The following is a 65,916-nucleotide window of genomic DNA, read 5'->3' on the forward strand; positions in this document are numbered from 1 at the left end:
CTAGTATTTTTTTGTTTTTTACATTTTTTCTTTTTTCAGTTTTCTTTTTCTACTTTATTTTTCAGCTTCACAATGAAATACATATCGCCGAACCTTTGTTTTTTTAACTAAAATCTGGTAGGCATTGATGACCTTATCCAAGTCAAGATCCCAAACCCAATCATCATCGCTATCATTTTCAGTTTTGATATGTTTTGACTCTCACTGTCCAGGTGGATCTTCATCTAACTGCGCGGTTTTGCGTTCTTTAGCCTCAAGCCTGTTTCTTTGCTGTTCTTTTGATTCCTCGGCACGCTTTCTTTTCTGACTTTCTCTATCAGCAGCAAATTTTTTGACATAGACTCTTTGAGCATCTTCATCGGCTTTTGCCATTGTAAGTTCATCAGTCATTTTAAACTTAAACATTAATAGATTTCTACGTGAACATATATGTCTTAAATATCTTTAATGACGTCACCGTCATAGCAAAAATGACGACAACTAACTTCATGACGCCAGTCGACACAGAAACATGACGTCACCTGATCACAGACAGACAACTTATTTTTATATATATAGATAGATATAATTCTAAAATTGTCAGGTAATTTTCTATTTTGAAATAAAAACTAAAAATTATTGTTCAGACAACATAAATATTTTTGATATTTACATAATAGCTTTAGTGGTTCTGGACTGAAAACTAAATATGCTAATCAAATTGGGAATTGCAATCTTTTAGGTTGAAAAGGCAGATCCATTGGAATCATGAGAATGCGTGGAATAAGAAAAGTCTCACCCTCAAAAGGCCCTGTCAAGATTGTTGCCTCCATTACGTTATAACAGACATAACACGTCATTTGTGTCCCGGTGTCCCGGTCTGTAGTTTCGTTAGTCGACAAACATGACGTCAGACGACAAACAACTTCATGACGACATACAGCTCAATCCTTATAATGACGTCAGTCGACAAACATGACGTCAGTCGACACACAAACATGACGTCAGTCGACAGACAGACAAACAACTTATTTTTATATATATAGAAGATATATATATATATATATATATATATATATATATATATATATATATATATATATATATATATATATATATATATATATATATATATATATATATATATATATATATATATATATATATATATATATATATATATATATATCTGCAATTTCTTTAATAGTGATTTTTCAGTTAATTTCAATGTATAATACTACTGAAATGAAAACCTCAATGAGTGATTTCTTGGCCTTTGCTTAAAAGGGTCCTCACTGATATAGACAAAGAATTGTGACTGGTGACGCTATTTTAACATCTGAGTTTTCCCTTAAAATTTCCTTTAGTGCTACTACAATTTAGGAAAACCAGAGCTGAATAGCCCAAATATAATATTCCAAACAATATGGAAAGCTGATGCAAAACGTGCATTTTTATATAATTCGATATTTGAGATTAAATTTTATCCGTCAATCCAACTAAATTTGTTAAATTTGCTAGGGAATTTTTCTTTAGTGATTTTGTCTTTTTTGTTTTGAAAATGTTATAGAGAAAGATGAAATTTTTGTCACTTGGGTCGAAAGGACAAGACACCTGTGTCATTACCTTCCTGCTTCTAATGTCTGAAGCATACACAGGAAGAAAATATACAGGCTATCTTTGGTTGGATCGTTGTCAACTAGTAATGCTAGCTACTAGATTTAGCTACAGAAGTGTTATTATATTTAGTTTAGTGTTTTTTTGAACCATCAGTCTGGGAGAATCACCAGTAGGCATGGAAATTTCAGAAAAACATTTCCTTAAAACGGAGTTTCTGGGTCTCTTTAGTTATACTATTTTGTTTTAGTCTGTTTTGAGCTATCAGTCATTGAGAGCCTCCAGTAGGGAAAGAAATTCCAGGAAAAGATTTCAGTAAAATGGAGTTCTAGGTCTTTTTAGTTTTACAATTTAGTCTTAGTCTTTTCGAGCCATCAGTCTGTGAGAATCACCGGTAGGGGAGGAAATTCTAGAAAAAGATTTCCTTAAATGAATATCCGGGTCTTCTTAGTTATTCCCATTGTCCCAACCCGTCCCTCCACAAAGTTTCAACTCAATAAACCAAGCCATTTTCTAGATATTGAATATTAGGGACGTTCACATCAGGGGGGGGGGGGGCTCAAGTAAGTTATTCTCAGAAATCCTAAATTCTTATGTAATTTCTGGGCACATCTCACACAAATTTTTAAAGATGTTTTTTTATTTCTCTCTCTCTCTCAAACGAAAAATAGACACCTACTATTAGAATTACCCTCATTCCATGACTATCTAACTTAATTATGTCCTAGAATGGATGGATAGATGATAGACTATCATCAACAAATGAAACGACATCACTTTATACAATTCTGAAATAGGCTTATGCCAACGTTACCTCTCACTCAGACTGCCTTTCTTGACTTTTTCTCCAATTAGCCATGGCTCTTAACTTGAACATGGTCAGTTATAAATCTATGAAAACCTTGCATTTGGGATTTCCAATTGCCTTCTAATGGCTCATTGAAACTCGTAAACTAATTGAATTACCCTTATTCCATGACTAATCTACCTTAGTTCTGCCTTATGGTGGATCGAAGGATGATAGACTATCCATCAACAAATGAAAAGACATCATTTTAACCAAATTCTGAAAAAGGCTTGTGCCGGCGTTACCTCTCACTAAGACTATCCGTCTTGACGTTTTCTCCAATTAGCCATGGTTCATAACTTTTTAAAGTCCACCAATTTGATTTTAATTCAAGCCCAAGACCGAGTCCTTCGATTTTGAAGCTAGCTTACCTTATCCCCTACAATAATATCTATTTACTCACCACCAAATGTTGAGACGCCCCTGCTAACAGATAGCTCTTTTTTTGCAATTGGACATTACCTGCAATAGGCCCTCAATTATGTACTATTTTCTTTGTTTTACTGCGGCAATAAAGACCCATAGAACTTTACTTAAAGATATGCACAACAAAACCAAGGGACACTGACTCGATAGCAATAATCTCCTTATACCTTTTCAACGCTTCAGAAGGGATCTGACGGAGAAATTATGCCAGTATTCCAAAAGCATAAATTTTCAAATCCCTCCTTCCATTTGACTAGATTTCCAACAAGATCCGTGCCAAAATTGAGGTGACGAGAGTTTACTCAAATTAAAGTGGCTACCACTGATTACCTTTCCCATAAAGTTTATAGGCAGAATCATCTATCAGATAACTTCATCTGTTGCCATGTGGGGCAAGTTCCTGGGAGAAGTGATGCTCATAACACTATCTTTTAAACTCTTTCAAGGATTTAAGACACCGTATATGATGGTTTAAGTTTACTAAGGTAACTGCCAAGACTAGCTTCCTATCACTTCTCGCTGGCACTGTGAATCCTGCCATAATTGTTTTTTTGATTGGATTGAGAAAATATGTTTTGTCTAGGTTTTCTTTCAGAGAACAAGCAAAACGCAAGCTGTATTTAAAACTAGTTAGCAAGAGTTAGAACTACGTAGAGGAGTTTGCATGTTTCTTTTAAATTATCTTGAAGAATGGGACTTTGGGATTTTGCTAAAAGTTCTTACAACCTACTGAAATGTTAAAAATATCCGGCAATGTCTTCCAGCTAATTGAAGTTAAAAAGAATTCTTTTCCCTTGAACAATAAATCAAAGCTGGTTGACTAATCTCCTCTCTATGTTGGAGATATTCAATATCCCCTGCTAATCCAAAGAAAAAGTCATTCAATAAGAAATGATTTTTTTTTTTGTCTTTTGATCGAAATTTCGATCTTTAAAATTACTCTTCATAAATATGCTACTGGTTAAGGTTAGATGGTTCAAAATAAAGATAAATTTATTCTTTTTCTTTTCTTTCTTTATAATAAAATAGACTGACCACAAAGAAAACAATTTGAAGAATTTAATTTAAGTCTTAGGGGAAAAATTTCGGTACTTATCAGTTAGAGTAACAACACTCAAGAATCACGCAGTGTATAACTCGAGAACAAACCGGTTTCACCTGTCTGCATTAAGAAATAATTAGCTTGCGCTCAGTGGAAAACAAGTGCTGGGGGGACAGAATGCATTGGACTTATATAATTTGGGCTATATTTTTGCACAGTAGGGGGTGAGGGTAAAGTGTTTTGACAGACTGAAGTTAGAAAACAATTTTTACATCATAATCTGCAAAATACTTGTAGCTAACACATTTTGCATCAAAACGCGCTATAATTTACCCCCATCCCCTAATATGTAAATATAATATAGCTCGAATTTGTATCTAAAGCATTATATTTACATCATATTTTAGTATTTTTCATTACGATTAACCCAACTTTACTTCTTGAGTATTGTTGCTATAACAGATAAATACCATCATTTCCTATCCTTTTCTCACAAAATTGTTGTCACTATTATAATCCTTGTGGGCTTTAATGAATCCTCAATGAAAATAATTTGTCGGTAAAAATATATATTTTACTCAGTAAAAGAAGTTTACAATTTGTCCACCTTCAATCCCAGAAATTCGACTAAACAATGAGGCCAACTGCTCTACTTTTTAAAAGTAGGCCCCCGTTAGAGCTGTGCTATACGGTGCCTAAACGAAAAGAAGAACACAAACTAATACTATGTCACGCTAAAAAAATTTCTACAATTTCATCTTTGAAAAGTTTCCAATGATTTAGTGACAATTTAAGTGAATCAATGATATGATATGACCAGGGTACAAATATTCACTGGGGTGAAAAGTGCGGTTAAAATAGTCGAGTCAATGGTACTCCTATGTTCGAGACCCTACGACGTATTTCTGATGGCTGGAAAATATTTAAAAAAAGAATGGAAAAAAGTTTTTCTGCCACCAAAGCAAACTTGGAGTAGTTCGGATGGTTGCATCGCTATCATCATTATTCATTCTTATCTTATATATTCTGAAATGGAAACCCTCTTAGATTTTTATTATGATAAAGGATACTTCATTGGTGTGCCATTGTGTTACATCTCCTTTTTCATTATATTTTGGAGATCTTGTACCAACCTCCAGCATACAGTTGATACATATAAAGAAGTTAACTACAAGTCAGAAGTTTTTAAACGAAGCTTTATGCTTAAAGAGCTACTAATAAAAGATGGACTTGTAGCGCCATCTAAGATTTTATAAGAACCCAAACAATTTCGTGTCTTATCCTAAGTTCGTTGACATTAGAGTCAATACTTGGCATTGCTTTTGTACTTGGCAAACAGTCTTATAATGTTCCGATAGAATATTACCAAGAATTTATATGGGAGGAAGTGATCGAAAAAAGAAGAGCTGACAAAAGTAAGCGTTGGAATAAAACTTTTAAAGCATATTTCTTAAGCTTGCCAATTATTTTTTCACTCGTCACGGTATTCACTGGATGAAGTGCGCTGGTTCGCTGTCATGAAGGTTTGTTAAAAACTCCAAGAATTACCCATTAGTGTGGGTATACTGTCCAAGAGCATATCCAGGAGGGTTCCGGTTTTGAACCCTAAGCCCTGAAATTTCTGCCCGAAGCGTAAAACGTAAGAAAAATACATTAAAATAATTTTTCATGGGTTTTCCAAAGTTTTTTAGCCTCTCCTAACCCCGAACAAAAACCCTGGAAGCGCCATTGATACTAAAGCAAGCATAAACAAGCATTGGCGCAACTTAAACTTAATTTTGGCATAAAATATCGTCCATTGCAGACTTGTGCATAATAATAGGCACCTCTTTTGTATTTCAGTTTACGGTGGCTTTCAAAAGGAAATGTTCAAAAACGTTTGCTTGAGCTAAAAAGTTTAGAGCTCCTAATCCTGGTCTCCTATCCTCCTAATTTGAAGAAACTTTCCTTAACGACGAAGGAAAAAATAAGCTGAAAAGGAGAGTTTAAAAGCTTTCTTCGTTTTTTTTTTTTTTTCAGAATGATATTTCGACCTGTTGGTTAAGCTGACGTGTCACCGTTTGTTAAATTCAACAAATTGAATTTAAATTTACAAAGTTTTCGTTTAAATATTTTAGAAGTGTCGGAAATAGATGTGTCTGATAATAATAAAAAAAAAGGCAGAAAATACTGATTTTCAAGAGGAAACTTCAAGCCTTTTAAAAAATGAAATAATTCTACTAAAACCAATCATGCGGAAAAGTCACCCGACCATGATGCGGAAGGTTTACATCTAGAGACACCATTAGTGTTAATTGAAGAACATCTTTTTTGGGTAATAAATAGTTGTAAAGACTTCTTTCTTTATAATTCTTGAAAAAATTTTGAGATTAGAACTATTTTTTCGATAGATTTGCAAAGGGAGAAATACTAATCTTAGGTCACAATGTGTGGTTAATTTAATTGAAATTTCCTCTGATAATAATCTTTAAGAAGTATTTGAAACTGTGTCACTAATTAATTTTGTGTATCTACTAATTAAATGTTTGCATTAACTAAATTAATGCAGCATTTACTTATCCTAACCAAAAGTATTTACGAGTTCGATAAACATGTAACCAAATGCATTTTAAAACATTGGAACTGAAAAATGTATCATCTAAACCAACAATAAATCCATAAACTCTTCCATTATCAAGAAATTGTGAAAAACACTTGACATTCTACTCCAACCCTCCTTGTTCTAAAACAGTCGTTGTTAGAACGTTGGGGACAAAAAATCAAACTTTATCATAACAAGTAGAAAATTGACAAGGGGGCAGTTCCCCTCATTCACGGAATAATATCTGTTCGCTGCAATTTTTAATGTAGATCTTTAAATTTTATTTGAAAAAACTTGACTTTTATATATTTAATTTCTGTTTTCTCTTTAATAGATTTAATTTCTGTTTTCCATTTAATAGAAATGCTTGGATTGGAGGAACCTAATTTGTGCGTTTGCTTTACAAAATACAGCGTAATTGCCCAATATTAACTTTTGTCCTAGCAAGAGGACATTTTTCATAGGAAGTTTCAAAATAAGGGCCTAAAGCGCTTTCACGGTGCTTGGGAACCCCGTAACTGAATTAAAATGGAATTAAGAGTTGAATTAAAATGGAATAGTTGAGGGTATCAAGTCATGGCTACTTGTGGAAAAAGCCGAGACAGATAGTCCAATTGAGTGAGAGGCAATTCTGGCATTAATTCCCCCTCCACTATTAGGATAACTCCTCTCCATATAACAGAATTTATTAGCCAACACATTAAAATATTTAATTTTTTGGTAACGCCTCGCATAAATTCGTACAAAAAAAGCAGCAATAAGACAATAGGGGAAAAATTGTATTTACGAAATCGGAATACATATTAAAGCTTGTGCTATTAATACATTTATATCAATCTCTTTACACAAACAATAAGAACAAACAATCAAACTGAAATAACTAAGTAAAAATTACAGAGAAGAGGGAAAGGAATGTTTATACCACGGACTAAAAAGGTGTTAATACAGTGACAATTTTGCTTCAATCCCAAGATGCAAATGAATTTGCATTTTTTAAAGATAAGATGGTTGAAAAAGAAACAAAACAAAAACTGAGAACTTTCAAATAAAAAAAAAATAAATAAAAATAGTTTTAACAGAAACAGTTGCTTGGATCAATTCTAAAAAATTATTTTCTGGGGGACGAAGGGTGGAGGGGACTCGCTCCTGGTCTTTGGTTATTCTGATTTTTTTTTTTTTTTTTTTTTTGCCCATTTAAATGTTCCAGTTTCCCTAAGGATTAATTTCTGTAAACACCTGATATAAAAAAAAACCTTTATTATTATTATTATTACTGGTACACAAACAAAGAAAGAAAATGTTATTTGAAAAGTTTGTTTTTACTTTAACACATTCGTCTATTTAGTATAATAAAATTTGCTAAATTATCATTAACTCGTATAAACGCAAAAAAAAGTACTTGAAAAGTGTATTTACTTTTAATGAATTTTTTTATGTATTTTCTAATAGCTTAAGTATTTGAAAAGAAAAGCAGCTATGTTAGTCCATGGTATTTAAAGGGTACCATTAAGAAATACTACCATGCTAGGAAAGAGTGCCGTATAGGTAGAATTTTTTACTTAAATATCTTCTGCGATACATAACACAAGGAATAATTTGAAAATATCAGAATACCACATCTGTAGCCACAATTGGCCCACTCAAGATGATACTTGATAATCTGTATTTTCGTCTTAAATGAACAGTTTTTTATGAAAAAGGAATTTTCTACGCCTTAAAGATAAAAGAAAAAAAAAACTCGTGCTAAAAGAAAATTACACTTTAGACGTGGCAGCCAGGACAAAAGTTCATCAAAAATGGTCAAATGGAAAACATTGACATAAAATGAGAGAGACAACTGTTTTTTTTTTTTTTAAATTGAGTTAATAGGGCGTATAGAATAAGATAATACTATAGGTTTCTTTACTTTTCTCTAGACAGAAATAATCCTTTTTTGCTATTACTTTCCGCTAAAGGTATTTCTATATTGATTACTAATGACATAGAAACTTGGATTATTAAATAGATAGAGTTAAGAATATCGATATTTTAGAGGAGTTAGAACGAACTTCAGGGACAGAACTGGGAATAGCTAGGTTTTCCTTTATCTTTGCAATTTCATTTTCATTCATAGGTTATACAATCTGAATAATAAATACAAAATGAAATTGTTTTCCATTCTGTACATTAAGATTTATAGTCGCGACACCTTTCCTTTAAGCTAGTATTGGTAAAGAAAAATAGCTTAGTACTAAATTCCAAATGGCAAAGCACTTTAAGCATAAAAAAAGAAAAAAAAAGCAATAGAACAATTACACGGCAAAAACGAAAAACAATAATTTCCTTGTTAGTCAATGAAACCTGAATAATCTACACAAAACTTAGATTACAGAAACTCTAGAAAAAAGTTAGTTAAGCAAAAAAGCTATCTCGTGAAGACTTTCTCCTCAAAATCAAGCTCTGGTACTGATAAAAGCCATAAAATCAACAGAACTATGCTCGTACAAAACAATAACCAAAACTTATGCCTAAAATTAGGACTACATGGACTAAGAACATTGTCACGAACTCAAACGGCTTTATGTTAATAAAAAAGCTCATGCCATATAAAAAATAAAAGGGCGTCTGAAATACCTCCCTCTCGTAACATTTTGTTCTGTTTGTTGCCCACTGGATACTGGAGAGAGAACGTTGGATGCAAAATCTGAAGTATCTATTTTGCAGTTTTTAAAAAGATAGCTACAGTGTTTCAAAACTCCAGCGTCCGGAAAACAATACACGAACCAAAGAAGACTCAAACCGAACTACCAGGGAAAGCAAGTTAGGTGCACTGGGTACCCTTGATATTAGACGATACCTTCCCATAAATAGCCTCGAAGGTGCTCTACATTGTTAATGATCACTGGTTCTCGTGAGCCACAACACAGGAGAAGAATTCCTTGATTTTTGATTTTATAGAAACCGCAACTGCCACACTATAGTTATATTCATAAAATCTGTTGCATCAAAAATGTAAAGACACAAACTCGAAAGTTTTCTAACATTTTGGTTTCACGTTCTACATTCATCAGACCCAGGCAAAATTGTGTCGCTAAAAAAAATTATAGTTTGTATAGAAAAAAGTTGTTTTTATTTGTTATAGAAGAGTAGGCTCAACCAAAATAGTTACTAAACTACACAGTACTTATCAACCGTCCAAAACCAAAAGAGACTATGTGCATTTTGCTCGATGTCAAGTTAGACCATCCATACAGAGATTCCGCTGTAACGATTCGTGATATTTAAACAATCACTATGCGTTTCCAGTTGAGGTACTTCGCAATTTGAAGCAAAACATGCAAAGTTACAGCCAAATAGCTCTACAGAAATACAAACAGACCTGGACATAAATTGAAGGGAGGGGGGCTAGATTTTATTTCCCGATACTCCTAAATTTTGAAAATACCTTTTTTGGAATTTTAAGTGAACAATACATTTTCAATGAAAGACAAAAAAAGAAATGAATAAACTATTAAAATGGAGAAGCAGCTCTGCACACCTACATAAACTAGGGCAATGTCAGGTATCTAAGCTATCCGTTGATGACTTTAAACAATAATGAACGAAAGGATAATGGTAACGAACTATATGCGTTTTGGGCCCCTTGGAAGAGACAGGTGGTACGATCTACGTCATGAGAAATGTAACTTCTGTATTTATTTTTCAATTTTAGATGACCGACATTAGTTGCTAGTTTAGATATTTAAAACGGACAATACATATCTCTTTTTATTATCCTTCAACCAGTTATATTCTAGCTTTTCTCCCGATTTCTCATAGTATTTAGAACATGGATATTTAAAAATAAACTTGCATCTAAAATATGAGGAACAAACAAGAGATAAGTGAAAATTACCAATTATATAATCAAAATCCCATGTTAACGACAAACCAAAAAAAGATAACGTATCTTAACAAAATACCCTCGTGACAAACCCATTTTTAGACATAATTTCATTAGACCAGATTATCAAGCAGAAATTCTTATGTAATTTAACATTAAACTTAAAACTGAAAAGAAGAAATACTACCTCTTACTCAACTTATAAAATTTATATGAAATTTTCGAGAAACCGTAAAATAACTCATAATTGTGGAAGTTACGACATTTTGAAGCTTATGAAACAACTGTGGAATCATAATAACGAAAATATTCGTATGCCAAATTTTTTTTTGGCTGAACTATGAAACGAAATGGCATTTTTCAAGAAGAATTGAATTGGGTGAATTGATTCCTAACTTTTTGTTGAGTAGGATTACTTATTTCCTTTTCTGAACTTTATAGCGATCTTTGGACTTGGTAGATCCGTCCACAAAATTTGTTAAACGAAATACTCTATTTTTAGTTATATTTGCTTCTTGGAAAACTCTACTATGTCAGAAAAATAAATCTGACACTATTTCCTAGAATGGCATGAATTAATCAGTAATAACAATTTCCAAATTTAACATTGTTGAACTGTACACTTGTGTAATGTCGCGAAACTATTCTACTTAAATGAAAATGTGGCACTAGATGCCGGCTGGCACTGAGGTTGTATGAGTTGGGGCCTCTAGTTCTTCATGTTTCTTCATTCTTGCACCCTGAAAAAAAAGATGTATAGTTATAAATCAATCAATCAATTTGTTTATCACCTGTCAAAATAACGAGGGTTGAAAATCTACGACGCAGTATAAAAATAAATCATCGGGTGAACCCTATCCAGCTGGATCGTCATAGCGGAAAGAGAAGAATAAGCTTGATGGAGCTTTGTTCAATTAGAATAAAAAGAAATACTTGATTTTGTCAATATTATTTAATGTGAGCGTACAATGAGACACTATATAGTTATATATTCAAAATCATTTTTGTTTTCTATTATGCGTCCTTCCCTTGCTTCACAAGGGGAGCACGCTAACGCTGAAAAGCTCCAAGGAGAATAAAAGAAGTGTGAGGAGCAGATAAAAAAAAGAAACTCAAGCTTCCTTCCAAGGAAAAAACTACTGGCATCTTTTCGCGATACAAGTCATAACCATTAATGTACTTCCATAAGAGTACAAAAAATAATAGCTCTAAGCTGGTAAATGAGAAGAGAAACACAGTGAGGTCAGCCCTTGTATGTCGTCACGTGGCTGTAAACTTCACAGGAATAGACTCCCAAACAACATTAGAGGTTCTGGATCAGTTTCTTCATTAAATCGCAGGTCAAAAGGTTTCTTTTTTTACTTTTGCTTTTAACTTGACAAAAACTTTAAACTTTGCTTTAAACTCCACATTGGCCAAAGAGCACAATAGGCAAGTGTGTAACCACGTTTATAGAAATAGCCAGTTCACCAGGCTAACCTAGCCCTATCTATTTTGTAATCCAGCTAAATATTTGAGGCTTACAAATTTGCCTCCTCGCAAGGAATTTGAAGTGTGATCCAAAAAGACAGTTAATTTAAATCCAAATTAAAGTAATTTAAAATCAAATTCAACTTTAGCGGAATTCTGAATTCTATCAGTTCTGCTGGATAGCTTTACGCAACCAACGGCTAGTCGGGCACGTATCGTCAGCAGTAGCATCGAAGTTAGATGTGATGCAGATGACATTTGGGATATATAGCCTGGACTGGAAGAAATACGTGACAGGTTTTGGTCCCAATCTTCTCAACAATGGCTTCGATGTCCCAAGTTACACCTGAAGAGGTTGTCTTAGACTGTGCAGACAGACCTTGTGGTGCTCAGGAATACAGTGATAAATTAAGAATACCAGCAAATCGGTATCGTCACCGATAACTACAGTGTCCCAACTCTTCGAACACTCATCCCCTGTAAGCACAATAAGCAACTCAACATCAGCTTTAGCTTGGATGGTTTTCAGACCTTTGCCTCGTAAATGATCCGAAAGTTAATTAATGAAACGGGCTTGATTCTTTTTGCACGAAATAAATTCCTCTTTTTTGGTGGTCAGTCTCATTTCTGGCTTGACATTACTTCCCGTCCGGTGACATGGTTTCACTTAGCTTTTACTAGCTCTGGTAGCTTTTACTAGCTCTGGTTTATTTGGCTTTTGGAACGTGCCAGAATCATCAAAAAGCGTCACAAGATAGGAACAAATTTCATATTCAAATGAAGATTCTTCGTCCGTATTCTGTCTTTTAGATACAGTTAGAAGACGCTGGAACAGCAATACAGGGTCTAGACCGTAGATTTCTCCCTTTTTTGCTTTACCGTCGTGAGGACTGCCTGAACCTTCCGTTTGAACGAATGCTCCTTCAGAGATTTCCCTACCATTTCGTCAAGAATCTTCTTCCCGACTTCCACTGCTTGGTCGGTGTTCACGTTTCTTGCAGCAGTCATGGGAGTAGCAAGGCTTTGCGAATCACCCTTGAGAGGAGAAGACTGCTAGGCAAACCCACTGAAGTCTTTGTACTTCCGTCATTCCTATATCTCTGGTAAATCTATTTGCCGTTTTAAGACTTTTTATCAGTTATTGTTCTATGACTAACTCTGTAGATTACTGGCCCAAAATCTCTCCGATTTTCTCACGATGTGAAAGTCTTTTTCGAAAGACTGGAAAAGTGTTGTGCTTGTATGTTCAAGTCTGTTCTTCTGCTGTAGGTACCATATCCATGTACTGCATCCACAGTTTTCTTGTTCGAGTATCGTGATTCCACTCTTACTTTCGACAGGGAACCTTTGACTTTCATTTAGACTTGAAAACTGGGAGATACATTCAAGAGAAGCTCGTTCATCCATTACTTTCTCATATATATCTTAGATTTCACTAAGCTCAGCCGTATTCAATGCAAGTTCTGTATTTAATTCCAGTTCTGTATCTGAATCTTCGTCTACAAGTTCATTTATTAGAATTGAGTGAAGTGCTGCGCCTACAATGATATTGGTTCGCAGTGCTCGAGAAATAGCCTCACGACTTAGAAGATGAGGAACTGTATCGGAAATGTACATAGATTCAAAAATCTTTCAGTCCAGATCTATCTATCAAAGATCCAATAGCACCAATAAAACTCATAAGGCTGTAGAATCCTCCTAGTCTAACCACTACTTTCGTAACGCTGCTTTCCAGGTCCTTCCAATAACCCACAACACACGCTGATCAAAGCTTACGATAAAGGTCAAAGGTGCCAGAATAAAAATGACCTGCCTAAATTATTTTTTGCAGTTTAACCAGCAAACTACAGTTACTATCAGTTACTATCAGCAAATCTTAGGTTTAGATGAAAAGACAGTCGGTTTCCTGCAGCTTCTTATCTTACACATTCAAAAAAAGAAGAAGAATCCGTAGTGGGACAACAAAAATACCTCTATTCTAAAGGAGTCTAACAGCAATGACCTTTACATACCTGTTGCAACTTATAGTGATTAATAATATCTTGATCAGCTGGGCAGCTTTGCGTAAATGCATCAAGTTGATACATAGAAGCCATGTAACGCCAAAGGTTTTTCATGTCAGCTAGAATTTCAAAGTCCATAAAATATTTGCCTAAAAGAGAAACAACAAACATTATAAAGGAGGAGGTCAAAAACGGACCATTCAGGTTATAGTTTTCACATGCATATAAAATCACAATTTTTGGAATGTATGCTAATGGACAATCAAGTTTGTGCTAAAAAGCTAATTTCTGCCCCCCCCCCTCCCCCTAATAGTCATGCATTATTGTTTAATTAATTTTTACTTCCAATTCAGTCAAAAATAATTATATGTTATTAAATAGGTGAATCTAAACACGTTTTCAACAGTACTGTTGCCACATACTAGCTCCAAACTAGGCACAGAGTTTGGAAATGGTCAGAGGCAAAGAAAAAACCCTCAGAAAAAAAAATCAGTATCTGAAATTAATCCTTTTTATTCTTTAATTTTTAATTATTTTATCAGACTTTTCATATCAATTGTAAAACAAATTATCAGTGCACTTAGAAAAATTGCTGTGACTAGTGAAATATTTTATTTTATAGTACGTCAAAAATTTGAATTCCTCTAAACAAAGGCCCAATGCCGTCGATCCTGTCAAAACAAAAAGCATTTTACTCATAGGGTACGGCAGGATATTTCCCGATGTCCCTTTTTTAAATTCTGATTGAATTTCGATCCTCTTATATTTTTTCCGACAAAAATAAAAATAAAATAATTTTTTTAAAAGGTCAGTTATTACGAAAGGTAATATAAGCTAACATGAACAATTCATTTTCTAAATAGGATTATTTTGGTACTTTGTCTTCACATACTTTTTTGCTGTTATGAAGCGGAGGTAACTGTTTTGATTGTCAAATTTCTAACTCATTCTTTAGTTACTTTTTACAGTTTTTACTTTTTACAGATACTTTTTACTTTTAACTTCGCATACTTTTTTACTTTTATAAAGTGGAGGTTACTCTTTTGATTGTCAAATTTCTAACCCATTTTTTTAGTTACTTTTTACAGTTTTTACTTTTACAGTTACTTTTTACCTCACATACTTTTTTACTGTTATAAAGCGGAGGTTACTCATTTGATTGTCAAATTTCTAACTCATTCTTTAGTTACTTTTTACAGTTTTTACTTTTTACAGATACTTTTTACTTTTTACTTCGCATACTTTTTTACTTTTATAAAGTGGAGGTTACTCTTTTGATTGTCAAATTTCTAACCCATTTTTTTAGTTACTTTTTACAGTTTTTACTTTTACAGTTACTTTTTACCTCACATACTTTTTTACTGTTATAAAGCGGAGGTTACTCATTTGATTGTCAAATTTCTAACTCATTTTTTGAGTTACTTTTTACAGTTTTTACTTTTACAGTTAATTCCCACTTTTTAATTCACATACTTTTTTACTGTTATAAAGCGGAGGTTACTCTTCTGATTGTCAAATTTCTAACTCATTTTTTGAAGTTTTTTTTTCTATGGTTTTAGATATACTGCGTAGTTTATCAAACAATTATACAAATGTGTCATTCACATTTGTTTTCATCAAACAAAGAAAATATCACATATAAAAAAAGAAATGTCAAATACACTAGAAATGAGGGAAGCCAAGACCGAACTTTACAAACTAGATTCTCTTTCGAGGCAATTGTCCTTCGTTTTCAGGGGGCGAGCCCCTAACACTCCAAAATAAAGAGGCAGGAAATTTATAAAATCATTCAAATTTCCACAAAAAGAACTATTGTTATTGAGCAAAATTATAAGCTCAACCTAAAAACCTTAATAGAACTGCAAGTTATGTATCTCCCCTTGTTTATATCCTTGTATATTGGACTAAAAAGAGAAGACTGAATTTTGTCAAAACAACACAATAGATATATCTATGGGAAGTTTTCTTGAATTAAGCCAATGTTCAACAAACTAGCCTAATCCTAACTACTCGGTTTAAAACAGGCCAGCAGAAAATTTCAGGCTGGATTCAAAGAATCTCGAACTTTTTCTTAAAATAGAATTTTAATAAAATAGAATTTTCTAAAAATTCTGGCAATTAAAATAAAACTCAATGCCAGTTTTTCTTTGGCTCAAACTTACAGTGTCAGGTCAAGCGGGATTTCCCTTAGAGTTCTGATTTGAACCACAAAAAAGGAAGAAAAAAGAGCAGTTCTAAAACAAATATCTAATTTCAACCTCCTCTATTTAATAAGTTTCTACCAGAACCTCTCGAGGACCTACCGCACTCCCCCCCCCCCCCTTTCCCGCTCGACTACAGAAATTCAAAAGAAGTCATGTGACCTTTTTTTTAATACTTTTGGTTTATAGTCCACCTAAAGAAGTTAAAGAAAATGTATCCACTTGTTAAATACATTTTCCCTAACTTATTTAGTTAACCAATTACTTGTAACTTTCAATTTTTTTCTAAAATGTGCAGCCCTCTTTTCTTACTCAATGGAAATAGTGGGGAAATAGAGCTGTTGATACCAAATTATTTTTCCAGTACCTCAGATGCCTGTAAAAGCAATCCTTGTATAAATAGCCTGTCCCTAGTACCTCGAAAAACCCAAAACGAGTCGTTCAATTTTTCATAACAAACGAACCAAATGCTTACAACAAAACTATAGAATTACTGTAACCAAGCAATATGCCCATTTAAGATTCAACAAGAGCTAAGAGCTCATATCGCACTTGTGACGAGGCCGGAAGAGCCAAGAGCTCATATGGAATGAGCTCCAGCAAAATTCCAAAAATCAACAGATTGATTTAAAAGGAAAATCAGAGGCTTAATGCCGGTTGTGATTTAAAATAAGAGCTCTGAGTCACGAGGTCATCTAAATATCAAAATTCATTTAGATCCGATCACCCACTCGTAAATAAAATAACCTCATTTTTCTAATTTTTCCTCTCCCTTCCGCCCCCCAGATGGTCGAATCGGGGAAAAAGACTTTATCAAGTCAATTTATGCAGCTCCCTGACACGCCTACCAATTTTCATCGTCCTAGCACGTCCAGAAGCACCAAACTCGCCAAACCACTGAACCCCACTGCCTAACTCCTCCAAAGAGAGCAGACCCAGTACGGTTAAGTCAATCATGTATCTACGACATTTGCTTATTCTACCCACCAAGTTTCATCCCGGTTTCTCCACTCTAAGCGTTTTCCAAGATTTCTGGTTTCCCCTCCTCCTCCTCCCCCCTCCCCCCTATGTCAACAGAACAGGTCGGGATTTGAAATAAGAGCTCTGAGACATGTGTTCCTTCCAAGTATTAAATTTCATTAAGACCCGGTCACCCGTTCTTAAGTAAAAAATGCCTCAATTTTTCTAATTTTCCAAATTAACACCCCCTAGCTCCCCCAAAAAGAACAGATCCGTTCCAATTATGTCAATCACGTATCTATAACTTGTACTTATTCTTTCCATCAAGTTTCATCCCGATCTCTTCACTCTAAGCGTTTTCCAAGATTTCTGTTTCCTCCCTCCAACCCCCTATGTCCTGGATCCGAATTGAATTGAAAACGGAGCATCTGAGACACAAGATCCTTCTATATAGTTTCATTAAGATCCGATCACCCATTCATAAGATAAAGATACCTCAATTTCCACGTTTTCCAAGAACTCCGGTTTCCCCCTCCACCTCCCCCCAATGTCACCGGATCTGTTCGGGATTTAAAATGAGAGCTCTAAAGCACAAGATCCTTCTAGATATCAAATTTCATTAAAATCTGACCACTCATTCGTAAGTTACAAATACCTCATTGTTTCTAATTTTTCTGAATTACTACATCCCCCCCCCAACTCCACCAAAGAGAGCGGATCCGGTCTGGTTATGTCAATCACGTATCTTAGACTTGTGCTTATTCTTCCCACCTAGTTTCATCCTGATCTCTCCGCTTTAAGCGTTTTCCAAGATTTCCGGTTCCCCCGCCCCCAACGGCACTGGATCCGGTCGGGATTTAAAATAAGAGATCTGAGTTACGACGTCCTTCTAAATATGAAATTTCATTAGGATCCGATCTCTCCTTCGTAAGTTAAAAATACCTCTTTTTTTCAAATTTTTTTAATTAGCCCCCCCTCCAACTCTCCCAAAGAGAGCAGATCCATTCCGGTTATGTCAATCAAGTATCTAGGACTTGTGCTTATTTTTCCCACTAAGTTTCATCCCGATCCCTCCACTCTAAGCGTTTTCCAAGATTTTAGGTTTACCCCCCCCCCTCCCCCAACTTCCTCCAATATCACCAGATCTGGTCAGAATTTAAAATAGAGCTCTGAGACACGATATCCTTCCAAACATCAAATTTCATTAGGATCCGATCATCAGTTCGTAAGTTAAAAATACCTCATTTTTTCTAATTTTTCCAATTTAACCGTAGGCCTACAACCCTCCCCCCCCCCCAGATGGTCGAATCGGGGAAACGACAATTAATAATTTAATCTTGTCTGGTTTCTGATATACCTGCCAAATTTCATCGTCCTAGCTTACCTAGAAGTGCCTAAACTAGCAAAATCGGGACAGATAGACCGACAGACAAACAGACAGAACGACAGACAGAATTTGCGATCGCTATATGTCACTTGGTAGATGCCCAGTGCCGTAAAAAAAATAATAAAAATGAATACCAGCAACACGGATATGTTGAAGTTTTGGCATCAGCTCGCAATCAAAGCAGCAAAGAGTGTCACCGGTCAAAAATCTACTGGATTTCTTTCCGAGGTGTTCGTCTATTTTCCTTAAATTGTTGACCAGGGCAGTTTTGGATGCTTCGTCTTTCTTTAACAACATAATTTTGAATTTCTGAAAAAAAGATATATAGAAAAAATTTCCTTTGTTCAAGAAAACACATTTTTAACAAATACAAGTTAATTAATGAAGATGACATACTTCTGGATGTTTTTACACAATTTCTTAAAGGAACAATTAAACAATTAAACTCCAGCACATTTATAGAATACTGAATTAACTGATGACATGAAACAAACTTTTAATGCTTCAGTTTGTTTCGCAAAATGATTTTGAGTTTTTGAAAGAAAACATAGAATAAAATTCTTTGTCAGAATCAACAAATTTTAATATTTCCTATAATAAATTATAAAGTTATGAAACTGAGCGCACCAACACACAAAAAGAAGGGAAAGATTTTTTTCCTTTTTTAAATGAAAATACAAGAAAAGGGCCTTTTCAAATCTAGCGATTTATTTTATTTTTTTATGAAGATGCAATTTTTTTAACCTAGAAGGAGTACATTAAGGGTTATTTGATGTGAATTTATAAATATTTCGAATTACTGAAGAAAGTGAACAAACTTATTTATATGATTTAGTTTCGAAAAATGATTTTGAGTTGCTGAAAAATAAAACGTTATTAAGTGAATTAACATTTATATGAAATTATTTCAAGCACTTAAAAACAATAGACAAAATTAAAGTACAATGTGCACCTTAGACAGGATACTGGTAGCGACTTACTATAGCGAAAAGTTTTAATAAGCAAAAGTACTGTACCTAAAACTAACACCAGTTTAACATACACTAAAACCACTAAAAATAGTGGTTCTATTCTCTCTAAAAAGAGAGAATTTGGAACAAAATTACTAACAATTTTTTTTTGCTCTGGCCCAAGCAAAGGTGCGTCCTATAGACAATGCAAGATGTCATAGGTTTGAGTGTCAGCGACGGCAGTTTTACTTGTGTTAGGTTCCCATTACGTAGACACAATTTGGATTACAAATGGTTTTGATGACTCTACACTATAAAACTATTTCTGTTTACTTAACCAAACTTAAAAAATTCAGCTTCTAAATTTCACAAAAAAAATATATTAGTTGTAGCATGTAGTTTATTTTCGTACAGATATTTCTAAATAACGCAATATTTTGAATTCCTATAATGAAGTGTAATAATAAGCATCTAACCCAGTACCCATAAATTACATATAGATAAAAACATTCCTTTGAATTACAGCAAGTTACAAGCAAATACAGTTTACTAAACTTCAGAGAAATTCAAAATATTATGGATGTATTAAACGCAAAATAAAGAAGTATATCAAATGTATATAAAGAAGCTATATTAAATGACTAGGCTATATTGACCTCGTTTCAAAACTGGAGTTAGTAGTAATTTGTGTGACTTGTTTCGTCTGGACGAATCATTTATAATTTATTGTATCTGTTGTATATATGGATAAACGGCTTCATATTAAATTACATTCTATTCTAAAGCCCTGATCCATGGATCAGTTCTGAGTCATTTGCATTTCCAATGCTTAATCAAGTCCATTTGTTTACATTCCTTCAACTAAGTTAAAAATGGGTAGAACTTAACATTTCCCTCAATGATTGACTTGTAATACTCGAGTGGCATATAGTAAGCTATATATTCGATATTTTGCAACTATTCCAGTTTATCTGTTTAATTTAACCTAGAGGAAAAGTACTCGGAACTGTTCTTTGGCAAAATTTAGCTCTCAGCATGGATGGTGCGCATTGACAAGAAATTGACTAGCCTAAACTTCGAAAACCTAGGGCAAAGTTTCGACCAGGTAGCTCTTTAGAAATTGAGTCACAAATTTTGCAATTTACTCAACCAATGGCGCATGATGGTAGGTAGTATCTGCAGTGTTTTTCTTTTCTTAATAAATTTGGCAACACAGAGCTTACTTACACTGTAAACATTTTCAATTTTAGAAGCAACTTCTTTATCCTGAACAAACAAGTTATGGCCTCCGGGGACGTTCTTCATGATGTGTCTCTCAATTTTTTCATTTTCTAAAACCGCTAATCCATTGTCAATTAGAATGGGCGGATGAGTTGCTTCAAAATTAGTCCTGGAAAAGAAAATATTTAAAGCTGGTACCTCAGGAATAATGCTACGACCAATGAAAACTTGTGAAGGCATTAAACCCCTGATGCCAACAAACTGGAAAGCATGACTCCCTGTCTCATACCCTCCAAAACCGTGACTTTCTATGAAACCCGAAAATATTTTTGCTCGTCTTACCCTCTGGGGTATCCAGCTATTTTTTCAGCTTGCCGCCGAAACGGCCGAACTGGGAATTTCTTGAAATTGCTTTTGGGTGCGCCAGTCCTCCAAAATAGGTTCCAAAATTTTGGAACCTACTTTGTTCCAAAAAATTACAAATTTTCTCCAAAATTGTTCCAGTAATTTTAGCACAATCCGCGAAGTTTGCAACGTTTTACGAGTCTAGCTTATCTAGCCAACAACATTATATTTTTGGAAGCATCAGTAACTTCAGGAGTCTAAACAGGGGTAGATTCTTCAGAAATCTCAAAATTTAGTGCCTGTTGCTTCTCAACCATTTAAATCTATTGATATAAGTATTTAAAGCGGTAAATACGAAAATAGTTTTATCACTTCCATTATCGAAGTTAATCAATAATACAAGTGTTAACACGCCCTAATGCCCCTAGCTACGCACCTTACTTAATTTTCAATCTTTGCAGAGATTTTCTTTTTCTAATAATCCATACAATTTATTAATGAAAATACCCCACAATTGATTTCTTATCAAAGCCATATCTTATATAGCTTCAAAAGGAAAAAATCCAAGATTCCGTGACTTGTTTATTTTGTCATACGAATAAGTGAGTTATCTAAATGTAATAACCACGATTTTACTAGCACGGAAGATAAGATTGTTGGTGTAAATTCCCTGAAACTCGATCTAAATGGCAATTCACAAATAAGGCATGATAAAAATATATATTCTCCAACATTTCCTTTTTAATTATCAATTTATTTTTTGCGTAGAACCCGGAGAAATAATTTTAATGATCTGTAAGCATGGATATTCCACTATAGACAAAACAAAGACGAATAAATAAAGTGAATATATGATCTATGATTTCCAAAAGGGTTAAAACTTTGAGGAAACGGGACAAAATATCAGAGGCAACGCTTTAGAGATACCTGTAGTAAAGAGCCAGGTGCTGTCAATGGATTTTTTTTCCGGACACTTCGTATCGAAATGGTGTTTGCAGCTTGGAAGGGGGAATCGTTCGATTTGAAATTCAAAATTTTAGTGCCCTTTTAAAAGGCTGAAAGTAAATGGAGGGCAATTAGCCCCATCTCGAGCCAAATTTGCAATCCTGTCCCCCGTAGCCACCCCCCCCCCCATTAGTGTCGGACCAAAATTTTGAGGTAACCATTTTTGTTGCAAGTCATTGAAAGGTCCAACAAATATACCTCCAGTGATAATAAAACCCTGACAGCCCGTGGGACTAGGGTCATAAATTATGCAAATTGCGAATTATCTATAAACTGATTTAGTATCCTGAAAAATAAGGACTGAATTCATGGCCAAAAAACTTTTCTCCTGAACGGCTTGGCAGTCACAGCTTCCGTGCCAAGGGAAATCTAATATTAAACAAAAAAAAGAAAAAAGAAGATTCACCTGATTCACCTGGAAGTGAGCCTCGAAGAAGAGCCAAAACAGGTTTTTTTTTTGAACGGCTTAGAACTTCGGCTAGTTACGCCAAGAGGGACACAACATACACAAATATTTTTAGTTTGAAGATATGAGCCCCTTAAAAATAACGCCCAAAGAAGACAATAATCCCTTTTTTCTGATAGGCTTGAAACTTAAATCCTAAAATTTTTTGCGCTATGGGGACCCTAATGCAAAAGAAAAAAAAATCAAAACAAAACTTGGGACCTCTGAAAATTGTGCCTCAAATGACTGAAATACTAAAACTCAAATGATTTTATTGTCAAACGCCTTACACGATCATGCCGATCAGTGGCAGTTCTTGTCACAAAAAAAGACAGTGCACTAAACACATAAAAATAGCAGCCATAGCCATTGTCATTTATATGTTGACTCTAAATACCTTTTAGTAGGGACAGGGTACCTAAAATATGGGGCCCGAAAAAGGTCCAAAATTCTTTCTTCCTTATTAGCTTGAAACTTTCAAGGATCGTTGCTTAGGTTACAGAGACCAGAAGCTTTTGTATGAAGGGGGACAGGGTGCTCGGGCCAAAAGTTTTAATATCCCTGATTAATTTTAAAATTGCATTCATAAATCCCCAGGAGATAAAAAAATAATTTAGACCCCCCCCCAAAAAAAAAAGTGGTCAAAAAAGGGATTTAAACTTTCTTTTCTGCTCAACTTATATACAAAATACCTCGGGTCATTTGGATTCCAAAAAATATGATAGAAAAATGTTTACCCCCCTAAAAAGAGACCCATTTTCTTCCCCGAACGGATTGAAACTCGCACCCATAAATATCGTGGGCCAAGGGGAGCCCAACTCAAAAAAAGTTTGGGGGCACTGGCTTCCTATAAATCGAAGAAAAGATTTTTTTTTCAATAGACTTGAAATTTAGATTCGAAACATATTGGGCCAAAAGGACCATCTCGAACCCTTCCCCCCTTCTATACAAAGTGGCGAACGAAAATTGTTTGCCCGCTTTGATGGGACCCGCTTTCTGCATGGGGATCTCTTTAGCTCAAGAACTAAGATATAAGTTTCAAGATAATCGATAAAAACAAAGTTTTTTTTACCCTGTTTTTAGCCCAATACCCCAAAATAATTTTCTCGTGCGATTGATTCCTCTTGGTCAAAGGATTTTCATTTGTAAGTTTCAAGTTGATCAGGGACGAAGAGTTTTTTGGTTCGTTTTAGGGTCCTCTGGTCCCCTCTCTCATAGCAAAACATATGCTCATTTTGACCCAGAGAACGATCCTTGAGTATTTCGAGTCACTGGATACCCAAGATCCAATACATCCCCATTTTCCACTATAAAACTTATGTGTAAACAATTGGCAATATGCATCATATACGGCCCTTCCTCAGTGGCCTTGGGGGTCATGTCATCCCCAAAGGCATATTTATTAGACGTTTTGCCTGTACTGAGTAAAGTAGTTATCTTAAATTTCAATGTTATGTCTTAGCGGTTATGGAGGATCTGTAGACAAAAAGGAGACGAGAGGGGGGGAGGGCTTGCCCTCCAGTACCTTCCGACTCTCAAAAAGGGAATTGAAGCTTTTAATTTTTAATAAAATGATTAGAATTACTTCCCATTACTACAGGCACTCCTTCCGTACTAAGTGGCCGAAAAAAAAGGACAAATAAGTAATATACGAAAGACACCTGGCTCTTTATCTAGGCAGCACTAGAACAAAGCCTCTGATTTATCTACCAAAACAAACAGTCCATGATAAATTATACATATTTCATATGGCTATTTGGCTAAATCTGGTGCCTATTTACGTTAATACGGTCTGTAGGGAGGGAGGGAGGCTAACATTATTTAATGGGTGCCAATACCTTGAGGTCTTGGCACAGTTTAAAGTTGTGTCAGCTGGGGGTTGACAGAAATGGTAGATTATATACTAGAAACCCAAAAATGGTGCAAAAAAGTCAGGTTTATGATCTCTGTAAAAATGAGAACATTGGCCCTACCTCGTAGCAAGGAAGAAAACCAGCCAGTTTTCCCCTTGTTTTCAAGGGAACATCGAAAATAGCAGAAACAATTACTTTGCGCAATTTTTGGAAAAATCCAGAAAAAGATGAAAAAAAAAATATGGTAAAAGAAGCGTATGCCTTGAATAAGGTCATGTTCTCCCATGGATACTGACTAAAAGATCACAGAATAAGTGCGTTCGTTTGAATATCAGATTTATCGTCACCATACAAATCAGGCTCTTGATATGCCTGGCAGATTGAATAATGTGAAAAAGAAGTAACTAGAAATCGACAAGGAGAAATCCAACATACCTGAAATCTGGAGGAGGTTTCAGCATGTCCACTGTGGTGACTTTCAAGCTGATTGTTTTTAGCTCTGCAAGCAAGTACAAATCCATGAAGTATTCCTGGCAAAATAGGCACGCCCCTTTTCGTCTCCCATCGATTGTAGACGCCTGGAATTTCATAAATATTTACAATATAAGTACAGAATGTAGTTGGCAAAAATGAACAATGAGATAACAAGTTCGAATTCTTAATGAACAATTGGCTTTTTGATGATCTATAGGCTAAAAGTCTAAAGGAATATATCTGACTTTTGTCTCATTAAAAAAAAAAATAATAAAAAAAAAATAAAAAAAAAGATCATCGTTTTAAAGACTCAGTGCGTATCTCAGAATTCAATATTTCCTAAAATAAAAATTTTGAGACTAATCTTTCTGAAAGGATCCGACAGGAACATCACTATCCTACACCGTGCCTTCAGCGATTGGATGCAAAAATTTGTAATCAAATCTTGAACCCTCGAAATGTGTTTAATACCATTGTTGTCAAACACCAAATCTGAACATAAGCCGCGAGTTTGAACATGTTCAATTACAGCTTTTAACTCTACAATTTTTTAATTCCTGAGATAGTGATATATCTTTACCAAGCAACATTAGTAAATAGTGCTTTTGAGTGCTGATAAAGACCTTTGCAATCACAATGAGTAAAAATCACTTTTAGAGAAGCAATATCATTCTGCTTTCGGGTTACCCTCTATACACTCGGTTTTTTGCTAGGAAAAATCTAACGTTTTTGGGTTGGGGCATGAAAATGGGAAGACCATTTAGGGACTTGGCATCTTTCTACTGTTCAAGAATAATTGTAAGAACAATGTAACTGGATTTTAATAAAAGCTACAACAGCAATAATTAAAGGAAAAGTAAGAAACGAGATGGAGGTAATTTTAAAAGGATCTCTTGTTCCCTCCAAGCAAAATTAAGGATTATAAATCAGCTCAAAAAAAGAGAAAAAGCAACAACAAAAAAAAAACAAAAAAATAAAGTATTTATAGATATTTTTTAAAGGTTTGTACACTATTAGATTTTAAAGGTTGATACAAAATAACAGTAGTTGTTTTATCTCCAACCTGAGCTTGACTTCCTTCCTTTTACACTTCTCCCAGCTCTGATTATAGCTATTTGGATAGACTGAAAAGTTTGCTTTGTCATAACTAAAATGGTCTTTCTGTCAATGAACGTTTTGGGTAAGTTTACTATTCGCACTTTTAAAATAGCTGCGTTTTTGATCGCCGTTTTGCTTAAAATCGGTTTTTAATGGCCGGTAAATTCACCATTGTGCTTAGTTCCGTTTTTGCTCGAGTAAGACTATGAACGATGACTGGCGATCTCAAACGTCTACGGTGAAAAGTAATAGAACGTCAAATTTTGATTAGAAGGACGTTGGAAGTTCACCTTGTATAGAATTTAGACAATAAAATGGACAAGCATGAGCTAGAAGTCTCACACTATGAAATGGCTACTTTCAAGTAAAAGGTGAAGGTTTGAAGATACTTTTCAGCATGAAAAGTATTAGGTTCAAGACAAAAAATAAGATTGGCTCTTGACTTTTAGGGAGAGCTAAGGGCAACTTGTTGATTAGCCTATAGGCTAATTTTAAATTAGCCTATTGTGTAAAATAACTAAAGTTTTCTGCTCAAAAACGAAAATAGAAAATTGCATAATTAGCCAAATAAAAGATTCAGTATTCTAAGGTATTGAATTTGCAAACAATTAAATTTGTATGGACTAGTTTAAATTTGCCTTATTATAAATATCCCCATCAATTTTAGGGTTTTAGTATCTGAGCTAACATAGATTAAACTTGGTTTTATCACTTGTTGGAATATTATTCCTGGCCTTCAGCTGAATTATTAAGGTATTAATTTAGACTAGGCTGGTTTGAATGCTAGATGATGGCCTTTTTGATATCTTGGAAAGTAGCTGAGCTTACTGATTGAAATTTTAGATTTAAATCTAAAGTTCAACATTGGCATCAATTAAGGGGGCACACCTCCTCCTCCTCCTTGAACTTCGAAAAAAACCTTTTAGGGAATGTTTTTTATGAATAATACTTTTTTTGGTATTTCTCTTAAAAAAAAACAATTCTAGCCCCCCCCCCTGTTGACTGCAATTTAAAAAAGCCACGCTACTTTAGCTGTCCATGCTTAATTCCTGTTTTTATTGAAGAACTCCGAAGGGCCCCATAAACGTCCACCTTGCAGTAAAAACGAAAATTAAGCACTTGAACGTCCTACGTTGTCAGTTCAACTGCTTCACTGAACGGTGATCAAAAACACAGCTAATGTCTTTTCTTTTCGTACAATCTACGAAATACATTATTTCTAAATTTCAAGGACGAGAATACCAGTTTGTTTCTGTGAAATAACACCAGCAAGTAAACCATTTTTATCTCTTTTATGAACAGTAATAAAAATAAACTATTATCTATTTGTGGTTTAATCATTTACGGTTTCCCAAGTGGAACAGGTGGATTTTGTCATGTCAAGATAAGCGTTGTGACTTTGAGGCCGACCTGTATCTGCGTTAACTTATCATACATCTCGTCATGCCGAAAATACAAAGGCGTATTTCACACTGTTTCCTAAACTAATAAGAATAATTGAAACATCCATTAAGTTAAACTTCACAACTGGTTCCGTTTGCAAAAGTATATCAAAATCGTATAAAGCAGGGGAGATACGCCATGACTGGAACACAATTATTTTAGTCTTTGAAACTCAATGAGCCCCTCATGTAAGCGTATGAACAGCATATGGATAGAAAGATACGGACATTCAAAGACAAGTAGACGTATTATATGCACATAATCAGAGAATAAAATGGACTCGAAAATTCAAGCATAAAATCATTAAACAGCTCTTTTCTCTGATATAGGACTTAATTAAAATGAGAATTACTCATAAATAATTTTAACATACAATCATTACATGGCACTATTCCCCCGAGGCTCCTATATATATATATATATATATATATATATATATATATATATATATATATATATATATATATATACATATATATATATATATATATATATATATATATATATATATATATATATATATATATATATATATATATATGTATATATATATATATAATTCCCATTTTCCTTATATCCTTCTTTGTGACATCCTCCCACTCTAACCATGGATGACCTACTTTCCGTTTAGCCCTATACGGTTGGCCGAAAAGGATAATCTTTGGCAATATGTACAAGAATTATTTTACTGATATATCATATGAAAATAAGAGGAATTTAACGAAAGTGGAGAGAGCATTAAAATATGAATTAAGGAGGCGTGAAGTCGATGCCATGGATAAAATTGCCAAAGATCTGGAGGATGCAATCAGACGGCATTATCGTAAAATATTGTACTAACATGTTACTAAATTAAGAGGGAAGAGTCAGTCTGGATTTGTCCCAATTAAAGATAGGAACTAGGTCAAAATTGCTGATAAAGAAAGAGTCAAAGTGATGGGGAGGAACATTTCAAGAATGTGCTAAAACGTGGTAAAGTTACATGAAAAGATATAGAAAAGAATGAAAAAGTTAGCGACAGTTTGGATGTGAAGGAAGATTTATTTTGTGATGAACTTCCATGTGCTGACAGTATGTTAAATGATTTTTTTTTAATATGGTGGCTGTGAGGTTGCATTTTACCCTGATTTACATCGATCATTTTGATTGACTAAGTTTTAAGGAGCACAGCAAAGGTGATGGGAGAACACAGAATCAAATGGGGAAGCGAAACTCTCTTGGACTTTAATATTTAAGCATCCTAGATGAATATGTTAGCAAAATGAATGATTTTTTAAAGGTTTTGTGAGTTCAGATGCAAGAATAGGTTGGAAAATTAATGCTAAGAAGACTAAGTCGCTATGACTAATTGAAGTGAATGTGTGAAACGTGATGTTGGATAACGAGAAGATCGATCAAGTGGACAGCTTAATATACCTAGGTAATATTATTATTAAAGATGGTGGATGAAGTAAAGATGTTAAAAGGTCCAGGTTTTTTTTACAGCTTAAAAAAAAAGTTTGGATGAGTAAGAAGGTAAGTCTGCGAAACCAAATTAGAATAGTGAAAGCTACAGTGACGACAGTGGTCAAGTATGGCTCTGAAGCGTTGGGGCTCCGAAATCAGAGGAAGATTTGCTAAGATGTTTTCCAGAGAAATTGTCTATGGACTGTTTTGGGTACCCGATTGACCGACCGTATCTCAAATAGTAAGCTTCACAAAAAATGTGGTTTAATCCCGCTCTCTAGGGCTATAATGACAGGATGGCTACGGGACATCCTGCGGATTAAGGATCACAGATTGCCGAAGATTGTCCTCGTCGGCCAACCGTCTAGGGCCGAACGAAAAGCATGTCTTCCCCGAACGGGGCGGAGGATACCATAAGGAAAGATTTAAGGGAAATAGAAACTTCTTGGGAAGGGTAAAAAGGAAGTTTTTGAATAGACTGGGGTGGCAAAGGAGCGTGCATAGATGTGTTGGCCTCAAGCAGCTTGGTGCTGTAGTGAGTTGTAAGTAGTACTTTCACAGATGGTTCTACTCTTCATTCATATAGAATATCTTATCTAATAACACAATAACCGTAAGTAGCACATTTATAGCCTCCAAAAAAGTTCCTCTTAAAGACATCTATTTGGTCGTTTTGACATTCAGTAAAAATCGCAATTGATATTACAAGGAATCAACGGTTGGGAATCATTGGGGTATGGATTCACATTTGAAGTTGCCAAAATCGAAAATCGTACGGGAAACAAATACAAGCCAAACAAGTAGAATCAGTACCGAAATCAGAGAAAAATGTTAATGTCAGTACCAAACCCTCTCTAGTATGAGCTAGTTATATGAAAAAATGAACCAACATATAGTTGGTATTTACTACGCGCGGGTTGGTGCTATCGTCTGTATTAGAAATACTTAGAAAACATGTTTTTGGCCTGCTACTCACGGTGAAAGTTCGGTTTTATTAGCAAACACTTACTAAAATTTATAACCCATTATTCGCACCTCGTGTATTTTTTCCATCGTTCCATTTTTTCCGTGTGCATTTTTTTCGGTTTTGTAAAGATTTTTGGAACCCCCTTATGGTTCAGAAACAGGTACATGTATGATATACCCCTGACCACTCAAGTTGTCCATTCATTGACGCTTTGTAGAACCGATTTTTTTCGTTGGTATCTTTCAGCTTAGCGTGGGACAAGACAAAGAGAAGTGACAGAATAGATGGAAAATATATAATTTGATCTATATATTTGCACATTAGGGGGGTGAGGGTGACGGTAAAGATTGGGACAGCGGGGAGTTAGAAAACAATTCCTACTACATAATATGCAGAATAATTGTACCTAACCCATTAGGCATGCAAGCCCGCTATATTTTATCCTTGCCCCCATCCCCCTAATATGCAAATACATAGCCCAAATTTGATTCAGAAAACAATTCTTACTGCATAATATGCAGAATAATTGTGCCTAACACATTAGGCATGCAGACCCGCTATACTTTACCCTCGCCCCCCATCCCCCTAAAATGCAAATATATAGCCCAAATTTTCTTCTGAAGTATTATATTTGTATCATACTTGCGTATTTTTCATTAAAACTGAGCGTCAGAGAAACAGGTTCTACTTAGATGAAGAATATTAGGTCGGGGTATATCATACAAGTATCACGAAACAAATATATTTTCCGAAAAGATGAAACACTTGATATCACTATAAAAATGTATCAACAAAACGCTCAATTTCTTAGGCAATCTAGAGAAAACTGAATTGATTTTCCTCTTAACTGTTACGGTTGATGGATAAGTAGTTTCGTCACCACAGCCTTAATAAAACCAAGGTATTTATTGTGAATGTTTCTTTAGCTATATATTATCTGTTTGAGACCTATTATGAACATCATGAGCTATTTATTATCGTTCTGATTCTCAGAAGTGATATAGTGTAGTTGTCAGTCTTCTTTTCGTTTATCTCCTATATTCCTGTGTATATATTTCATATTCGTAAAAAGGACATTAATAAATTGTTATTATTATTATATACTGGTACACAGTGTGCTTTTCAAATATTTGTCCTTAATAAATCTTTTAACAAAGAATTGTTAACATAAACAGTGATAACCATTTGAACTTTGAGGTAAAGTTATGAAAACCTTATTATTGCTTATAGGTATGGAAAAAGTTCCAAAGCTGCCAGTAGCAGAATTTGACAGAATTCCAAAGCTGCTGACACTTAAGCAGCACAGCCTATGTTTTGAAATGTTTTCTTTGAGCAAAAAGTATTTTTATATGTAAAAATGATATTTTCAGAAAAATCCGCCAACAAAATTGAAAACTGCCAAGTAGCATTGCTACTTGGCTAACCCACTTTTGGCACGACGGATTGCTTATTGGTTTTAAGCATGGCGATATGTTTCGTACAGTTTAATAAAAAAAAACACGTATTTTTTTTATGAAACATCGGGCTAATTAACTGTAACTATTAAACTATTAAATAACCTGATTCTTCATAGCTCGACCAAACCAAGGAATTATGAAGAATTAAAAGCACACTAATTCAGCATAATTCCTTGGGTCACACCCAAGTTACACCTGCGTACAAAGAGCGGTAAGAAAATCACCCTGCCCATTGCCGCTTATGCCAATAGTCAAGAATGACGTTAATTTTGTGTTTATATAATGTAAAATGTTTTTCTCCATTAATCCTTTAAGAGTTCCAAAGCTTCTTTGTACTTTAGGTGTTGTCATCTGTATATTTACCTATTAGTCATGTCGGAGATTTGCAAAGAAACACAATAGCCACACCTTAGTCAAGCTATGACGATAGAGAAGTTGGCTTAAAATTTGCATTGTACTATGAAATACATTAATTCTGCTTTGAGAAAATTAGAGATTAAAAGAAAATAATGATAAAGTTTAACGGTTACAAGGCTCAGAAAACATTAACAGAGCAATGAGAAAATGCTTCAGGGATATACTGATCACATCCCACGAACAAGCCATAAATTGAAGTACACGCACATTTGAGGATCCTGTCAAAATTTGAAATATATAGCCTAATATGGCCACTTGGTTTTCAACCCTTCCCTCCCCCATCGAGGATTGAACCTACGTGCTACGTATCATTCATAGGGGTATAAGTCCCACTAGAACTGCCAGACGGAGACAGTATTGACTTAGATGAAATTTACATACAGTTACAGGAGCATCCCAGAATCCCAGGTAGAGTATTTTTACTGTATTTTTGTGTTTTTATGGGGGGACTTGATACCTTTATTGGTACAATTTGGCATACTTAGTATCCTAGCTTGGAGAACTTGGTACAGGGAATGAAAATAGCAACTTTAACCTAGTGAAAACCAACATGGTATTTGATAATAAAATTACCCATAAATTAATATAATATTCACAAGATGGCAAGATGGCCAATCATATTGATTTTGCTATTATAAATCAAAGACTGGCAGGATCAATATGACGCTAGGATATTCAGGAGTGTCATTATCGATGTTAAAGGTAAAGCTTAGCACCTAGTAGTGCCTAGAGTTAAGTTAATGAAGAACATTTAGGAGGGGTGACTATCTTCTGGAAAGTTGTGACATCGATAGACTCCAGGATGAGAATTGAGAGGAACTTTCTAAGAACAGTTGGGATACGAAACTGGAAAGTTCATAGAAGCGTGCGTAGCTAAGTTGGTCTCTAATACCTTGGTACGACAGCGAGTTGTTAGTAGTAGTAATAACATATTATTTCGTAAGGATCGAAGAAAAACTGTTTGATCCATTCCCAGCACACAATTCAAAGTCTCCTTCAGCCCCCCGCCCTGACACAAATGCAATAAGAGATTTCAAACCGATCTCCTGGTCATGAGCCAAACCGAGTAAACTTACAAGACCTATAATTTTGAAATATTCATTTACGAAGAGAAAATCCTCCCCTCCCTGTTCTTTTTATTAAATCCTTAATCTATCTACATGCGTCAAATTGTCTAATATAACCTTTTTTTCACAAATCCGACTTCTACTTTAATAGGAATGCGTTCTCAATATTTTTTCACCGAAAGAAAAATAGAATCCAACATCGTGATTGAACCCATCACCCTGATCTTGGGAACTCTGATGGTCCACCATTCGAGCTAGCCAGGCGTTTTGTTTAGTTTTACACCTTACATATAAACTGATTTCCTAGAAACTTCTTTTTTCTAGAGCTAAACACGCTCGCCTAGTATATACAGTAAGGCATCACATGGATTTTCTAATAGGGAGGATGGTCCTGTGCTTCAACAATCGTAACTTTTTACGCCTATTTTAGCATATTTCTTTTTCCAATGTGTGGATCTTCTAAATTTGCCACCTTTTACTTTTGAGTTTATATGCCCTTATAGTACAGTCATTCTAAATTAGTTTTAGAGTTTACCTCAAACTAATTCCGACAGTTTTGATTTTGGTATCATTCGAACCGAAAAAAAAATTTCTACAACATATAAGAAATCGGCCAAATTGATCAAGGTGATAATGATCAAGGAGAATCAACTTTTCTTCTAAGATAATGACTTTAACGTTGGATATTACACGAAGTCGGATCCACACAGAGAAAATTTACACTTCCTTTGGCGAAATTCCAGGAAAAAGTCGTTTCCTAGGATATGGCATATTTTGCCGCCCCCCCTACCCCCCACGCACACCAAATCAAATAAATGATTTTGTAAACATATCAAAGTTGTCCGGCATCTGTAATGTTCTTCAATGGTCTTGGTGAGAAATTATTCAATAGATGCGGTGATGCGAAAGAACAAGCTGACCCATTTTGGCAACATTTGAGTTTGAAAGAATGGGTAAGCAGTACGCTTGCTGATCAGTTTTGGCTTCTAGTTAACTTTTCAGTAAACATTGAAGATCCAAGGTAGGTTTTGCCAAGCTGAAATCGGAGGATAGCTAAATAATGAAAGGACGTCCTTTCTTCCTATCCTGCGTCGCTTCCTGATGATTCTGGCACGTTCCGAAAGCCAAATAAACCAGATCTAGCAAAAGCTATTAAGCAACTTTTAGAAATTGATACTATCGGGGAAAACTTAGTCTGACTTGCACCTACGTCTTAGACGGAACGCTTTGCTCCACAGGATTCCCTGAGTGAAAAAAGAAATACATTCGGAGATCATAGACTGACAATGGAACTGCGTTTAGGCCAAATATCCAGTCGCCATCATTTTCTTTGATGGCTACGACATCGCTGCTTCGACAAAAGATATTACTCATCTTAAGCGAAACCATGCCACTGGACGGTAAATACCGTTTAGTCCATATATGAGACTTACCACCAAAAAAAGAGGGACTTCTTTCGTGCAAAAAGAATAAAGCCCTTTCCGACAATGTACTCTCTGATGCTGACTTACTTATTTTGGTGACAGCAGTTGAGCGTTCAAAGACTTGGGACACTAGCTATCAGTGACGATACCGACTGGTTGGTGTTGTTACTTTACCACTGTATTTCTGGGCACCACATGGTCTACCTGCACAGTAAGCCTATGGCAACCACTTCAGGTGCAACTTGGGACATCAAAGCCATTTTTAAGAAGCTTGAGACTAAAAGCCGCAAACTGCTTCCGTTTTGCTCACGCACTTCATGGCTGCAAGACATCTTCTCGTCTACACGGACTTGGCAAAGGGATTGCGCTAAGACGGCTGAGAGACAACGAACAACTAAGGAGAAATGCTTCAACGTTGTCTCGAACTGATACTTCGAAAGAAGAGATTACCGACACCGAGTCTTTCAGGAGAAAGTAGCAACGTCAAAAATTGTCGTCTACCCCCAAGCCCTACCTCCTACTTCAGCAGTAGCAAAATTTTACTGTTTCTGAGCCTATCTTAATGTAAAGATTGGATTGGGCTTCAGGGCCCTGCCCTTGATTTGAGAATTGGATATGAAGACTCCAGAAGGGTAAGCTGTACCCTATCCTCGCAGATCTTCAAGCGGCACCATAGAAAACCATCACCGTCGTGCAGTGAGGTTGTAAGGGATCCTATGATAGTGACCGGTGCTGATGTCATCTAAATGGCATCGAATGCGACATTGCTTGCAAATCTTGCAAAGGAACTAGTTGCTCTAACGTTCAGGTCTAAATCGAAGATGAAGACATACGATTAATTAAATAAATGTGATGAGTCCCCAAGCCTTTTGCAACTTTAAATTATCAGTAATTTCTTGTTCAAATTAAAATCAATATTTAGCTAGTTGGTGAGAAGTTGTTTATTGGATTCGAAAAGTTTTGGGTGGTCACGTTTAGGATGGAGGGGGGTTGTAAATTGACAAGGACACGACTTCTTTTCTGCATTTCAGCAGTTTATTCTTTTTCGGTATGAATTTGACTTCGCGTAATGTTGTTCTCACACCTACATCAACGCTCGATTTATGGGCGGAAGGGGGGGGGGCTTAACGTGAGTGTTCAGAACAAAACCAAAGTGCATATTCGTGATCTATGTACCAGATTAACCTATTACCGACTTTCTATACGTGCAAATTAAGTTGTTTTTAAAAAGTCATCCTTTTAGAAGAAAAGATGAGAAATAATTAATTTCACCTCGTCCGATTTTAACCGATTTTTTATATGTTATAGACAATTTTTTCTGGTTCGAATGGTACCAAAATCAAAACCATTACAATCATTTTGAGATTGAGCCTTAGATTGACTGTACTATTAATTTAGCCGCTCATGATCCATTTTTTCACTTTGATTTAGCCTGAACAAGATCAATAAAGAAATGGGTAACTTTCGAGGAATTGGAACAATGCAATCCGGTAAATTTGAATTGGCTGCTGTATAAAGATAACACATAATTGCTTCAAACTAGAAGTTTTAAAACTTCCTGCCGTTCGTTAAACACCAGTTTCATTCGTGTCAGCATTTACTAAGTTCCCAAATCATGTATTTTCATAAAACATATCATTCCAAAGTGTCAATTGGCAACAATAAAGATACGTGCTTATGCATGAAGAGACTGAAATTACCAAACAATAGCAGGCATTGAATTAGGCTGATGATAACTCAGAAGAAAGTATACAATAACATAAGAAAATTGAAGAAAAGCATCTTATAAAGTATAGAACAAGGTTGTTAAAGTACCCGAAAAAAGTGGTTGTAATCCCCCCCCCCCAAATGGCATTGATTGGTCATCGGTGCTGGCGGCCTATATCCACCTTTGCCCGAAAAAAGGCTAGTGAATAAAACGGTGAAATAAAAGATTCGATGATCATTGTAGCCAAATTTCGTCAGACACAATTGTGTTGCAGGGCAACTTTCATGGTTTCTTATCGGTGATCAGCAGTTTCTCACTCGGTAACCAGAATTTTTTTCCGTATTGGGACCAGAAACAGAAAATAAAAGTTCTTCTGAAGTTTTTGAAATTTCAAGTAATTTCAAAAAAAAAAGAGATCATTTTTTAGTTTCAGAGAAGCACAGACAAGAAGAAAGAAGAAACTGCCCTAACTCCAAAACCTGATGTCAGATTCATGCAGCACTACAAAAATAATTTTTGTGACATGAGGTTGAAAATTGTGTTTTTCCTTCTAGGTACCTGGGAAATAATTCTGGAACGACAAATCCGGATATACCAAACCTCCTTTTAATTCTTTTTTTATCCAATTTTGGATTTTAATCGAATATCCTGAAATTTTGTATGTATGTAATTCTTGTGCTCAGAAACAGACTGAAACCAGTCAAGGAGTAATATAAGTCGCAGCTAAAGGAATGAGGGGGAGGGGTTTCAAAGTCTTGTCATACCAGAAGGGTTTATCATCTCTCAAATAAGCTTGATAGCAAGTAAAAGCGAGTTTTTGAATGAAAAGAGGTCCTTAAATTCTTATCATTGGGCATTAATAGAAAAGGTTGTCAGTCCTCAAGTAAACTTTATAAAAAGTAAAGAGCAAGTGTCCTTTTTACGCGTTAGATTATGTATAAATCTCTAGTAATATCTAGGTCAAATCCAGAAACAAGTCTGTATTTCCGGAAACTATCCAGCCTTTACTAGGAGGGAGTGGGTACTAAAACCATCTCACAAGGATATACACAAGAACAGAAGGTTAGATTTACACCAACGTTCATGTAAAGTAAGAGGTAATGTCCTAGTTATGCTTCTCAGGCATACACACGACCTTTATAAGGGAGAGATCTCTAATTCTTGTCATCCTGATATCTAAGTGAAGGAGTTTCGTATCTCTATAAAATTTGGTGGGGTTTAAGAGTAAGGGCCCAGACTTTGTTTTTGGCAGTATGCACCCTATCCAGCCTATGAATGATAGAGTATGTAAATTATTGTGATTAGAATATTTACCAGACATGATTGTCAGATCCTAAATAAACTTGGGACGGATCCCTAGTCCTTATCATCAGGACAGCTAGAAAAGGGGTTGTCGGATCCTAACAAGACTGTGTGAAAAGTATGATTAAGTGTTCCGGTTGTGTTTTTGGGGGGTCTGTACCCAATCCAACGTAAGTGGGGGGATCGTGTACGTGAATAAAGATATTTGCCAGAAGTGGTTGTCAGGTCTTAGCAAAGCTTGGTAGGACGTAAAAGTTTAAAAGGTGAGCTGATCTTCTAGGCTCTTGGGCATTGGATTCCAATATGATATTTGCAAGGAAGGGACCCCCAAATTCTCAATAAATCAGCGAAGCTTTGTTAAAACTTAGATTCAGTGTACTAGCTGTGATTGGGGGGGGGGCCTTTTCGATTTGACCTCTGGGGAAGGGGGTCTCTAAATCTTTGTCATCACAGCTTCTACCGAAACCGAATTCTCAATTTTAAACAAACTTAATGGGAAGGGAGACTAAGTGTCTTAGTTCCGTCTTTTGGGAATTCATGCCTGAACCAATCTACGTGGGGCAAAGGGTGTCTAAATATTTCTTGATTTAAGGATATTTACAAGAGCGGACACTCGGGTCTTAGCAAAAGATGGTGGGAGGTAAGAGCTAATGTCTTAATTATGTCTTTTGGATATGAGGACTCGATCCAGCTTTAATTATATTATCAAAATACGCTAGTATTCAAAGTCTTTGAGGGTGAGAAAGAGAGGGAAGGAATTGCTAAATACATTGCAACAGAAGACAAACAACCAGTCTCAGTCTCAGTAAAACTTTACCAGAAGTAATAGTTGATGGGCTACTCCTGTCTCTTTGAGGTCGTCAGATTCTAAAAAAGGATGTGGGGAGTAAGAGTCTCAGACTCTTGGATTAACCCAAATCCGATGGAGATAATTAAATTCTTGTCATAAGCATATTTATCAGAAGGTGAATTTAAGCCCCAGCTAAACCTGGCAGGAACTAAGAGCTAGGCACATAATTGTGTCTATTTATGGTATACGCATGATCTAGCCCCTATGAGAGGTTGCGCGGGGGTATCAAAATCTTGTTTTATTAGCATAATTACTAGATAGGCTGGCAAAAGTCATTAAAGACAAATGGTTAACAGCTGTGGTATCAGTAGTTCAAGCTCGATCATACCTCTGTGGGGGAAGGGCTACATTCTATTATCATCAACATCCATCAAAACGACTTTAAGGACTTTAAGCATATTTATCAGCGATAAACATTCAGGGATTCTGTTATGCCTTTACAAGATTCTCGAGTCTAATACAATCGATATTGCCACTTCTGTCACAGCTAAACAGCTGTGATCCATGGGTTTTAGTTGCTGCAATATGTCACAGGGTCTTGGCATCATAAGTCCACTTGTTTTTTTTTTTTTTTTTTTTTTTTTTTTTTTTTTTTTTTTTTTTTTTTTTTATTTCAGTGAGCTTCAAGACGGTAAATGTGACTGGAGCAGCTCCAATTCTATAACCAAGTACAGAAATATTAGAAAATGTAAACAAATGAGCTTCCACCCCAGTCTACTATATAGCTTTTGAAGTATGTCAGATAAATAGGCTTCATTTTTAATAAGTTGGCATTTCAATTAAAATAAAAAGTGACTGCTTTTACCCAGGAGTCTCTTTGGCCGAATCTTGGGGGAAGGGGCTGTGTCAAGATACACCCCAAACAATTTGGAGACAAAAAGAAAATCATTGGCAACTAAGATTGAAAGTTACTCTGGAATAAACCATTTGCGTTCCTTCTTTTGGTTAATTTAATATTTGCATTTTTAATTCGCCTTGTAAAATCCATTCTCTTTGTGCACGTAATTTACACAAGCTGACATTAAGCAATCGTGTTTAAACTTTGACTTTTTAGTTTTTTAAGTACAAATAAATACACAAATCAAGAATAAAACAAATCCAAATTAAAAAAAAAGACCTACTTTAATAATAAGTTCAATCTCACGAACATCTTCAGTTCCGTTTGCATTTTCTTCCGACATTCTTTATGCGTCTCTTGCGCTCGAAGGTCCTACGAGAAAAGTCAACTGATAAGCAACTATGTAACAAGAGGACAAATCTTATCTGCATAAACAATAACTTTTCGAAGTTTCTTATTCTACCCAAAATGCAGATTTTTGTAGATTTTTAATTAGACAAGAGGGCATTTTGATAAGCTCTGTAGAACAAAAGGCTCATGAATGCGGATTATGAAGAAAATATGACACAGTTTTAGAGTTGAATATACATTTATAAAATAAGTACACTTAAGAAGGCTGTACCTTACAGCTGTGCCAAGGAATAACAAACACAAATAGCATTGCTTGCTTTTTTCCTCATCTTGACCAAGTTCATAAAAAAAAAACAAGAATACAATTTGTTTGCTGGTTTTGATCTTAATGCATCAATTAGTCAGTGGAAAACTATTCTGTAATTTTTTTCTTTTTTTAGGGGGAGGGGTTGTATATACATGTTTTCCAGTACATTTTAGAATCGTCGAATTAGCCTCTAAAGAAATATTTCTAACATTTCTAAAATAAGAATACGATTTCTAAATTCTAAAATTACAATACTATAGAAGGTTCTACCTTGAAGCTCTCCGCAAAAAAAAAATAATAAATGCCCGTATCATTTCTTGCTCGTTTCCTGTTCAAAAATTAATTTTTGATAGTTGCTAGTTTTGATCTTAATTGATCAATCAACCACTGAAAACCTGCTCCATAATTCTCTTGATTTGTGTTTGGGATTGAGTTTGTATATGTTCTCAAGTGAATTTTAAAATGGTCAAACTAACTTCTAAAAGGAATATTTTAGACAGATGTAAAATAAGTTTTTGCCGTTTCTGAAACGAAATTTTCACTGCAAGGGAATTTTCTTGTGTCTGTAAAAAAAATAATTCAGAATCAATCATTTACTTTGACACTAAAACCTACAAAACATAAAAGTGGGCTTGCTTTAACTAGTATCAGTTAGACTTTAATACTAAAAATACCCAGCTGCATCGACTGATACAAGAGCAGTCTTTAAATTTATTTAGTTCAAAATGAAAGGAATATTTATTAAAAAGACAATTGCGCAACATTTTTCTTTATATACTTTCTATTTTAAATCAAAGCAAATCGAATTATAGCAAATTTGAATTATAATCAAGTAGTTGTGGGCATCAAGCCACGGCTAATTGTAGAAAAAGCCAAGACAGATAGTTCGAGTGAGTGAGAGGCAAATATGGCATAAGCCCTTCTTAGAATTGTATAAAAATGATATCAGTTCAATTGTTGATAGATAAGTCTATCTACCATCCGTCCATGCGTCATTCCTAGGGCAGAACTAAGGTAGTCATAGAACTAAGGGATCAAAGATTGGATTGATTTTACATTGAGTAATGGTTCCCTGTGAACTCCTGGATCTTTGAACTACACAATGTCTTAACATCATGTTCTGTTGCTTTGATTGATTTAAATCTTGCTCCTGTTAAAAGTTCCTCAGGTTAAGAAATAACCATCTCATAGTCCATAAGACCATAAGACTAGTAGGGTACAGTTGTTCCTGTGTCATTTAAGTGTTACACTTGTTCCTGGATTGAAAATTGTCTGATTTTTTTGTTTGCATATTTTCATACAAACCTGAGAGACGGGGAGAATCTACAACTCCCTAAAATGTTCTTTGAGCTTAATAATCAATAATATTATAGCCTATAAGGCTATAAGATTTATGGAGTAACAGTTTTTTCTTGTCATTTAAGTGTTAAATTTGCACCTGGAATCAAAAAATTCAGCACTTTTTACATATTTTCTTGTGTACCAGAGGGAGAGGGTCTAAAACTCCTTTCCATTGTGGGTGTCCTTGCAGACACGTAAAGAGAGTATCCTAATAAAAATCTAGAATATCATCCTTGTAGAAAACTTGAAACTTTGGAACTAAAAAAGACTTTTCAATTTCAATCCCCTTCCCAAAATAAAAAACAAACAATCCATAACTCCTCCATCCCCCCAAGATTTGCCTCTGTGCACCAATTTTTGGACAACAAGTGATGCTTTTTGGACAACGAATATTATTGCAATAGCTGTTTTCTATTACTCCCCAAATCAAAATATTGAGTCAAAACGTAATTTTATCCAGCAATTACAGGCAAGTGCTGATTTTGTTATTTCTAAGTACCCCAATGCTGGCCTTTTTTTAGTTGGCGATGCCAACGACCTTAAAATGGATTCTTTTCTACAAAACCTTGATGAGAAAACAGCCACATTTCATAAAAAGCTGATTGATACATATCAAATTTGTTTCCCAGAAAAAAGGTTTAAAAGGTGCTCAAGTGATAAACCCTTTATTAATCAAACAATAAAAACACTAGTTAGAACCAAATTGAAGCTGTTTAAAAATGGTAAACTCGATAAAGCCAATATACTAAGAAAATCAATCAAAAGAGAAATTCGTAAATTGGCACGATCCTACTACAAAATTAAGATCGAAGAAATGTTCACTAATAAGCCAAAAAACTGGTATTCCGAGGTTAAAAAGCTATGTGGCAGGATTCCTTCCAGCATTGCCATGTCAATTATCAACAGGAGCCCCATCCCCCTTTTCCCCAACTGTTTCCCTGTCTGAGATTGAAAAAAGAATTGATAAACTAAGAAAGACAAGTGTTTGTCCTTTGGATATCCCGCTTCCTCTTATTAGAGCCTTTGGTGACTTCCTGTCTAAGCCCTTGTCTGTCCTGTTTAACGAAATTACTAAGTCTGGCAAATTCCAACAATTTGGAAACAGGGTTTCATTAACCCTTTGAAAAAAAAAACGGAAAGCCTGGCTTTGAAGGCGTTAGACCTATTACGCTTACTCCTATTTTTTCAAAATGTATGAAGGATTCCTTGCAGATTTGCTAAAGGAAAAAACCCTACCTCTTACTGACCTCCCACTACCTCGTTTCTCTTATTGACCACATCGGGAAAATCCTTGAAAAGCCTAATTCCTGACTAAACTTGATTTCCATTGACCTTCAGAAAGCCTTTGACCTTGTTAACCACAATATTTTAATTGAGAAACTAGAAAGCGAGTTCAATATCGATCCCTTACTGGTAAAATTGGTTGCCCCCTTTTTAACAAATAGATCGCAGGTGGTTAAATACCAGAACCATAACTCGAATTCTCTCCCTATAAACAATGGCATACCCCAAGGAACTCTCCTAGACCCCCTCCTTTTTTCAGTCATGATTAACAGCCTCACGAAGGAAATTCCTCACCGTTGGAAATTTATTGATGACCTAACGATTGTTGAAAGTTGCTTCAGAAATTTAATAAGCGACCCTATGAGTATCCACAATGAAATTGGAAGTGAGGCTTTGGACCTAGATATGACAGTAAACCCCTCTAAGTCCATGATAATGCCAATTTGTTTCCTCAAATCCTCGCCGTGTTTTCTTAATCCTATCCCTCCTGAAATTTATGCATCCTTGGTTAAATTACTTGGAGTCACAATTTCTTCAAATTTAAAGTGGGATATCCACGTTAAAGATATCATCCATAAAGCTAATGCGTCTATCGCCCTCCTTAAGCTCCTAAATAAATATAGCGTCCCCCCTTCTCACTCCTTAAGGTTGTACACGTCTTTTGTCCGCCTGCATCTTGAATATGCTTGTCCAGTTTGGCACCCTGGCATCTCCTGTGAAGAATCAGACAAAATTGAGTCAATCCAAAAAAGGGCCTTGCAAATAATTTTCAAAGAAGGCAAGGTGCCTTACTCTCTGCTCCTAAAAAAAGCTAGTTTGGAAACCCTTGAGCAAAGGAGGTTGTTGTTGTGCCTCCCTTTTTCAAAAAATGCAATAACAAACTCTTGGATGGCAAGTATTTTCCCCAAACGTCACTCACCATCCAGATTACGACAGCCTTGAGCTGTTTCTGAGCCTATCCCAGTTTTGTCCCCCATTCGCTGCATTACTTCCAGATATGAAAAAACCTTTGTCCCCTTCATCACAGAACAAAAATAAATAAAATAGCAAATTAGTTTCTCCCCCCCCCCTTTTTTTCATGTGAGGTGCTTTAGGTTGTTGCACTAATTTGCTTGTCCCCCGCTGTTTTGGTTAAGCTTCCCTTTTAATCATATGTGTGTTTTATGCTTTGTTCTTTTTTTGTGGGTTTTTGGACTTTTTTTAGTTTCCCTTTTAATTTGTAGATATATATGTTTATTTCTTGTTCTTTTCTGTATTATTAGATTTTTTTGTCCCCTTCCCTTTTTTCTGACTTGTATTTGTTCAAGTTTAGTTTGACAGATTTTTTTTTATACTCATAATTTGATTATTCATCATTATTAGTGTTTTTTGCTTTGTTAGTCGACTCCGAAGTCCGAATTTGGCCCTTTGAGGGCTTGTGATAGTGATCTTTTTGAAATAAATATCTTATCTGTTATCTCTCCATGCTTTGAGGTTTAACAATGTCCATGACTAAAAACAATGGGTATTTTCTATCTTATCTAAAGCTCTTAAACCTAAATAGCTGTGTAAATAACAAATGAAAAGTTTGGATCTTTCAATGGGAAACAAAATAACTTGTAGATTTTAATAAAATCTGATTCCAGCATCCAGCTGGTTCAGTATATCTGCAAAATTGGCATTAAAGTCTTTGATTGCTGTAAAGATTTTTCTACAAACATGGAACTTTCCCCTATTTGACGAAAATGGAGACAACTGTTAAAGATAAAGCTGGTATCTTCAACACATTTCATAAACATGGTAACACAGTTATAGATATGTGTCTATTCACAATGACATATTGAAAAGTAGCCTTGTAGCTAAAAGTTCAAAATCAGTAAAAAATAAAAAATCTGGACACAAGCAGAGAATGGATAAGAGATGGAGACTGATGGCAGAATCTGCAAGGGGATTGAAGGATATTTCCAGATATTTTGGTAAAATATCTGAAAATACCAGGAAATCAAAAGGTAAGTTTTGACTAAAAATAATCCCCCTCTACCCTCAAAAATTCTTAATTTTAGTTTTGTAACTAATTAAATAGTAAATGGCCCAATTGGGCTTTCATGTGAATAAATCTATCTATCTATTTATTTCAAATATATAGCTAATTTGGTTAAAATTAGATGAATGGAAGAATTGAAAGCAATTTAGGCCAGGCAACAGATACATGAGGTCAGAGGGGCAACCCTCTTCCTAAGACACTTCTAGCACACTCCATTCGTTCTTTTTTTTTCTTTTTAATATTTTTTAAAATAAACTTTTTAATTTGGTGCCCACCTTGAGTCAAATTGGCGCCCTTGGTTCAGCAGCCCCCTTACCCAAGAATTTGCTCTTGATCTGTTAGAGATTCAGACATGAAACTGCTTGCACAACCAGTTTATGAATCACTTCATCATAAAATTATAAGATAAAGCTTGTTTTCATGGAAAATTAATCATATAATTAAAATTGCTTGCTAGATCTTCATATTTAAAATGTGTTTTATTTTTTTGGCAGATTTGTTTTATTCTCTTTCTTGTAAGCCTGTCAATTTAAGGTATGGTGTCTGGGCTTCAATAATGGGGATATGACAAGGCAACTTACAACATTAATTTATGTTAAGGAGTAATTTTTTGAACTGCCCCTGTCCACTCCCCACTAATTTTTTTTTTTATTTTAGTTTTGAAACTAATTAAATAGCAAATGGCCCAATAGGGCTTTTGTGTGATCTGTCTATCTATTTATTTTAACTATACAGCTAATTTGGTTGAAATTGGATGAATGAAAGAGTTAAAAACAATTTAGGTCAGGAACAGATCTGTGGGGTCAGGGGGGGGGGCTGACCCTTCCCCCAAGATATTTCTGGTGCCCTTATTCTGTTCTTTTTTCTTTTTTAGTCTTTTTTAAAAGAAACTTTTTAATTTGGTACCCACCTCAAGTCACATTGGCACCCTTGGTCCAGTGACCCCCTTACCCAAGATTTTGCTCTTGACCTACTAGAGATTCAGACATGAAACTACACACACAATCAGTTTACAAATCATTTCGTCATAAAATTACAAGATAAACCTTATTTTACTGGAAAAAATAATCATATAATTAAACTTACTTGCTAGATCTTCATCTTCAGATTTTGTTTTCTTTTTTTCTTTTTTTGGCAGATTTTTTTTATTCTTTTTCTTAAGAGCCCATCAATTTAGGGTATGGTTTCTGGGAGTCATTGATAGGGGTATGATAAGGATGGGTCACAGGAGGGAAGACACATTATAAAGGGGGTTTTGGGAGATGTTCTGGACATTTGAGTTTGCTGAAAAGGATTTGGGAGAGCTAATTCACATGTCCTATCTTATTGAGCTGCCTGACTATAGTAAGATACTGGTAGAATACTATCTTCCTAGGATGCAGTCCTAGTGGAATATTGTCTATGCTATCTAAACATAATGTGGAAGTTAGAAACTACCCAGATTGGTAAGGTCAATGTAGGCTGGCTGGTTCACAGGAGTTGAGCTCTATTGTCCATGCAAGGCAACTTGGAAGACTATTGAATTTTTTTATTGCCCTTGTCTCCCTCCCTTTCATAATTGACTACCCTGATATTACCCCTATATTTTGTTTATTACCCTGAAATAATGGGGGATAACTAGATAATGACCATACAAAAAGGCACTATAAGTATGGGTGCCAATATGAACATCAGCAATATATTGAGAATGACAGGGAGATTTAATCTGAAACTGTCTCAGCTACTATTACTACTTCTGCTCTTATAACATAAATAAATAAAAGAGTGTAAGTATTTCCTGGTTGTCAAAGAGTCACAAATTCTAGGCTGCCAAAAATTCTTTGGCCATGATAATAAATTTTATTTTCCTAATTAATTGATTTTTTTGGAAAAATTCTTGTTTAGTGACTTCTTGCTATCTTGGAAAGGGGTTAGGTTAGGAAAATGAAACTTTCAGGGATGGTTCTATATGCTAAAGTACATCCCAGGAAGGTATTTTAAAGTACCCATCTCCACTCCTTTTCCCTCTAGAGGGACCTGAAATTTGCCTACAAGTCTATACCTATTGAAATTTTGACAAATCAACATTTTACCTTAATTTTCAGTTACCAGTTGCTTTTTCTCTACCTTTAGTTCTGAAAATGCAATTCCTATTATTTGACTAGAACTCTGAGCATTATCAATGTTTTTTTTTCAAAATTTAGGAAATGTATTTGCATATCTTTAAAACAAATATCTTTGCATATCAATAAAACAAAATTTTATTGAAAAAGTTTGGGTAAAATTCTAGTTAATTGACTTCTTGTTATCTCAGAAAGGGTTTAGGTTAGGAAAATGAAACTTTCAGGGATGAATCTACAGACTAAAGTATTTGAAATACCTACCTCCACTCCTTCTCCCTCTAGAGGGCCCTGACCTTTGATGATCTTTAAAAATATGTGTATTATAAAGGTGAAACCTTGCAAAATAGACCTTCTGCTTAATTGAAGTACAACGAAATTGTTTTCTGCTTCATAGCTTTGCTCAACTCCATTTTTAAGGTTTTAAAGATATGCAAATACATTTCCTAAATTTTGAAAAAAAAAACATTGATATGGCTCAAACTCTACTCCAATAACAGGAATTGCATTTTCAGAGCTCAAGGCAAAGAAGAAGCAACTAGTAACTGAAAATCACAGTAAAATGTTGTTTTGTCAAGATTTGACAAATTTTGTCCTGTCATGTAGGACATGTACCTTAACCTTACCTTAAATTACCTTAAATTGCAGCTTGGACTGATAGGCAAATTTCAGAGCCCTCTAGAGGGAGGAGTGGAGGTGGGTACTTTAAAATACCTTTTCAGGACATACTTTAGCCTATAGACCCATCCCTGAAAGTTTCATTTTCCTAACCTAAACCCTTTCCAAAATAGCAAGAAGTCAATTAACTAGAATTTTACCTTATATATATGCACATTAGGGGGGGAGGGGGTAAAGCATAGCATATATTAAATACAGTAATGGTTAGTTTATGTATTTAATATATGCTATGCTTTACCCCCACCCCCTGATGTGCAAATATATAGCCTAAATTTGTTTCTAAACTATTATAGATTTGTGACTTTAAATATCCACTCAACAAAAATGGAAATGATTGCAATTATATATATGTAAATACAGGATATTTGGGCTGGAATAACTCAATAACAGTGAGTTTGCAGTAGTTTTGCATGAGAGAAAAGATGTTCAAAAAGTCAAAATACGTCTATTAATAATAGTTTCATGACCCTAAACAATTGTTCAGGCAATAGAACATGGACTGAGGTAGGTAGCCTACTTGAAAATACCTTCCCAGGACATACTTTAGCATGTAGACCCATTCCTGAAAGTTTCATTTCCCTAACCTAGCCTCTTTCCAAGGTAACAAGAAGTCACTAAACTAGAATTTCACCATTTATTCATAAAAAAATCTGCCTGTGTCTGTTGTTAATATACATTTTTACTGCTATAAGAAAATATTATTGGCTTTCAAAGAGGTTTCTTTGTCATGTTACATCAGCACCAACCAGATTCACACAAACGAACGGGTCTGACGAAAGCGTTATCTACACCCTCTATCATTACGCTCAAATCATACTGGCAGCCCTTGGTCCAGTGCCCCCCCCCCACAAGATTTTTCTCTAGATCCACTCCTGGCCTTAACAAGTTTTGTTAGGATGGTGGGAATGAATACTTCCAGACATATCAATATCGAGTGCAGACTCTATTAAAAATTTATCTTTAAATGAATATTAGTAATATAATCAAACCTTTTTAAATAGATTGAACTAATCACAGTTGGCCTGAAGTATATTTCTCTCAACAACTTTTCTTCTTTTCTTTATAAAAAGCAGAGCTGAAGACCAAGCAAAAAACTAATTACGCTTTGTTTCGAAAATAATTTAAAGACGAATTAGCGGCAAAAAACTTTTGTGCACCGAACACAACCAAATATATTATGCAAATACAGCAGGATAGGTACTAATGTACAGCAGTTGTTTAAAACATACAATTTATCACGAACTGAAACTTTTACCCTCATAATCTAAACCATCCTTGTGCTGGTTTCATGTTGCCACTATATTGTTTATGCTGTGTCTTACGCTTCTGACTCTAAGTAAATTGCTTTAACGTTGAAATTTTTTATCAAGTTTCTCGAAGTAGAGCATTGCTAAAGTTTCTTCTTGGTTTGCAACAATTTTCTTAACTTCTTTTTGGAGCTAATCAAAAAGATGACATGAAAATGCTTCTGTCCAAACTCGGCAAAGGTATAACTTATGCTGAAGGGCCGAATTCAAAGCTGAGGATGGGCAAAAGGTGCCTTGACTTAACGATCTGAAAATGCTTTTCTTACCTATAGCTTACAGGAGCTGTCATGAGACCCTTGACAAGGTGATCCCGGCCCTCCTATTTTCTTGATTTGTTGTTAAGTTTTTAACAAGCTACAATACTAATTTCTATGTTTATATTCATCATTGTCAAATTTGGATTTACAGTCATAATAGAGATGATAAATCATACGAAGTTATTTTTTTGTTTTTCGCTAATAAATTATCGTTCACCTAAATACCTTTATTCTCAACAAAGTGCCCTGTCTGGTCTTCCTCAAAGTGAACCCCATCAATGATGGTGTCTAGGTTAGCTTTTCTTGCAAAGTCCGTCTCCATTGCTAATACACCCGGGCTCGATAGTATATAGTGACACACTGTTTAGTGCAACACATTTTTACTCTGTTCATCGTCGAAAATGAGTCCTCGGTACTAGCAACCTTAGTAGGGATTGTTATAAATATTTGGAGGGCTATTATGTTTGAGAAAACGTTTTCTAGATTCAAAGTCTTAATTTGACTTTGAATTGACTTTTGTCACCAGTTTGCTGAATATTACGTTCAGGTAAGCCCAATTTCTGATTCTCTTGGACTATTCTGAACTAGATCTGCTCCTTTTTTTCCAATTATATTATTTTAATTCCTTAAAAGACCCAAAATATGAAAAATAAAATTTTCAGAAATATGACATTGATTTACATCAAACAGTCATATCTCATATGAAAAATAATATTGAAAACGTCACGCTCGGAAAAAATCACAAACATTTTCTGCATTGCAATCAGAATTATCAGAATCTTCATCAGCTGTAATCTCTTTTATGTCTTTCTTCTTTTCTGTTCTCTTGAAGTTGTTAGAACCAGCCAATGTTTTTTACCACTATTTGAGGTTCACTACATATTTGACATCCTCCTTCAAAATGAAGATTCTTCAAATCGTATACTAAAGAATTCAGATCTATGATACATGAACAAACGTTTCTTCATGGCACTGTGACACTTTGTTTACAATGTCAATTTACTTCACAGTCTTCAACCAATTAAATGAATGAAGAAGGCGGTTAAATGTTTTGAAAGCCTATCAATGTCTCGTTACGTTCCTGCAGTTAAATTTTGCCAACTATGTTGGTCAAGGGCCTTTACAATCTCAGACAGACATACCGCATTTGGTTTAACACTATCTACTCTGGTTTACCAGAAAGTTTAGGATACTGAATAAAAAAAAGCTTGGAATTATATATGTGAGGATTTTCCATTTGTGGGGGTTTAGAGCCAAAAATATTGCATATTTTCGGAATGCTTCAAAATAAAAGTCATGGTATCTCGACGACTCTCCATAGCTTGTTCTCCGTTCAGGTTAAAATAATAGCAAGTGCAAGCTGAGTAGACAGCTTTTCTATTGACTGAGAGAAAGATGGTCTGGGATTCATTACATAGACAACTTTTCTATTGACTGAGAGAAAGATGGTCTGGGATTAATTACAAGTATTTTTTCCTGTTGCTTCCATTATCGTAACCTTAGGCCTTACTAATTTCCAAGTGAATTTCATGCTGTTTCGGGTTATTTGAAATAAGCTCAGCAATAGCTTGTCCATATTTTTGTGAATAGTGAGTGAAGCACAACAGCCCCCCATCAAATCTATATGGATGGTTTTCTTGAGCAGAAAAATTTAGAGTTATTACAGGAAAAACAATCTGTTTAACATGCGCTGTGCCATGGTCACGTCAACAATTATAGCGTAGTGTCTTGCTTTTCTCTTTCTACAAGGACTTTCTTGTCTCTTGAACAGCACACAAACAAATAAATTCATCCTGAATTTCATGAGACAGGTATAATGCACACAAATTCTAATTAGAGGGGGTGCCAATCGTTTCGTTAGTTTCTCCAAAAGCAAGCCTCTTTTCAAACCGAAACAAATACAAATTGAGTAGTCACTTTAAAGGATACCACCCTTTAAAGGTTTTTTTTCTGAATTGAATACAGAACTAAGCCAGACTGATTTAATTTTTTTCTTTCGATTTGATCACCTTTGACTTCCACTGAACATAACAGGCTAAACCCTAACTGGAGCTATTTTTATATTCTACTCAAGGCCAGATAAAGGACGATTAGGCCCAATCAGGCCCCGTGTTTGAAAAGGCTCCGCACTGCCATCAAAATGAACAGTTGATTTTCGAAATTTTGAAATGTTCTGAACAGTTCCAGTAAGTTTTACTTCTGGAGAGATATCATTTTCCAGGCTTAAACCAATAAAAAAATCAACAATAATCAGGATAGCCTAAATAGTTCAGCAATTATGTTGATTAAAAGTGAAGACACAAGGAAAACAGGTTTTAAAACTGTTTAAGAAGCATTTACGGAAATAAAATTTAGAAATATGTGCGTTCACGTACCCACATTTGCTGATGTAAATTTCAAAAGACATTTTCATAATCTCTAGAGGACACAAAAGTAAATTAAGGTAAGCACAAAATGAGCACAAAAAAGAAGAAAAAATGACAAAACCGTAAGCTCAAAATGAACAAACTAGACTATCAAATGAGATAAGATCGAGAGAATGACCTGAAAAGTGAAAATGTACTATGGAATGATAATGAACAACCTAGACCATTAAAATTGACAAGACCAGTCTAAGCAGCTAAGGGAAAAAGTACTGAAAAAATGTCCGAAGCAACGATAAACAAAAATAAAGATCAAAGATGTAGTTAGAATATTAACGAAACCGAGAATTAGAACAAGTCAAAACGAAATCGAAGAGCATAGAACTATGCAGATAAGAGGTAAGTGGTAGCGAGAATCACAACGACACAAAACGGAAGTGAAGAACAAACAAAATACGTGATTACAAGACATATGACAATGAGGATCAGAACAAATCAAAACGAAAATAAAAACAGAGAAGTGTGTGGTTAGAAGATATACAACCGCGAGAACAAAGAAATTCGCAGTTAGAAGACAATTAGCAGCGAGAAATACAAGCAATAGAACGTGTCAAAAATTAAAGGGAAGAGCAAAGAATTTCATGACTAGCAGACACGCTAAAGTAAGTATCAGAAAGTGTCAAAATTTACAGTGAAGAACAAAGAACTGTGGTGTTAAAGGACAGCGAGAACCACAACGAGTTAAAAATGAAAGTGTAGAAGAGAAAAAAATCATGTTAGAAGAACAGCACTATCACAATCTTCGATACTAACTAGCTTCTGTGCAAACCCAGTAAAAACCTGCAACGATACCATAAACTACGTAAGTTTTATTTACAAGTCATTGGGGCCCTTCAACTTTGTATGTATTCACTGTAGAGTCCTACATTACCCCACAGTAAAAGTAGCCAATAAAGATGAGTTGCTTGGGGACTGCTGCCTGGTTAGTCGAAGTGCATTCCTGCATCACAAATTTCCAACTAAATTTGTTTGGCCTCTTATAGTACACTACTAGCTCTCTAAAAAGTCCCCCCCCCCCAAAAAAAAATACGAAACTGGAACTCATATTTTTCTTTAACTCTATTCAACAAAAGGGATGATCAAACCAAAAATAGAGTCATCATTCTTTAATACTCGTCTCTGAATCTTCCGAGTTCAGCGGGTGAAGAAGATCTGTTAGTTTGACCATTCCACACAAGTCCGCTATCATTGGGAGATTGGGACTATATATAAGCCTCCAATATGCCAGATTATAGCTACCTTGAAACATCCTTTAATTACTTGCAGTACAAATGCACTAAATCTATCATCATTCTCCTTGAAGACTTCAAGGAGAAACGTCCATCACAAAGTATGGCTTCGCAACAAAAATACTGGCAGGGCTGGTCAGATCTGATAATCTACCTCTTTCGTATTAGCTCGAACGATTTGTCTGGTTTGATACCAACTACGGCCCGAATAGATCATCTCGTCTTGACCCCTTCCAACAGTATACCCAAACTCCTTTAATATTGACGCTCATGCCTTCACAAGCGACCGCGTTGCTGTCATATCCTGTGGAAATCTGTACAATTCTTCCAAAATTAAGCACGAGTGACTATTATTACAATAAAAAAGAGGAACTGGGATGGCTTGAGAAATGCATTTGCTTGTCAACAACGGAAAACCTTCCTCCTTGAAGGCCCTGGGAAAGCTGAATAAAAGCATCAGCAGACTATAATCGAGTTTATTAAGAGCTATATTCCATCAAAGTAGACAAGTATCCGAAGTGGATCCAAGTGTCTCAGGTGAGCCCGAGCACACATTGACCTGAATAAATATGTGGGAGTATTTGTCTCCATTTACACACAGAGCCATTTATCATGCTCATCTCTGAATCTTCCAAGCTAATCGGGTTAAAAAGCTCTGTTTGTTAGTGTAACCCTGCAAAACAAGTCCAAGATAGTCGGGATTATATGTAAACCTCAAATATGCCAAATTATAGCAACCTTGAAATTTCCCTAAATTACTTGCAGGGCAAATACACTTAGTCTGTCATCATCCTCCTTGAAGACTTCAAAGTCCATCATAGAATATGGATTCGCAACAAAAATACTGACAAGGCGGGTGATATCCATATAATCCACCTCTTTCGTGTTGGCTTAAACAATTTGTTCAGTTTGATGCCTACTATGACCCAAACAGATCATTTCGTCCTTATCTCTCCCTATGGATCACTCAGACTCGTTTAACTTAGTTACTCAGTCCTCACCAGGACCACGTGGAAATCTTCACAATCCTTCCAAAATAAAGCCCGAGTGACTAATATTGCAATACAAAAGAGGAGACCAGGATGGCTTGAGAAACACATTTACTTGTCAGCAACAGAGAGCCTTCCTCCTCGAAGGCCCTGAGAAAGATCATAAGAGTATCAGTAGGCTATAGTTGACTCTATTATAGGCTATAATCCATCGAAGCGGATTCAGGTCTCTAGAAAGACAATCCTTGGTTCAACACTCACCACGAAAAGGCTATCCAAGCAAAAAAAAAAGGCACACAAGCCATGACTTCTCTCGGAAAGCGAAAAGAACAGACTTGATTTCTTCAAAGCACGTAAAACCACCATTCCCACTACTCGGCAATCTCAAGCTCAGGATGGGGTGAAATTCAATGCAAAACTGAAAAATTGCGAAATATACTTTACCATCGTGTAAGTGATCTGCAATTTTCTTCCTTGGAATCAAAAACAATACTGTCGTGCAAAATGTACATGTAAAGAACAAAGTTCTTGCTAAGGCGTTTATGGAATTTCCGGATCTGGAAGGTGAAAGTAAAGAAGTACCAATATCCCTGAAAAAACTGATACTATATTTGTAGATTCCACTCTTAAATTCTTTCGCAATTAGCTGTGTTTTGATGTGACAAAATTCACAGATCCTGACAGCATACCTAATGTCGTCTCGAAGTCCTGCAGTGCCGAATTATTTGGACCTTTGTCATCACTTTTCTGGCTGAGTTTTTGCTCTGAAACCTTTCCACGAGCCATCCCCCAGTACCATTTTGTGGCCAAGATAGAGGCGGGGCCACAATGAGTGATAAGGAAAGATTTAAAGAGAGATGGGCAGAACCTTTTGAAAATGTGCTAAACCTTGATAAAGATACAGGAAAAGAAATAGAAATGAATAAAAAGTTTGTGACATTTTGGGTATGAAGAACGATTTATTTTTTGAAGAAGAACTAGAGACAGTAGGCTACTAAAAAGTTTAAAAAAATAATGAACTTCCAGGTTCTGATAGTGCGGTGAATGAATTTTTTAAATATGGTGGTTGAGTAGTTAGAGATAAATTACTGAAGATTATAAATGTGATTTTTGAAAAGGGGGAAGCACCTAGCGATTTTAGCATAATGTTAATTAAACGCCTCCATAAGAAAGGTGATGAGAGTGAGTTTGGTGATTATAGTGACATTAACTTGGTTTCTGTGGGATGCAAATCAAAGATATAAGATTCATTTATTTAAAACAGCTATCATAGTGTTGGCAAAAGCCAAAACTAAATTATGCTATTTCTTACAACACAGGAAAAAACATAAGCATGATTGAACAATACAAGAAAAATCACACATGAAAAAACAAAACGGAATAAAAGAATTGCTTTAAGGCGGTTGCTGAACATCTACGTCTAGACCACTGTAGAGAAATATAAAGAGTACGATCATCTCCTATCTCAACCATTAGACAAAGCCGGACCAGGATGCAGCTCCTCCAGAGAACATATAAGCCAAGAGAAACATAAGCGATGGATAGGCACGCGTGTGGCATCGGTATTCACTGTCTGGAGAAAAGGAAAAGAAGTACGACGAACCGAATGTATAGAGGATAAGAAATAGTGCAATGCGTTGGAGAGATAAAAAATAAATCAGAAAATAATTGGTATGATTGTAATAATGCAAAAGGTAAAGATAACATCGGTTTGAGAATGGAAAGAAAAACAAAGAATGATATTATGAGGACAATCAGGGTAAAAAAAAAAGTTTAATTTGAACAATGTCAGGACGCCGTGTCATTTGATTAGGAAATTTGACGCTTCGCATTGATATTTCAGTTCCATTGTTTTGACAATTTTTCTCAAAGGGAAATTATGTGGTCGGCATGAATGCCGACTCGCAGCTAAATTAAATTTGATCGCTTCCTTTTCTCACATATCCTTATTGATATTGGTTTGATTTGTATTGTCTGCGGAGCTAATTGAGGAGATAATCAAATACTAGTTTTTAAAAATTCTGCTCCTTTGCTAAAAAAGGAGATGAAGGGCCGTTACCCCTTCCTCAGGCTCCAAATATGCCCTGGACAAAACCAAGTTCAATTATCAACTGACAATAAACTTGGTAACTAGAGTGATTAAATAATTTTAAATAATCTTAACACAATTCTGAAACATTCCAAGTTGTCTGAAACATTTCAAGTTTTATACAAAACTTGACCATAATCCGAAATTGGAAAGATAATGAAATGAATCGCGAGGGTTAACTTAATGAATAATAAAAATTGCTTCCTGATGAAAAGTCTTAGGTAATTTGCAAATTTGTGGCAGAGTATCTACAACAATAATAACAACAAGCATATATTCTTTTTGTAATACAAATGCAATTCTTTTGATGTCCTTCAATTTTCTGAAAGCTCATCAAGGATTTCACGACAAACAGATCTTAAGAGACGCTTGGTATTTTCTTGGATAGAGCTATACCACCAGTTATTAGACGATAAACAAAGGTCCTACATAAAAATTTTGAAGGACATTTCTATGGCAAAAAATAGTATAGATGAGGAAAAATTCCAGGGAATATTTTTCCTTGCCAAGAAACAAAAAAGTTTTGACGCTCCATGGCGCAAGATTACTATCTAAAACCATAGATTAATGTGAAACCTAATAGATAATCTGTTCTAAAACTATTAGACTGCCCGTTTGTGGTTAAACATTTTGTGGCAAATTTCAAATAGTCTCGCCACTTCATGGATCTCTCTCCCACTATTTATGAAATTCCGGCTATTTCCCCGTTGTAGAGTTGATCAGAAGTCAGCACTAAAAATTTTCGTATTTTCTAAAATTTAATCAAAACCCCCTCTTAGAAATCCTTGATCCGCCACTCAGTCAAGTCATTAGTGATACCGATAAGATGGGACAGTACCGAACCACTTCACCGGTCACCCCTTTGTTTCTGCTTACGTAATCATAAACAATATAGGTCCGCACCATATTCCAAAGTTGATCGAGGAACTGAGAAATATACAATGGACAGCTTAAACAAAGGAAATTGGAAGAGTTTTTATACGCGCCAAGACTGAAGGTGACATATTTGTTAGGATGATCGTACTGTTTATATTTCTCTACAGTGGTCTAGACTTTGGCGTCAAGCATGCAATGATATCTGGGATTTTAAGTAGCTGGGAATTGAGTTCAACGAAGATAGATAACTTTACGAAAAAGCAAAACGAGTTAGCCTTTTATAATGTGGCTTTGTCGTATCGGAGCGTCATGATAAATGTACTTAATGAATGTAGGAGGGCTAATTCTTCGATTCCTTGCGCAGTTTCAAAAAAAAAAAATCGCCCGATCGAATGCAAAAAAAATAGACTAAAATTGGAAGAAGCACTCATCAGCTTTAACAGCGCCGTGTCATACTAACAGTATAAAGATACTTTTTAGATTTAGAGATGTTGTAGATAAAGTTTTGACAGAAGAACAGTGTGATTTTATGAAGGGGAGAGGATGCGCCACCAAATTTTTACTTTTAGATTTATAATTGAAAAGTGCCTGTGTCATCAGACGCCCTTACTCCTCATTTTTATAGATTATAAGCAAGCGCTTGATTAAGCTAATAGAAGAGCTTTAGCGGAAGTTCTGTCCTTGTATGGTATAGCAGATAAATACATTAAAGTGATTCGTCCTGTATATAAGAACAACATTACGATTGTTAAGATAGGACATTAAGTTAGTAGCTGGTTCCATACCGAATCAGGGGTTGCGTTCTATTCCCATTTGTACAAATCATTTTGACGAACTGTGTCCTAAGGAGAACAGCAAATGCTGTGGGAGAGCATGAAATTAAATGGAGAAGTAAAATTTTCCTAGACATGGATTATGCTGATAGTTTGAGTGTCCTAGATGAAAATGTTGACAAAATAACTTAATTTTGAATGTTTTGAGACTTGAGGGTGTAAGAATAGGATAGAAAATTAAGGGTGTTCTCAGACAGTTGGAAACAGTTTGGAATGATAGGAATATAAGTCTGCAAAACAAAACTAGAATATTGAAAGGTCAATTATGGTTCAAAAGCATGGGCGCTCCAAAAGACGGAGGAGGATTTGCTAGATGTTTTCCTGAGAAATTGTCTATGGTTCTCTTTGGGTTCATATTGGTACAAAAATATAAATCAAACCCGTTTTCTAGGGTTGTAATGAGAGAAAGTTGAGACAGCTAGGACACACTGTGCATACGAGAGAAGACAGGTTGCTAAAGATCGCCCTTGTCGGCCAACCACATAAGGTCAAACGAAAAGCCGGCCGTTTCCAAATAGGTATGTAGGATGTCGTAAAGAAAGAGTTCAGGGAAATTTAAAGTTCTTGAGAGGGTGCAAAGAGGGAGGCATTGAATAGATTGGGATGGAAGAGTAGCGTATGTAGCTATGGTGGCCTCAGACGGCTTGTTGCTGCAATGAGCTGTAAGTAATAGCAGTAGTAATATGTATTTGGCCTATTGCGTCATTAAATAAAAAAAAATAGTTTTTTTAACTGAAAGTAAGGAGCGACATTAAAACTTAAAACGAACAGAAATTACTCCGTATATGAAATGGGTTGTCCCCTCCGCAGTCCCTCGCTCTTTACGCTAAAGTTTGACTCTTTGCCACAATTCTACTTTTTAAAACAATTAAAAACTTTAGCGTAAAGAGCGTGGGACTGCGGAGGGGACAACCCATTTCATATACGGAGTAATTTCTGTTCGTTTTAAGTTTTAATGTCGCTCCTTACTTTCAGTTAAAAGAACTGTTTTTTTTATTTAATTTCTGAACGTTTTTGAATTAATGCATGTTTGATTTTGGCTCTCCGCACATAAATTATTGAAATGAAATTAGTATATTAATTTTTTTTTTTGGCTAAATGGCTTTCTCTTAGTTTTGATCATACGATTTTGAGAAATAAGGGGTGGGGAAGGAGGCCTAGCTGCCCTCCAATTTTTCGGTTACTTAAAAAGGCTGCTAGAACTTTTAATATTCAACGAACGTTTTTATTAGTAAAAAATATACGTAACTTAAGAATTAACTTACGTAACAAACTTTTATATTCCTATATTTTTATTATGTGTACGAGGGGGTTTGTACCCTCGTTAATACCTCGCTCTTTACACTAAATCGTAAGTTTTGTCCCAATTCTTTAAGAATGACCCTTGAATCAAAAAGGCCGTAGAATAAATAGTTGAAATCACTAAAAATATTTTAGCATAAAGAGCGAGGTATTTATCTCCTCCTAAATACCTCGCTCTTTATGCTAAAGTATTTTTAGATCCCCTCATATGCGTAGTAATCTCTGTTCGTTTTAAATTTCAATGCTATTCCTTACTTTCATTTGAAAAAATGTTTTCATGTTTATTTTTTCATTGTTTTTTTTTATAGTAATGCTAGAAAATCCTGCGCCCTTTTCATTGAATTTTTCTTCCCCCTTGACATATTCCTCAAAGGAAAGATCCTCCCACAAAGCCCTCTCCCATCAACCCCACCCCCCAAACCAAAAAATCCCCATGAAAACGTCTGTACACTTCCCAATAACCATTACTATATGTAAACACTGGTCAAAGTTTGTAACTTGCAGCCCCTCCCTCAGGGATTGTGGGGGAGTAAGTCATTCCCAAAGACATAGTTATTATGGTTTTCGACTATGCTGAACAAAATGGCTATCTTAAAGTTTTAATCTGTTGACTTTTGAAAAAATGAGCATGGGAGGGGGCCTATTTGCCCTTCAATTTTTCTGGTCACTTAAAAAGGGCACTAGAACTTTTCATTTCCGTTAGAATGAGCCCTCTCGCGACATTCTAGGACCATTTGGTCGATAAGATGACCCCTGGGAAAAAAACAAACAAAAAACAAACAAACAAATAAACACGCACCCGTGATTTGTCTTCTGGCAAAAAATACAAAATTCCACATTTTTTAGATAGGAGCTTGAAATTTTTGCTAAAGAGTTCTCTGATATACCGAATGCGATAGTGTGATTTTCGTTAAGATTCTATGACTTTTAGGGGATGTTTCCCCCTTTTTTCCAAAATAGGGCAAATTTTCTCAGGCTCGTAACTTCTGATGACAAAGACTAAATTAATTGAAACTTATATATTTAGAATCAGCGTAAAAATTCGATTCTTTTGATGCATCTTTTAGCATCAAAATTCCGTTTTTTAGAGTTTCGTTTACTATTGAGCCGGGTCGCCCCTTACTACAGTTCCTTACCACGAACTGTTTGAAAAGAAAATAATTCGGTATTTCGGGGCTTCTGACCTTATTACTTCTTTGCGGAAGTTAGGCTCAAAATTGAAAAAGGATTATATTTTTTCTCTGGGCCCCTTCCACCTCTTAGTTCGTTTATTTTCCCGTAAGTTTTCACCTGTTTTCGCTTTATAGTTGTGTTATCTCTTAGCAGTTCTTTCGTTAGCTGAGTTACGGTTGTGGTATAATGTTTTATCGCTCGTATAGTTGTGTTATTTTCAAATTATTCTCCATAATAGAGAGGCTCCGAACACCCAGCATTGTATATTAAGCTCTTAATTTGACGTTTTTTTCTAACGTGACTAGATTCGTCCTGCGCCCTTTTCATTGAATTTTTTCCCCCATGGCATATTTCTCCAAGGAAAGATCCTCCCACATAGCCCCCTCCCTCAACCCTACCAACAAAACCAAAAAAATCCCTCTGAAAACGACTGTAAACTTCCCAATAACCATTATTATATGTAAACACTGGTTGAAGTTTGTAACTTGCAACCCTCCCCCAGGGACTGTGGGGGAGTAAGTGATCCCCAAAAACATAGTTATTATGATTTTCGACTATGCTAAACAAAATGGCTATCTCAAAATTTTGATCCGTTGACTTTGGGAAAAAATGAGCGTGGGAGGGGGCCTAGATGCCCTCCAATTTTTTTGGTCACTTAAAAAGGGCACTAGAACTTTTCATTTCCATTAGAATGAGCCCTCTTGCGACATTCTAGGACCACTTGGTCGACACGATGACCCCTGGAAAAAAAAAACAAGAGCTAAGAGCTCATATGGCACTTGTGACGAGGCGAGAAGAGCTAAGAGCCAAGAGATCATATGGTATGAGCTCTAACAAAATTCTATGAATCAATAGATTGATTTAAAAAGGAAACTAAGAGGCTTAATGCCGGTCAAGATTTAAAATAAGAGCTCTGAGTCACAAAGTCCTTCTAAATATCAAAATTCATTAAGATCCGATCACCCACTCGTAAGTTATAAATACCTAATTTTTTCTAATTTTTCCTCTCCCTTTTGCCCCCCAGATGGTCGAATCTGGGAAAACGACTTTATCAAGTCAAATTGTGCAGCTCCCTGACACGCCAACCAATTTTCATCGCCCTATCACGTCCAGAAGCACCGAACTCGCCAAATCACTGAACCCCTCCTCCCAACTCCTCCAAAGAGAGCGAATCCAGTACGATTCTGTCAATCACGTATCAAGGACATTTGTTTATTCTATCCACCAAGCTTCATCCCGATTCCTACACTCCAAGTGTTTTTCCAAGATTTCCCCCTCCAAATCCCCACAATGTCAAAAGATCTGGTCGGGATTTGAAATAAGAGCTCTGAGACATGAATTCCTTCTAAAAATCAAATTTCATTACGGTCCGATCATCTATTCGTAAGATATAAATACTCCAATTTTCATGTTTTCCCAGAATTCCGGTTCCCCCCTCCAACTCCCCCGAATGTCTAAGGATCTGGTCGGAATTTGAAATTAGAACTTTAAAGCACAAGATCCTTCTAAATATTAAATTTCATTAAGATCTGGTCACCCTTTCGTAAGTTACAAATACCTCAATTTTCAACATTACCCCCCCCCCAGTTCCACCAAAGAGAGCAGATCCGGTCCAGTTATGTCAGTCACGTATCTTAGACAGGTTTCTACTCTTCCCATCCAGTTTCATCCTGATCTCACCGCTTTAAGTATTTTCTAAGATTTCCGGTCCCCCCAACTGCCCCCCCCCCCAATTACCCTTGATCCGGTTGAGATTTAAAATAAGATATCGGAGTTACTAGGTCCTTCTAAATATGAAGTTTCATGAAGATCCGATCACTCCTTCGTAAGTTAAAATACGTCATATTTTCTTATTTTTCAGAATTACCCCCCCCCCCCAATTGAGCGGGTCCGTTCCAATTATGTAAATCACGTATGCAAGACATCTGCTTATTTTTCCAACCAAGTTTCATCCCAATCCCTCCAATCTAAGCGTTTTCCATCATTTTAGGTTTCCCCACCCCAAACTTCCCCCAATGTCACCAAATCCGGTCAGGATTTAAAATAAGAGCTTTGAGACACGATATCCTTCTAAAAATCAAATTTCATGGAGATCCAATCACCCGTTCGTAAGTTAAAAATACCTCATTTTTTCTAATTTTCAGAATTACCCCCCCCCCCCCCCCCCACAACCCCAAAGAGAGCGGATCCGTTCTGGTTATGTCAATCATGTATCTAGGACTCGTGTTTTTTCCACCAAGTTTAATCCCGATCCCTCCACTCTAAGTGTTTTCCAATTTTTAGGTTTCTCCCTCCCAACTCCCCCCCCCCCCAATGTCACCAGATCCGGTCGGGTTTAAAATAAGAGCTCTGAGCCACGATATCCTTCTAAATATCAAATTTCATTGAGATCTGATCACCCGTTCGTAAGTTAAAAATACCTCAGTTTTTTTATTTTTCAGAATTACCCCCCCCCCCCCCCAAACTACCCAAAAGAGAGCGGATCCATTCCGTTTATGTCAATCATCTATCTAGGACTTGTGTTTATTTTTCCCACCATGTTTCATCCCAATCCCTCCACTCTAAGTGTTTTCCAAATTTAGGTTTCCCCCTCCCAACTCCCCGTCCCCATCACCAGTTCCGGTTGGTATTTAAAATAAGAGCTCTAAGACACGATATCCTTCTAAACATCAAATTTCATTGAGATCCGATAACCCGTTCGTAAGTTTAAAATACCTAATTTTTCTAATTTTTAAGAATTACCCCCCCCCCAACTACCCCAAAGAGAGCAAATCAGTTCCAATTATGTCAATCATGTATCTGGGACTTGCGCTTATTTTTCCCATCAAGTTTCATCCCGATCCCTCCACTATAAGTGTTTTCCAAGATTTTAGGTTCCCCCCCCTCCAACTCCCCCCAATGTCATCAGACCCAGTCGGGATTTAAAATAAGAGCTCTGAGACACAATATCATTCCAAACATCAAATTTCATTAAGATCCAATCACCCGCTCATAAGTTAAAAATACTTCATTTTTTCCAAATTAACCGGCCCTCACTCCCCCCCCAGATGGTCAAATCGAGAAAACGACTATTTCTAATTTAATCTGGTCCGGTCCCGGATACGCTTGCCAAATTTCATCGTCCTAGCTTACCTGGAAGTGCCTAAAGTAGAAAAACCGGGACTTTAGGTTTTCCCCCTCCAACTCCCCCCAATGTCATCAGATCCGGTCGGGATTTAAAATAAGAGCTCTGAGACACAATATCATTCCAAACATCAAATTTCATTAAGATCCCATCACCCGCTGATAAGTTAAAAATACTTCATTTTTTTTTATTATTTGCGAATTAACCGGGCCCCCATTCCCCCCTCCCAGATGGTCAAATCGGGAAAACGACTATTTCTAATTTAATCTGGTCCGGTCCCTGATACGCTTGCCGAATTTCATCGTCCTAGCTTACCTGGAAGTGCCTAAAGTAGCAAAACCGGGACCGACAGACCGACAGACAGACCGACAGACCGACAGAATTGGCGACTGCTATATGTCACTTGGTTAATACCAAGTGCCATAAAAACAAACAAATAAACACGCACCCGTGATTTGTCTTCTGGCAAAAAATGCAAAATTCCACATTTTTGTAGATAGGAGCTTGAAACTTCTACAGTAGGGTTCTCTGATACGCTGAATCTGATGGTGTCATTTTCGTTAAGATCTTACGACTTTTAAGGGGTGTTTCCCCCTATTTTCCTAAATAAGGCAAATTTTCTCAGGCTCGTAACTTTTGATGGCTAAGACTAAACTTGATGAAACTTATATATTTAAAATCAGCATTAAAATGCGATTCTTTTGATGTAGCTATTGATATCAAAATTCAATTTTTTAGAGTTTTGGTTACTATTGAGCCGGATCGCTCCTTACTACAGTTCGTTACCACTAACTGTTTGATAGGTAGAATTTGCAGTCTTTTTTCTATGTCTGGCATAAATACCGTTTTTTCGCATATGTTCATTGGCACCCACACGATGGAGGGGGAGGTAGGGACTGAGACATTGTTCAGTTAATTTTGTAAATCATCAACTGGGATGTTAAAATAGACAGTTTTCGCTGTTTTGACAGAAAATTACTTCACTGGATGAAATTGCTTCATAATATTTTTTTTTTTCATAACTTTCAAGTTACAGGTTAACCATTGACTTCCACACAGAGACACTAAAAATATCAGCAATGCCATCAATCCTGTTATATTTTAGCAAAACCCCAAACGTGGAATTTGGTGTATATCTCCAAAAAAAGCTAGTTATGTGAGGCTTTCAACATTTAAGCAAGAAGTAAATAACATAAAAAAAAGATAAAAGTTTAAATCTGCAAGATAATTTTTAAAAATAAAAACTATTGAAATATTCACCAACACAAAATAAAAAATCTTATACTCTCTCCTCAGATTTTTTCCCAGCCCCCTCCCAAATATCAAATCAAAGGTTTCCAAACTTTATCTTACCACGGCTCCCCTAAAAATGTTTAATCTTACGGTGCCTCACTTTCATTTTCTGGAATAATGCAGACGCGAAAATTTTTGATACTACAAAAAGTGTTAAAATAAATCTATAAAATCTTTTTGAATCAATAGATGTTTTTTTGGCCCTTACGTCAATTTATTCAAAAAGCTTAATTTTTCTAAAATATACACCAAACAAGTCTGCTCAATAATCAAATTACCATCCCTAGACATATTTGCGTCCTCACTTTTATTTTCTTTGATAAAAATTGCTATTTCCGCAATTTCATACATCCTCTGAATCATTTTAGCACAAGATTGTCAGCAATCTTCACTGTAGCAAAAAAGAGAATTGTAAGTAGCTCCCATATTGTCACAGAGCTTTGCAAATAATCTAACATATAATAAAAATTTTTAATGTAGTTTACAGTTTTCGTTACTTTTGTTGAAATGTCTAAGTTCTTCACTCATTTTTTATCATATGAGAGCTGCCTATGGAGCAGGCAGTGCGTTCAGAGAATATTGGGCTTTTTCATTTAATTAGTGATAGGTCAGCTTTGTGTCCTGGCATTGACTTTGTACTGTCTCTACAAAACGAAAGGAATTTTTCCACAATATTCCTTTTTCATAAAAAAAAATGTCAAAAATATTAAAGTATATACTCGTATTAAATAATTAAATAAAGTATATACTCGTATACTCGTAAAGTATATACTAATATTAAATATAAAGTATACTGGATATGGCTTTACAAGGAATAAAGACGCAAAAAATAATTCTTTATTTATATCATTCTCTTCATACATGGAAAATGTCCAATTAAATATGCGGTTTTGGCTACATCAGTTCCTTCTTCTACTTGTAAGGTAAATTTTATAGTTCTTCTTCTTCGTTAGAAAGCGCATGGAATCAACTGTTCAAGATCCTTCTGGCTCCAAATTTGGTTGAATCTTCATCATTGTATTGAATTTATATTCTTCCAAAGGGGAATAAACTGATTGGGATTTTTTATAAGGGCCAAACAAGGGAAGCATAGGGTCCTGCTACCTTTTCCCCGCAACTTAAAAGTAAATACTCGGCAGGTACCCCTACGTCTTTTGCGCCAGGACCCTCCCCTTCTTCTGCTTATCGACCCTTTTTCTTACCATTTTAAGGAAATCTTTTATAAAATATCAAGAAATCGGAAGAAGTCAATGATCCTCTTGAACATCCGTCTCTCTTCCTGGGTTGGGAGGTCTGCTTCTAGCAACAGCTTAATATCTTCCTAAAATCCAAATTTTTTGGTGGTTCTTTTAAGATTGCTGCCAACTTCGGGCATTCAAACAGGAAATGGTGAATAGTCTTGACTGTTGATGCGCATTGGCAACAGAAGGGGCTTAGGCATTTTTTCATAAGTGTCCATTTCTCCTTAGAATCATTGCTTGGCTCTTAATCCTCAGAAACGCCAAGTTATCCCTGCGGTCCTTAAACATGAGCTTCAACGGTCTATAGCGAAGCAATTTTCAATATCTGCGTCTCAGTGTATCAGTAAGGGTGATAGGCACAAAGTTACGGACGATTTCAGAAGACCTCTGGATTGCTTACTTTGCCAGTTTGTCAACCTCTCCATTAAAACGTGTTCCCTGGTGGCTAGGGACGTATTGGAAAGCTAGTTCTAACCTCCCTCCCTCCTTGGTAAGGGCTATTATCAATTCTCGCAACCGATGGACATCTCTGTCAGTAACTCCAAAATGGATTTTCTTAATAATTTTTAGAGATGATTAGGAGTCTGAGAATACAACTGCCTATTTCCTGGGTGGAGTATTTGCGTGGACCACCTTCAGAGCCTCGAATATTGCAGCTATTCCAGCCGTGAAGATGAAGGAACCGTCGGGGAGCCGTTTCAAAATATGGAGCTGGGGAATCACTGCAGCAGCAGCTGCTTTACCTGCTTGTACGGAGCCATCTGTGTAAATTTCCAGGAACTCATGGATCTTCGTCACTCTAGATCTTTTGGATTTCCACTTGAGTTATTGCTGGAGGGATATTTTGATTCTTTTCCACAATGAGTCGGAAGCTTAAATTAACAGAAGTTACCCTCCATACTGGAGGATATGGCAGACAAGGGAAAGAAAAATTGCCATTTTGCCAGGTTGGGCATTTGGGAATAAATGTATCCCATGCCCCAAGTCTCCATAAAGATTGAATACTTATTTT

The 65,916-nt window shown here is 35.6% G+C and overlaps 1 protein-coding gene across 1 annotated transcript; it reads right to left on the reverse strand.

Moving 5' to 3' along the window:
- Positions 1–7,258: 7,258 nt before the first annotated feature.
- On the reverse strand, positions 7,259–47,878 carry LOC136039325 (chloride intracellular channel Clic-like). The gene is made up of 7 exons (XM_065722948.1): positions 47,758–47,878; positions 38,969–39,057; positions 24,630–24,772; positions 20,553–20,715; positions 18,510–18,684; positions 13,837–13,976; positions 7,259–11,094 (listed from the first exon to the last, which is right to left on the reverse strand). The coding sequence occupies exons 2-7, from the start codon at positions 39,026–39,028 to the stop codon at positions 11,023–11,025; spliced, it is 753 nt and encodes a 250-aa protein (XP_065579020.1). The 5' UTR covers positions 39,029–39,057; positions 47,758–47,878; the 3' UTR covers positions 7,259–11,022.
- Between the last annotated feature and the right edge of the window lie 18,038 nt (positions 47,879–65,916).

This window comes from Artemia franciscana, chromosome 19 (assembly GCF_032884065.1).
Source record: "Artemia franciscana chromosome 19, ASM3288406v1, whole genome shotgun sequence".
Taxonomy (NCBI): domain Eukaryota; kingdom Metazoa; phylum Arthropoda; class Branchiopoda; order Anostraca; family Artemiidae; genus Artemia; species Artemia franciscana.

Bases quoted from the DNA above. Each gene is read 5' to 3' on its own strand.
- LOC136039325 (XM_065722948.1), bottom strand. From the start codon at position 39,028: ATGTCGGAAGAAAATGCAAACGGAACTGAAGATGTTCGTGAGATTGAA. The intron at 24,773-38,968 runs GTAGGTCTTTTT...ATGAAATTCCAG, and splicing joins AGATTGAACTTATTATTAAA to GCGTCTACAATCGATGGGAG. The intron at 18,685-20,552 runs GTAAGTAAGCTC...TCTTTTTTTCAG, and splicing joins AAATTGAAAATGTTTACAGT to AAATTCAAAATTATGTTGTT.